At 36.5% G+C, this 72,089-nt stretch overlaps 3 protein-coding genes across 5 annotated transcripts in view; 2 read left to right on the forward strand and 1 right to left on the reverse strand.

Moving 5' to 3' along the window:
• Positions 1-2,935: 2,935 nt before the first annotated feature.
• LOC106874671 (uncharacterized) lies at positions 2,936-18,900 on the reverse strand. The gene is made up of 6 exons (XM_014922468.3): positions 18,662-18,900; positions 18,338-18,512; positions 15,775-15,799; positions 9,620-9,772; positions 6,413-6,522; positions 2,936-4,965 (listed from the first exon to the last, which is right to left on the reverse strand). Exons 2-6 carry the CDS (start codon positions 18,469-18,471, stop codon positions 4,419-4,421), a joined length of 969 nt encoding a protein of 322 aa, XP_014777954.1. The 5' UTR covers positions 18,472-18,512; positions 18,662-18,900; the 3' UTR covers positions 2,936-4,418.
• Positions 18,901-18,935: 35 nt separating this feature from the next.
• On the forward strand, positions 18,936-50,257 carry LOC106874670 (ribosome quality control complex subunit TCF25). Its single transcript, XM_014922467.3, has 16 exons — positions 18,936-19,158; positions 23,754-23,948; positions 24,093-24,226; positions 24,343-24,408; positions 30,198-30,277; positions 32,473-32,609; positions 34,921-35,020; positions 36,970-37,156; positions 39,585-39,690; positions 40,367-40,474; positions 41,807-41,922; positions 42,620-42,778; positions 43,644-43,734; positions 45,415-45,494; positions 46,940-47,015; positions 49,828-50,257. The coding sequence occupies exons 1-16, from the start codon at positions 18,973-18,975 to the stop codon at positions 50,011-50,013; spliced, it is 2,007 nt and encodes a 668-aa protein (XP_014777953.2). The 5' UTR covers positions 18,936-18,972; the 3' UTR covers positions 50,014-50,257.
• A 4,453-nt stretch (positions 50,258-54,710) lies between these two features.
• The window catches only part of LOC106874675 (tRNA-specific adenosine deaminase 1), a 30,038-nt gene continuing 12,659 nt past the window's right edge, over positions 54,711-72,089 (forward strand). Inside the window, exons 1-6 of one of the 3 annotated variants that reach the window (XM_014922476.3) lie at positions 54,711-54,982; positions 58,892-58,969; positions 64,345-64,399; positions 67,951-68,087; positions 69,566-69,774; positions 71,071-71,345. In XM_014922476.3, coding sequence (XP_014777962.1) covers positions 54,835-54,982; positions 58,892-58,969; positions 64,345-64,399; positions 67,951-68,087; positions 69,566-69,774; positions 71,071-71,345 — 902 coding nt within the window. In that variant the 5' untranslated portion in view covers positions 54,711-54,834. The remainder of the gene's footprint in view (positions 54,983-58,891; positions 58,970-64,344; positions 64,400-67,950; positions 68,088-69,565; positions 69,775-71,070; positions 71,346-72,089) is intronic. The other 2 variants (XM_014922477.3, XM_052970741.2) reach the window with 2 other exon arrangements.

Consider the following 72,089-nt stretch of genomic DNA (forward strand, 5'->3'; position numbering starts at 1 on the left):
TCCTCCTTTTTCTCCTATATTCTCTTTTTTCATTTTCTCCAACATTAACTTTGTGTTAAGCTTAAGGAAATTGTTATTATTTATTCATTAAAATAATATTACTTGGCAAATGAAACTATTCTGTCTGGTTCCCAATTGACAATGTTTTGTGTCAGTTAACTTTCTACTTCCATGACTTCCAATTCCAAAAAAATCAAACTTTATGATGCATTTATAAAATTTATATAATGCTGCAGCATTATGTTTCATTATTTCACCCATTGAGTTATAAACAATGATGTATAGTGATAAGTTTGCAGTGAGCTTTGTTCAAAACTAGAAAAGGCATTTAATTTTCAGTTCCTTATAAATTCAAACTCTCATGTTATGCTGATTATGAATAGTCAAGCCATAGAAACAGATATATGATGTGCAGCCCTTTGCCTGTCTTGTGTGTCATATGTGATACACAAGACATATTTCCCTGGCACCCATGCATCATATGTGATGCACATTCTGATACACTCCTCACTGTATTAAAAATTATTTATGATGTGCTCTGTGGATCACATATGATACACATGTTTTTATTCCATCATCACATGTTACCCGCCAACTAAACCAGATTAACCTTCAGTAACTAAAAGTCTGAAAACAAGCATGGGCGTTCAAGACTAACTTATGATAATGCTTTGAACAGGCACAAGATTAATATTCCGTCTGTATGAAAAAAAAATTATATTTCTTTCCATTACTTCCTTATGTATGTCTTACTGTAATTTTTTTACTCACTCTTGTCTTATTATAGTAATAATGAAATTATTGTGTCTAGTGCTCAGGTGCATGTACAGTACATAGAATTATGTACAAAGTACATCACAATCTGCACAGACATAAGCATTGAAATAACTTAGACTTTTTAATTAGTGTTTCACTACCTTGACATACATTTGCACACATAAATATATACCATTCAGCTCTTTTTAACATTTCAGTTAATTATTATTTCAGTGTTGGATTCACCAATGAACACACATCACTCAACTCCTTAATTCGAGAACACTTGTCGCTGGTGGATCAACAAAAGCTAATACCTGTTGCTCGAGCTGTCATACCAAGCAAGAACTCTAAACGCAAAAGTAAAACAAGAGATTCAACCAACATTTCTGCTTCTACTTCTAAATGAAAATCCTGGAACAAGTTACTGGTGCATATTTCAAGTAAAAGTTTTTACCAAGCCATCAGTTGCTTGTGATAATGTACAAAATCTGTGTCATTTAGTACACTCTGTTAGAAATCACTAATTGTGATTTTTACTCATTTCACCTTCTCCATTCTTTTCCTTGGAAATATTGGGATTAAAAATATTCAGCTTTAGATACAAATATCAGAAAAGTATGATATCACTACCAGTCCAGACTTTGTGATCAGATTTGTTTTGCAATCTTTTTATATCCAAATAGCTGTATTAAGGTATTTTTGACACAAAATTCATCTGACGAAGGAATTGTCTGGTAAAAATGGCATAATCTTTCATAAAGCAAATTTGTTGGCAAAGATATTTTAAAAAACTTCATGAAGGATATTTCTGGAAAGTGAAATCATATTCAGAAAATGTTTGCTGTTTAGTAATACAGAATTTTTTTTTTTTGTGAAAAAAATGCAATCATCTCTTCTCAGTGTTGTTTCTATCTTTCTAGGAAAAGGATACTAGGCTTCATTCAATTCATTGCAAAGTTAAACTTAACCAATGCCACTGTTTTCATCATATAACACTGTTGTTAGCAAACTGCAGCTGTTTTAATATAAAGTTTGTTTGTCATTTATAAAATAATGATAAAGACAATACACTTTCTTTAGAAGTATGTATAAATGAAATGTTATAAGAGAGCAATGTAACTGGGAGGAGATGGTGATGTGGAAAGTGCAGTAGGAATGAATACCATAAAGTTAATTAAAAGTAATTTTGTGGGGAAAATTTTCAATAAATAATGCACTACTTGGTTTGCCTATGTAATATATGAAACGTGTGTAATAGTGTGTATAGATATATGGGAATGTAAATGTTTCACTTTGATTATATAATAAACAGGGCTCTATCTCCTCAGGCGTCTTCTAGTAAGTGACAATATGGCCAAGTCATCATTAACCATAGTTATCTGAAACACAGTAGGAGTCAAATGATAACAGTATCAGTTCTCCAGATAAAGAGTTATTTTTATATCTCATGCTGTGCATTGGGCAAGATGATGCACTTCTGTTCTGTTTACTTTGTGACAGCAAAACAGATAACAAATCAAGTGATCAGGAAATGGAGAACAGCAGAAGTAAATGTTAACTCGTTAACATAGGCCAAATGATTGGATGATCTTTGAGGAACTATTATATATGTAAACAAATTTCATTATTCTCCCTTGTAATGACTGTTATGTATGAAAAGTTACCATTGTTATATCTTATTTTCTTATATGTATCTATGATGTGTTTAATACGCCTTCTTTCTAGCAAAATATAAAATAAAATGTTTTATTATAGCACATGCACTATTTTTTATTAAAAACAACTACTTTTTTGTAATATATTGGTGTACTTTTTTTTTTATTTGCTTCATTATTTCTCATCTCTTCTTTATGTCCAAGGATGCTTGCTTGTCTCAGATCAGGTAGATGGAAGAAGTGAGTAAAATTGCTACTCTTAATAGAGATAACGAGATGGAAATTATTTCCTTTTAGATGCACATAGTGAAGTTCCATGTGGTGGTGGTGGTACTCAGAATAAAGAATTTCATGTAATGATTGATATGGATGTTAAGAGGCAAATAATTCCAAAAGAAAAGTGAGGAGAAAAGAGATGTGTGGTAAGAATAGGGTCAAATTGAAATGCTATGTCCTGAAAAACAGTTAATTGTAGCAGTGGTTGCAGAGGTGGAGAAAGGATACAATGTTAGGACAAAGAGTGAATGTTTTCAGTAAAAGAAGGTTTATTAGTTAAGTTGGTGCAATGCCTAGGCACAAGAATAGTATTTCATAAGAGTTATGCTTTGTATGGTAGAGGAGAGGCAGAGAATAACACATAGAAAGGGTGAGAATAAAGGCTGGAAGTGGGATGAAGGAAGGAACTTGTTGCACAAGAATAAGGGGATGTAATATGTCAAAGAGGAGTGGTGGTTTTTTAGAGGGGTGTAAGGAGATGAATTGTGGAGAATAGCTTGATAGGGTAGTATGAGTGTAGGGTCAATGCCCAGCTTGTACCAGCATAGACAAAATGGTTTTAGGATCTCATATTTGCCATTATGAATGGGTTTTCTCAAGCACAACAAATCGCCAATCTTGACCCTTTATCATCTCTTCTGTGAGGCTTTGCATTTTGAGATCAGCCTTCACTACTTCATCTCATGTCTTCTTGGGTTTTCCTTTTGCACAAGTTCCATCCACTTTAAGTGGTTGACACTTCTTTATGCAGCTGTCCTCATCCATATGCATCACATTACCAAACTAGTGCAGTCTTCTCTCTGCAACAGATCTGATTCCTCTTATGCATAGTTTCTCTCTCAGTACATTAGCACTGCCATAAACGCACAGATATTACACATTCAACAGAGTCTCTAGTCTTCACATGTCCTCAGAGCCCATGTCTCACTACCATGTATTCTTTTGCTTGTACACATGCATCATACAATTTGCCTTTCATTCAGATAAATTTATATGACGTACTTTCAGGCAGTTTCCATCAACCAAATTCACTCCCAAAGCATTGGTTGACCTAAGGTTATAAAAGAAGACACTTGCCCAAGGAACTGTGCAGTGGAACTGAACCTGAACAAAATGGTTGCAAAGCAACCTTCTTAACCACACAACCATGCCTGCACTGGAATATTTTTGGATAATTTTGTTTAATTGGATGACAGGACCATCTAACTAGTTTATTTTTTTTATATATATATGTAAGTAAAATCAAAGGATAAAAATAAAGTTATTTATAATTCAAAAATTTGATTTATCAAATTATATACAGGTGAAATAAATAGAAACTTATGTAACTGTTTTCTTCACCATTCATAATAATGGTTTCATATTTTGGCACAAGGCCAGCAGTTTTGGGGAAAGGGGCATGTCGGTTACATTGACCCCAGTGCTGAGTACTTAGATGTGTAAGAATAGATACATGTGAATCTTCTCAACATATATGTATGCACACATGCACAAACATGTATACACACACATATGTAGGCACTTGTATATTATAGTTCTCAATAGAGTGGTTATATCAATCAAAGTATACAGTATTATAGATCCATTTCAGCCAAGCTAACCAGTAGGTTTTGCACTGGCAATAAATAACCAGATAAGTAACACCACATACTGTTATCTAATATCTGATTATTTAATACCCAGTGCAAAACTAATTATTTGTTAGATCAACTCACAAGTATCTTTTGTTCAGTCTGTCTCATCCTCCTTACTATGTTCCCTCATGTACTGATCAACAGTATATTCTGACTGTTTTTTGTCACAAGTATTTTTTTGCCTGACGAGGCCTTTAAGAAGAATCTTAGCATCTTTGATGTCATTTTCAACAATATCAAATTTTGAAGGTTCAGTTTGACCTTTCACCTTGTTGATGAGTCTAGTATAATTCAAGTCATAGGCTTGATATGTAAATTGAGTTGTAATGCTAGAAGAAATCTCATCAGAGTCTTCACTGGAATCTGACGCAGGAGTCTTTTCTGTAGTAGTTGTATTTGAGTCATATTTAACTTCTAAATCATTGTCATCAATTTGATTTTGCAAAGGCTTCTGTCTATCTTTGAGTATCACTTTTGGTTCAGACTTGAGTAAATCATAGTCTGAAGTTGATTTGAAATCAATACCCATATCGGCCTCTTTTAACAGTTCCAGTATCTTTACGTAGTTTACACTGGATGTATCTGGCACAAATACAATTGGTGGGACGGTACCAACTAAATGGTAATCAATCAGATGATGTCTGTAATTATACAAAGAGTTTTGGAATTGTTATATGATATGAAACCAAACATTCAAATTGTTTTAAAGAAAAGCATGGGAAAATGTCTTTTACTATAGCTTTGTGGGTGAAATTGGAGAGAGAGAGAGTGACATTTTACAAAATATAGTCAATTAAATGTGCCAGTTCTTAGATGAACATCACTACCTGGCTCTTAGGTGCCACTATGTTCAAAGCATTCATACTAAGTCCCTGTTTTGAGGATAATATTTGTTTTTTGACTTGCTTCAATCATTGGACAGTGTCCATGCTGTGACACCCCTTCATGAGTCAGTACCTGTTCTGTTGGTCTCTTTTGCTGAAATGTTATGTTACAGGGATGTAAACAAACCAACAAAGATTGTCAAGTCGTGGTGGGAGACGCACACAAAGACATACATGTGTGTGTGTGTGTGTATATATATATATATAAATATACGCACGCACACACACATATGTAATGGGCTTCCACACATTCCCCATCTGCTAAATTCACTCACAAGACGCTTACCCAAAGTGCTGTGACTCAAAACCACATGGTTGCAAAGTGAGTTTCTTAACCACATAGCAACATCTGCACTTTAAAGTGGATTCCCCCCCCCCCCCCCACTTCTTCCAATAGTCTCAAAGGCCCTGCCAAAAGGTATGGCTAATATCCTTTCCTCTTCTATAAGACATAAAAAAATATCCCTAAAAATCAACCATCCAGAACCCATGACCAGATAGTGAAACACATCTACATATCTCTTCTAACAAAGAATGTGGAAGAAATGAGAGAGAAGAACTCAGTGATGGAGCAGGAAACTATATATTGAGTGATGTCAACCATTTAAAATTTTGATTTTATTGACTCAATAAAAGAATCAAGACTCATTTAAATGAATCTATGTGGCTCAGATATTTTCAATGTTTCTTTCACTAACCTTTAGCTGCCAAACTTGCATTTTTGGATGCTAGTCTTTAAGGAGTTACAGTAATGTCTTAAGGTTACAAAAGAATGGCTTCGAATTTCCGGGAAGAAGTTTAATATAATTAACTAAACTCAGTACTTGAATCTGTTTATCTTTCAACTTCTCGAAGATAAAAGGGAAATTTATCAGTATTTGAAGTCTCGTTGTTAAAAACCCTTAACTTAAAGAAATTCAACTATTTAGATAATGATTTTTTTTCTCCTTACAAAGGGTGTAATTTTAATTAGTTAAAATTTGTTGCCTCACTCTATTAAGTATGTTAGCAACCATTTTACTATCTTTTCATCCAATTACAATTGGAAAAACATTTCACTGCTTAAGTACCTCCCACTGTCAGTTGGTATAACTTTTATACCAAAGACACACACATACTACCACCACTACTGCCAGCAGCAGGTCAGCTTTGATAAAACATCATAGACAACAAAAGAGCAGTAAAAGGTTATATTTTTGCTTACCTTATGGAATAAGATTTCTTGGTCAGCATATCCTGAATAATATCATCTTTTTCTGTTCCTGTTGCCACCCAGTAAACAGTCACAGCTGTAAAGTCATTATCAATCTTCACCTGTAAACAAATACTGATTTATTATTATTTTTTTTTTTTTTGATTTAGCATAAGGCTATGTTTTCTTAGGTTCTAAGTCAATTGAATAAAATTAATGGTAATTATTCTTACTTATTTTACTATAATTTCTAGCATACATATCAACATGATATATAGTATAAACATTCAAACTTGCTGCATTTCACATGGAATTTTTGGTCCTGCAAAATCTTCCTGATGTATAGGTAGACCTACCCTTTATCAGCTGTAAATTTTGACATGTATATTGGAAAATACAGTTTTATCTTAGAGGAAGACCTATGTAGAACTAAGCCGAGTACAGTAAAAGAACATTATCCTCAGCCTTGTCTGAAAATCAATATCAAATCTTTACTTTGAAACATGATATATTTGCCATATGTTGTAAGGAAAAACTATCAACACTTTTACGAAGCATAAGAGATTATTTTCTTGTTTTTCCACCTGAGCTAAGTAACCATTTCAAAAATCTCACAGATTCATAAGGCTAATATTGACCTCTGGTTCCTGGAGCATAAAGTAAAATAAGACAAATTTCCTATTGGGTAGGAACAAACTACATTGCAGGAAATTTTCCCAAACAGATGAACAAAAGCAGGCATAATTAAATGTGCTCTTTTTACAGTAACACAGTAAAAAATGATTCTGGATGATCTATGAACCAGTAGTTCAATACCTTAGCCAGTCTTCCAAGCCAACAAGAGTTGGAAACAGAAATTAATTAGAATTTCATGGATTGTTGCAGAAAGAGATATACAATTTGGTGTTTTTGTACATACCAAACCATCATCTCTAATATGTAACTAAATTCTTATAATTTAGTTAACAGAGTTGAATTACTAAAGAAGAGTGATATGTATAAAGTATTACTAGAAGTAATGTATAAACTTGTTTCATAAACCCTTAGTCCAACAACTTACTTATGCAGTATCTATAACTTATTGTACTGACATCATTGAAGAGTCTTAGGGAAAAAGCATCATATACACAATCATCAGAAATCTAGTAACATACATGCATGCATACCAGGTCAAGTCAAAAGTTTTTTTTGTATTTCAAGCTTTAATTAATAGTTCAAACAAATTACATGCAAAATGTGTTTACTCATCAAAATATATCTCATCATATTTTATTGTCTGTTGACATTTATGTGTCAGAAGCTGAATTCCATGCTTGTATCATTTGATTGTTTTAGAGGCAAAAAAAACTACCAGCAGCTATCTTCAACCTCATCCACATTGTTGAACTACCATCAGTACAGGAAATAAACCATGGCTTGAAAAAAGGTGGTAATGCAAAAAGGTGATAGTGCAAAATCTGGACTGTAGGTAAGGATGAGGCAGCACTTCCAGCCCCTCAAGTTAGTACTTGGTCACATTGGCAGAGTGTGTTGGGAAACTGTTATGCTGTAGGAGAGGGTGACTTCGATTGATCAATACTTGGTAGTCAACTTTGAAAGCATCATACACTCACTTCAGTTGTTGAGCACAGCGGTTCACAACATGGCCATCTGGGACAAGCTCCAAGTGCAATATCTCCTTGAAATTCCACCAAACTCACAACATGACCTTCTGTTCAAACTGCACTTATTTGACAATAGGTTCTGATACCTGGCCGGAAATAAGCCACTGATTTCTCTTATTAGGATTACACAAAATAGATATCGCCAGTTACAATTCGACTCCAAAAATGGTCATCTCAAAGATTTACCAGCAGTTGTTTGCAAATGTTCACAATTCATTTAGTTTTGTCATTGGCCATTTCATGAGGAACTTCTCAACAGCATCTGTTCACAAGGCCAAGCTTATGAAGGAGTCGATGATGCTTTGTGAAGGATCAAGTTCTGCTGGCAATGTTCGAGTGTTTGTGCTTGGCAGTCATTCAACCATTTCAAGCAAGACCTCATCTATAACAGAAGGGCTCCTTAACATGTGTTTGTCTTCGAGGTTGGTGTCACTTTCCTTGAAATGTCTGAACTAGTTTTGTGCCACATGTTTGTTGACAGTTCCTGAGTCTTCCACATCTAGTTAATTTCTTTTGTTGCTGTCCTTGCACTCAGTCCTTTTCCCCTCAGGCTAACCAAAGCCTTGCAAGTAGATTTGGTTCATGGAAATTGAAAGAATCCCATCATATATGTATGTTTATATTATATTTAGGTCACAATATATGGATTCAAGTAATCCAGTAGTACTCATAAAAAAAAAACAACTCCTTAATGTATCATTCTACAAAACATAAGATATATAATATGACAAAAAGAGGAAATCATAGGGAGTGTATAAAGTGATAAATGATGAGAGTAACAGTATGATGAAAATTCATTTAACTATAAGAAAATTTTCATCATACTTGAGAAGTGGCTGTGTGGTAAGTAGCTTGCTTACCAATCACATGGTTCCGGGTTCAGTCCCACTGCGTGGCACCTTGGGCAAGTGTCTTCTACTATAGCCTCAGGCTGACCAAAGCCTTGTGAGTGGATTTGGTAGACGGAAACTGAAAGAAGCCCGTCGTATATATGTATATATATATGTGTGTTTGTCCCCCCAACATCGCTTGACAACCGATGCTTGTGTGTTTACGTCCCTGTAACTTAGCAGTTCGGCAAAAGAGACCGATAGAATAAGTACTAGGCTTACAAAGAATAAGTCCTGGGGTCGATTTGCTCGACTAAAGGCGGTGCTCCAGCATGGCCACAGTCAAATGACTGAAACAAGTAAAAGAGTATACTATTCTTGTCATTTATAACTTTATATATATATATATATATATATATATTCTGAGCACATGGGTTTATATATACTCTTGTCAATGTTGCTTCCAGGCTTTTTGAAAAATATTACCTTGCTTGGAAACAAGTGAGAGTTGGCAACAGAAAGGACATCTAGCCATAAAACAAATCTGCCTCAACAAATTCTGACTGACCTACGCAAGCATGGAAAAGTAGACATTAAATGATGATAAACTTTAAGTTTTACACTTCAGTAAAACATACCCCATTTAACAACACATGACATTGAAAAAGTTATACAGTGCATTTCAGTATTAAAGAAAAGAGTTTAGTTAAGAAAAATGAACCAACTTTAGAGATTTCAACGCTTTCACTGATATTTTCATGGTCAAATTCAATAAGATCTGAAATATAGTGATAAAACACTTTGCTGATCTGTTCCAATCGTTTCTGCCTGAAAGGATTAATTTTTTTCTTAGCAGGACCAAAAACGTTTGGAATGTTCTGGAATGAAGAAAAAGCAAACATGTTTATATATATATAAAACTATAAAACAGAGTTTGTGTGTGTGTGTGTATGTTCCTTATGGATTTGAAAACTGAGTTGCCAATTTTGACGTATGTGGTATCAAAGATTCAGTAATCTTTTGGCTACCAAATAAAGTATGTTTTTTGTACAACCATTCTTTTTTACTACATAAATAACCTTGAAAACGAGATCGGGTCATAAAATTTTGAGGTCTTTAGCTAAGGGGGGCAACTCTGTCTGAACAATCTTTACATCTTAGAGCGTAATGAGAAAATGTTTAAAATATATGGAGTTTTACCAGGGAATGAAACTTCGAAGATATATCATCAACTTTATTAGTATTATTTAGTAGATAATCTTTTATTGTGAAGTATGTTTGTCTGTGTTTTGTTTAGCCTAGAGTTGCCTCTGATGTAGCAGACCCATCACATAGTCTTTTTTTTTTTTTTGTCTGTTTCTTCCTGAAATACTGTAAATCTATGTTTTTCTTTTCATGAAAGGGTGTGTTTTAAAAGAGATTTGGCTGCTATTTGCAGTAGCTCAAGTTACCGCAGAGACACCTGTGTGTGTGTGTGTGTGTGTGTGTGTGTGTGTGTGTGTGTGTGTGTGTGTTTGTGTGTGTGTGTGTGTGTGTTTTGTTGTGAAAAAAATACTTTTTCTCAATATTTTGCACAATAATTTAAGAAATTTAGACATCTTTCTTACTGCTAACCATTCAACTTTAAATTACAATTGTTAATTGTTAGAAATCAAGTAGACTGAGATGTACATATAATGTTATCATATAGAGTGGATGTTCAATATGAAGTTTTGAACTCATTATGTTGTGGTTAGTAATCCATTACCTTAAATCTGAAGCCATTAAGTCTTTAAACATTATTTTAATGGGTTTAGTCCTTCAAAAATTTAATTGATCATACTGACCTCAGTACGTATTTCAATCTGGCATTTATTTTATAGATATCTGCTTGATGAACTGCTAACTTTGAGACATAGTGGGACACAATACTCGATTTAACAACAAATGTAAACACACACACACACATTAGGTGCAAGAATGACTGTGTGGTTGAGAAGTTTGTTTCCCAATCACATGGTTCCACGTTCAGTCCCTCTGCATGGTATCTTGGACAAGTTTTGTCTACTATAGCCCTAGGCCAACAACAGACTTGTGACTGAGTTTGGTAGATGGAAACAAACAGCGCTGTTCATCAGAAAATGACCAAAAAACATGTTTATAAAAAGACGTTTGCTTCATACTCCTCATGTGCTGATTCTGCCCATAAGAAAGGAACAAATAATACAATGTGGTTGTAGGTCATAACACCTGGGCAATACCGGAGTGCATTGCTAGTAGAATATATTCCAATATTTAAAACTTTTATTTAGTAAACACCAAGTATTTCATTATATTTGAAAATTCAAAGTGACAGTGGTCAAAAATATATCATTAAGTTTGTTCATATTTTTTATTTCAATCTCTGAAGAGATAAATTTATTTACTTTCAATCAGAATAGATACCACTAACCCTAATCTAATCTTTGGAAACATGCTACAGTATATGTTTCATGCTACAAAAGAGTAATCCATCTGACCCTGCCAGCTAAGGCCTTATCACTCAAAATCTAAGACATGGAAACAATTGTTCACAAAGACCTTTTCTATCACTTTGAGTCTCTCTCTTCCCCCTCTATGATCAATATGGTTCCCATTATGCCAGATCTATTGGAAATTTGCTGAACAGAGTCTCTCACATTAGAGAAATTCAAAGCAATCAATTATATTATGTTTAACAACTTCAAAGCCTTTAACAGTGTTTGGTATGCAAACCTTGTAGTTAGGTTGCTTGTCTATATTCCTTATTCAATCTTAATTCTTTATAATGGTAGCTCTCTGTCAGACTGCACCACTGCAAATATACTGATAGGTATTCTATCCAAACATCCACATCATATCAACTCTAGTGTACCCTAAAGTTTGGTAATGTCTCTCACACTTCTCATTCTGTACATTAACAACTTATTTGCTTCACTCTAAACAACAGAATTCTTTTTAACCCTTTAGCATTTAAACTGCAGCCTCACAGCTCATAACCATTTGTTGTATGCACTGGTATGGACATGTCCTCCATCTCCCACTAGATCATTCCACCAGGACTTTACTCTTATTCAACGCAGCAGCTGCAGGCTGAAAGAGGCCTCATGCCAGGCCCCACACTAGATGGATGGACATGATGGAGAGGAAGATTTCCAGAAGCTCAATGTCACCTTGGAGGATGCAGAGGGGCTGACACAGGACCACAAGCTATGGAGAGCACTGGTGGACCTGGTCAGCTCTATGCATGATAACACCTCTGGGACCACTAACTTGGAATGACCCCAGCCCCATCAAGCAAAAGCATAAAATCAAAGCAAGAAGAAGCATATATGGCCCAAATATTCTACTTCTTTTATGTTCAATCCAGTCAGAGCCAATCTCTGACACCTGCCCTACAATATCATTCAAAAAATAAACAATCACACCATTGAAATTTGAAAGCTATGAGACAATGCATGATTAATTCAAAACAATTTGAATAAATAAGTGTTACATCTGACAGAATAATCTGAATGTTGAAGGATTAAGATTTTTGCATACATGTGTCATCTATGACAGCTTCATCTCTTTCAATAGACAGACACAATCACTACACATATCGAGTGAACAGTCTTGAACATCATCCTCTCTAGTCATGAATGTACATCCGAAACATTTGAATGTCAGGTCTCAAAATTCCTGTTATGATGACTTCACATAATACATGACAGTCAACCCTGTAGGCAGCTCAAATTATCATGAGAGTCTTTTCATACTAGATAAAATGGTGGAGGAGCAGTCACTAATACTACTTTTGAAGAACTCCTCCTGGATGGGTTGCTAGTCCATCACAAGGTTAACTCCTGAGTGAACTAGGGTAATGTGAAATGAAGTACCTTGCTTAAGGACACAATATGCAGCCTGATCTAGGAATCAATCACATAACTTTATGATTGTGAACCAAACATCCTAACATCTAGGACATGTGCCTTCATTCACACACATGTAGCATAGCCAAAACAACATCAGACACCACAGTTCCTCTTTACAACCTGAAAATACCCAAACCTATCCTAACTCCCTACAAAGCTGAAATAAAAACCAATATTGGCGTACTGCTGTGATTGCAGACACGAACATCATAAACCAAGAAAGAAGGCCATTCAACTAAATGGCAAAGGTTTACTCACCAACACATTTCAATCACTAATACACAGGCTCACAATTCTCTCTCTCTTTCTTTCCCTCTCCCTTTTCTATTGCTACTACAATGGCTTCCGATACTCTGAACTAGCTAGCTGCATATTCTCCCATGCAAGCTCACTGTCTTTTCCACTCATCACTCTTATTCTTTTTCATCTTCCAGATTCCACACTGAACACTTTCATAGTCCTTCCTCCTTACATGTGCAACCCATTGGAAACCCATCTGGTTTTTCATACTGATGATGATCTACAAATGTTCAAACTCAACATCAACCACACCAATCTCACCAGGCTGTGGATCACCCTCTTCCACATTTAATTAGCTTATATTAGGTTGTCAAGAAAGTTCTTGAGGTTTTTAACCTTTAAATTCAGATGCACATATTTTGGCTCAAACAAAACTTTATTAATCGAAATAAACACCATCAGAATCAACACATTTTTGCCAACACAAAACAAGTTTATTTATGCCAGTAGCGTAAAAATCCTGCGTTCTGGTGGCGATGAAGTCGTTGAAGGCGTGTTTGGCATCGTCTTGGTTTTTGAAGCATTTCTCATGCAGGAAGTTGTGAAGATGCTTGAAAATGTGGTAGTCGGTAGGCAAGAGGTCTGGTGAGTATGGCGGATGAGGCAGAGTTTCGTAGCCCAATTCATTCAATTTCTGCAGAGTCAGTTGTGCAACATGCAGCCGAGCGTTGTCGTGGAGAAGAATTGGTCCTTTTCTATTGACCAATGCTGGCTGTTGTTGGAGTTTCTTATGCATTTCATCCATTTGCTGACAGTGCTTCTCCGCCGTAATGGTTTCATCTGGATCCAAAAAGCTGCGATGGATGAGACCAGCCGCAGACCACCAAACAGTTACCATGACCTTCTTTTGGTTCAACTTTGGCTTCAGGAAGTGCTGTGGAGCTTTGTCAGCATCCAACCACTTAGCTGAGCATCGCCGGTTGTCGCAAGGTTATAGTAAAAGACACTTGCCTAAGGTGCCACGCAGTGGGATTGAACCTGGAACCATGTGGTGGGAAGCAAGCTTCTTACCATACAGCTACGTCTGCAAGAATACAGTACAGTAGCATGCCATTTTATTAATGACTGAATTTTCAACTGGTTGCTTGGTACTTTACTGACTGAGCCGACTATGTCTCATGCAGGATCTCATAAATGTGATATATTGCATATAGGTTTATACCTGTCACCAAACTCAACTCACCAAAATTAGTTTTCGATGGGAATTTAAAAAAAATTATGATAGAGAAAAGAAGAAAGAAGGACTAATTGTTAGCTACTTCATCTAAATCAAAGTTATAACTTACTAGGTGGTGAATTTGCAAAAATAGTAATGTTTAGGATCAAATATATCTTGGTATTTAACTGCAACTCTCTAAGTTCTAAGTTCAAATCCTTCTGCAGTTGGTATCAATTTTACTCCCTCGGGGGTTGGTTTTTAGAGTTTAGCACGATAGTAGACTTTATCAAGCAGACCCATTATCAAAGACATTCCAACCACAACTATCCAGTTTTTTTTTCCAGCATGGTATATTTAGAGTACATTATCAATGTATCTCTTTGTGTTTTTTTAATATGATAGGATGTAATTTGAGGGAAATTTGGCAACTGTTTCTAGCAGACCAACTGATTGTGTGAATCTCTCTCTCTCTCACTGGGATCGATATGCTGGTACAGCAATCTCCCTCTTAAGTACACAACTCAAACCTAACCACTTGTGCATACTTAGCTGGTAGGTGCATACATAGCAACAGCATTATTAAATCAGTTGCACAAATGTATGCGTGCCACCAATCACTACAAGACTCATGTATGCACATGGTTTTAGATCATATTTGACTTTGCATGACATGTTTAAACAATAAACTTCACAAGATATCACATGCCTTGAGCCGTTAGTACTATTTAGATGTTCATCAATGTTGCCATAGAACAAATTGTTGATAAACTTGAACCGGGGATTCTTGAAGATTTTGTGCATACTTATCCGGGATGTGTACTTATCTGGGAGGTTACTGTATTATATCCCACTATTCCCATACATGTGGGGGAGCATGACCTACTGTTTAAGGTGATGCACTTATGATTGTAGAATTGTGGTTTCAATTTCTGGACCGGGTACTTCATTGTGTTCTTGAGCAAAACACTCATTTCCCATTGCTCCAATCCACTCAGCTAACAACAGTGAATAATCCTGCAATGGACTAGCATCTCATCCAGAGGAGAATATTTATGCTACAGAATCTGGGAAACTGGCCTTGTGAGCCAAAGGCTCAAGAAAGGTCTTTGATCCTTTTTTTCTCATATCCCCATATACACATACAAATTCACTTTTTGCCTTAGTAAGGATCTAGTCCAATAACGGTTTCAAATTTTGACACAAGACCAGCTAACTTTAGGTGAGGGGATCAGTCGATTACATCGACCCCAGTACTCAACTGGTACTTATTTTATCAACCCCAAAAGGAGATGAAAAGCAAAGTCAACCTCGGTGGAATTTAAATTCACAACATAAAAACAGGCAAGATGCCACTAAGCATTTCGCTTGACTTGCTAACAATTCAGCCAACTTGCTGCCTTGATCCTGTCTAATAATAACTCAATAAATTTCAGCTAGGATTCAGGACTGGGTAAAGTATATCTATAACTTTAGTAGGGATGGTAAATAGTAATAATCAACAGAAACTTACCATTGAATAATAAGTGTTTTTCTTTCTGAAATTAAAAGGAAAAACATATTTGTAAGAAGAAATAAAATATAAAAGCAGAAAAAACGAAAATACATCTGTTTGATAGTCAAACTAAACAGCTATCTAGACAAACTGTTTCATCTCATGAACCCATTCTGTCAAGGTTTGTTGATCCTCTGCTATATATTTTGGCAATTGAGCTCATTGCCGTGGAGATTAGACGTGTTCAATACCACCTAGAGACACACTTTAACAAAAACTGAAGGATGCCTCACTCCCAGTGGTCTTCCAACACTGCAGACATGAACCTGGAATTTCTGAGGGCCTGTGCTATTACTAGATAGTAGTTGACCCTACACTAGGTTCATCTGTCCCTTTGATAGGTCTTTTTAGTCCTGATTGATTTCTAGCAACCCTCCTCACCAGGCAATCCTAGTGAGAGTGTCAATTGTGTGTGTGTGTGAGCTACATACTTTGTCCATTCATAATAGAATGCACATTCTTTTGAGAAATCAAAGTGGGGCTTAGGACAAAAATGGTTGACATATATTGCTCTATGTGAAGATAATTTTGGTTTCACTGTAGACCAGCAAAGATCACAGTGAGTACCAGCAGACCTTGACTTCACAGATGATATAGTACTCATATCTAATGAAATAGATCAAGTACAACAGCTGCTCAGCAGAGTAGAAACATCAGCTGTTAAAACAGGACTGTACACAAATGTCAAGAAAATGGAATACATGTCTTTCAACCAATCAAGTGATGCTGAACTGTTTGCTTTGAGTGGTTCCAAATTGAATATTCCTGAAGATTTCAAGTACTTGGGTGGTTGGGTGAGCAGTTCGGAAGCAGACATCAAGATCAGAAAGGTACAAGCATGGACAGCCCATTACAAACTAAAGGTCTGGAACTCCAAAACTTCCCAGGCAAATTAAAATCAAGCTGTTCATTGCAACTGTCAAACCAGTGCTATTATATGGCTGTGAAACATGGACACTGACAAAGAAATTATCAAACAGGCTAAAAGGATGCTATGAATTGCCCTAAATATGAAATGGCAGCAACATATGACAAATGAATGCCTTTATGGACAATTGTCAACAGTTAGTAAGAAAATCAGGCAATTACGGCTGTGACTATCTGATCATTGCATGCACCACCCTGAATTAGAGACATCCAAATTAGTCTTGTGGAACCCACTTCAAGGTGATATAAGAAGAGGAAAACATTGTCGCATTTACACTGACAACTTAATTACAGACACTGGCCTGGAATGTATCTAAGACTTCAAAGCAGTGAAAATGGACTGAAAAGTGTGGTAGGTAGACTTTGTTGCTGCAGCCCAGGTTGGAACCTGGCCATAATAAACAAGATGTCACTGCCCAATCTTCCTCAAATACTACCCTGCTGCATCTTAAAATCCCTAATAGGAGCAGAACCAGAGAGATGATATGTTAGAATCTTTCCCAAGGTTATTAGAGAAAATAAAAGTTGGAACTACTTGGGGTCGAAATATGTTTGGTTCCCCCAGCAGCATTACAGATGCATATTTTTCTAGGGAATAAAGTGCTGCTGGCCATAACTCATAAGCGAGTATGATATGATAGCATATATCATACTTTCGTTAATTGTTCTGGGTGCATATGTGGTCGTGTGCAGATATAGACAACCCACTTTCCATTGTCCCAGGAGTAGATCCAGCATTAGACAGCTGGAGGGAGGGTGAGCTGCACGAGCACTCAGCTAGTATTCATTTACAACTGAGTAAACTGGAGCAATGTGAAACGAAGTGCTTTGCTCAAGGACACAACACGCCACCTCAGACGGGAATTGAACCTACGACTTTCCAACTGAGCCGAACACCTTTACCACAAGGCAGTGCGCTTTCACTGTTGAATTAAGCAGTCTAGTCTTAGATTCGTGACTCTAGAAGTCTTTTTGATGTCCACGGCAGTGCTAAAATAGTTTAAGGTCCCTGAAAATAAATTACTTAAAATATTGATTTTTCAAATAACTAGATTTGTCTGAAAGTTTTATATTTATTTGGGAATAAAAGTATTCTTTTTATGAGTAACAACAATTTTTGTTATATTTTAGCGAGTTATATATTACATTTTAGTTCGTATTCCAGACGAACAAAATTATAAGAGGAGTATACTAAAAGAGCCATTATAATTCGCCTGGCACATTTTTACGGATGGCTATCTCTATCCCGGTCAAAGTGAGTAGGGAAAAGGTTCACAGCCAAGGTCGCAGAAAGTTTACATTTTCATTGGTTTGAAAAGAAACACCTTGTAGTTTGTTAGCCTGCAATTCTACACCTATTAGCATACAAAGCCTAGATCTGATATCAATTCCACCAAGTTGTCGCTGGAGAAAGTACCGCTGCAGTTCTCAGTCCAGATAAGGGAACTACCACCTCGGAATGGGAAGACTGTGATACCGTTCTCTAGGTCTAACCAGGTCGGTTACTTGCTCGACACTTCATTCAATGCGGTAACTAACTGCTGTTGATCAGTCGTCTAAAGCAACAAAGATATGACGATGTAACTTTTCTTACCGTTTCCCTCCTTTTTTAATCATCTTCTGCAGGGTTTTTGATTTCATAAAATCTCTGTGGACACAAGAAAAATGAATTCCTTTGGCTGTTTGAATTGAAATTCTCCTTATACAACTTCGGACGAAAAAAGACATGCTTACAGTAGGTAGTAAGTCCCTTAAGCCCTTACATCAAACTGCAAAAGGAAATTATGGATTCGTTTTAACAATAAAAACAAACAAAGGAATAAAATCAATAATTAAAATATATACAGTAAAAACAAATTATTTCATTTCAGTATATTTTTATATGATATATTCGGAAAAATAAGGCCTCTACCCTCACCTCAATTTTGACTATTTTACAGGAATGATGTTTAATGAGTTAGAATTAGCGATATTTTGTCCTATAAACAGTTGGCTCAATCAGTAATATTTAGAACTTATTCTAATGAAGAAATCCTAGGAAGACATGGATAGTTGTGGTCCGGTGGGAAGGAAAAGCATAGTATTTTTTAAGCTTATGTTTACAATCTCAGCGAAGACTAATTTTTGAAGAGACGTATGTCAATGGGGAACACCGTTAGGTAATTGAGAGTTACCTCCCTTCATCAGAAAGTGCCAACAAACTTATTACGTTCGAAACAGGACAGTGTAATGTCTAGTCGTGCTCTTCGTCGACTTCAAAAGGACAATATCCCTGTTCTTATCCATGACAGTGGCGACGAGAACAATTACAGTAACAGTGAGAAGGAGTTAAACAATGAGGATTATCTTCTGAAACCACGCGCACGCAATAAAAACAAGAAAAAGAAAGAATTCGTTGGTAATCGTTTCGATTTGGTAAAGTATTCAATATGTTGACTTTAATTTGGCTCTTTGATATAATAACTAGAATACTGTAGATTTTCTTTTTTCTGGAGAATAAGGAAGTTATACCAGTCTACAAGAAGTTTATTTTCTTGTACTATCCTTTGTGAATAAGGGTATGAATCGTTAAATAAAAACCTGCAAACTCTTCATATCTATGAAGAAACGTATGATCGTTGTCCTATGGCTTGCCTGAGAAAAAAATTGTCATTGTTTACAAAACTGGTTTTTGCCAAGATTAGGAGAAAGACCTTTTTGAACATTTCGCGTCAACCTGTTGCATTGATTTACATTTTTTTAAACCAGCGGTTCTCAAATGGTACGCCGTAGTTTTTTTTTTTTTTTTTTTTTCTAATTATAATTTAAGCCTTCAGAAAATCTATACTAATGCTTGAGTGTCTTGAAAAACGTATTATTTATAATTTTTACATCCATGGTATACTAAATGAAATAAAGTAAGTAGTTGATGGATGCCGAAATTTTATTTTAAATTTTTATGAGGTGCACCAATAATTTTATATTTCAGCTCCAGGATGTTATGAAGTTAAAAGGATTGATTACACTAATCAAAAAAATATATGTCTGCCAGATAATTTATTTCGTCCAGATTAAAATTTCTTTAACTAACATGATTCAATAAATTTTATAATTTTTATTGTTAAATAATAACAGTGCCATCATCCGATTTTAGCGTAATCTCTGTATTCCTTTATGTATGTAGTTACTTGATATGGTGCAATAATTTAATAAAAGTTCTAGTGATATAATAGCTGATTGCTTCTCATCAGAAGCTCTGGGAACACAAAATCTATTTCCTCCATACGTTGCTTTTAGGGTTTAAAGTTGTTGATCGTTAAATTAAAACTTGTAAAATCTGTTTATATATCTAGGCCGACTGTAAAAAAATGAAATTGTGGATTCTGTGAAGCAATTTTTATTTTATTTTAATGCCGAGAAACAGTATGTTCCCTTTTCTGTTTTCTGGAAGATCAACTTCATTACAATTGTTAAAAGTAACAGAAGAATGGATAGATGATGTGAATGAAGGAATGAGAATAGATTGCATTTTCCCGAGGTATTTGATAAGGTATTGCACTTGAGACTTACAACTAAGCTAAAAACATGTGGTTGTAATGTTTAAGCATATCAACTTGGATTGAAAACTTTTTCAGTGACAGAAAACAAGTGATTGTGACAAATAAATCAACATAGTTCTCCATGACATCAGGAATACTTTAAGGATTCCAATCCTTTTTGTAATACAAATCAAAGACTTCCTAGAAATGTTAACTCAAATCTATACTTTTGGTGGTATGGTGCCAAAGTTACCCATGCAAAACAATTCAAGAGGAATGCTTTCCTAAACTGTAAGAAGATATCCAGGAAATAGAAAACTGGAGTGATACATAGATGTTAGCTTCCCATCCAGATGTGAACATCTTCACATAGGAAGAAAGATTTACGAAAAAGAGAAATATAAGCTGTGCCAGACTGTAATCAGAATGAGGGTGAGAGAAAAAATTATAAGAAAAAGCTTATTGTGATAATAGAAAAATGATAGTAATTTTTAAATGCTTATCATTGAAATATATCCCTTTACAAATGTATTGTGAGATCCTATTGAGATTATGCTGATCCAGTCAGGAGTTCCTTCAATAAAGAACACAGGCAAAATTTGATTTGTATGAAAAAGAGCTACTGAGCAACTACTTGGATGAATAATCTGTTTCAACCATAGAGATCAAAAAAATTCAAACAACCGAGAAGGTATTTTGGAAATATAGAAAATAGTAAATGAACATTATGAAATAGATTTATGTAATTTTTTACCCCTGACGTGAATGTAAAACAAAAAAAAAATGTAAAAAAAATATACAAGAGAACGTAAAACAGAAACAAGAGGAAAGTGACATTCAGTTTGAGAACAGTAAAAGTTTGGAATAATTTGATGAAAGGAGTGGTAACAGTGAAAACAATAAATAGAATTGATTGAAAAAACATTGTGGACAAATCGAAATAAAATATGATAATTAAAAAGACATACTTTGGGGTACCTGTGGGGAACAATCAATTATATCAATATAGTACTGGATAGCTACTTATTTTACTGAACATAGAAGGATGAAAGATAATAGCTTCAACATAGTTCAAATTTAGAGAATAAAAATGCCATTACTAGATACTGTAAAGCCCCTTCTTCAAAGCTCTAAAGATTCTACCTATCAACCCCGCTTCGGCTCCTGTTTATCTCCTTATTAAGATGTATATTGTTATATTTATAGTATTCTAAGTAATTAAGTATTTTGTTCTCTATTAATATATATATGCATGCACTGTAAATAAAGGCTATGAATAAAATGTGCTTGCTAATTCCATTTGAAAATAGTTTAAGCATACTATTTGGCGACCAATACACAGACATTTGAGGATTTGAATGAACTTCTAATATTGGGTAGCCTACTCAGTGAAGATTTTAAATTGTAATAACCAGCTAACAAGATTTAATCCAATAAACACTTAAATATTGATAATACTGACGAAGTGGATGCATAACTACAACAGTTTAACTTAAAACTATTTATGTGCCCCTGGACTGGCTCTTGTGCAGGTGGCACATAAAATACACCATTTGAGCGTGGCCGTTGCCAGTACCGCCTGACTGGCCTTCGTGCGGGTGGCACGTAAAAGCACCCACTACACTCTCAGAGTGGTTGGCGTTAGGAAGGGCATCCAGCTGTAGAAACTCTGCCAAATTAGATTGGAGCCTGGTGTTGCCGTCCGGTTTCACCAGTCCTCAGTCAAATCGTCCAAACCATGCCAGCATGGAAAGCGGATGTTAAACGAGGATGATGATGATGATTAAACTGGAACTAGTTAAGCTAAAATCCTTTGCATTATGTTTCATCAATGCAATCATCAAACTGAAAGATGTCTCATGTCTGACAACAATTCAAGATGGCTTAATTGATGTTTTAAAGTGTACTGTTGAGAAAGTAAAGAAAGACCTCTCAGATATTAAAATTTTTGGATATAAAACAAACCAAGAAGAATTTGCTAAGGCTCAATGTATATGTTTCTTTCTGTAAATTTTCTGCAATCAGAGATGACCATGGAGCCAAGCTTATAACATTGTTTTGTTTCGTTTTTTTTCATTTTAAAATCAGTTATGTTCAGACAAAAGTAAAGATTGTCAATTATCTAAGAACACAACCCTTTTGATAGTAACCTGCTTAAGACTTCATTTGGTTTTATGATACAAACTTCTTATTTTAAAGTGATCTAGATAAAAGTCTTCCTTTAAAATTTCATATTAATGTCCCAAATGCCAGCTTCATTCTGACAAAGTGAGGAATTTCAACCATGTTTCGTTGTCTGCTACCACAACAGCTCCTTTATAGGATCCAGTTAGCTCAAGACATCATCAGGAGGAACCATGTCCGGTTTCGGCCCCTACTCCTCTACCGTTTTGACGTGGCGGGGCCCCACCTTTCGGAGGTGTCTTCAGCTCTGGTGTTGAGTGCATGTCTTCTTTCTTCTATTCCCTGGCCTCTTCGATGCAGCATCAACGAGTGTCAGCGTCCGACTGACTGTCTTGTCAAATTCCCCGTTTTTATACCTGCTGCTAGGCTCCAGCAGGCTGCCCCAGCAAGTTGTCACGTGACACTGTCTAAACTTTAACTGATCCAAATCTTTTCTCTCCTTCCTGGTAGATTGTATAAGCCAGGTTCTTGAGCTTTTGTTCGTCGTCGCTTTGAATTTGGTGGTCATTCTTGATACTTCGTTGTTGAATTTTTTATAACTCGCTGCGTCATTTGCTTTCGGCCACTTAATCTTTGTCTTCTTCACGCCTATCACTGTTTGTGACTGTTCTAATTCAACTGTGGAATGTCCCTCGCTATGGTTATTTTCCAGGAGGTTCTGGCCACACGTCTTACGGTTCATCAATTTTACTAAATTCTTCATTATTTTCAAAATTTAGTGAAAGAAAAGCAGTGCATTTCAGCAATGCTAACAAAAGTGTTAATCATCTCTGACCTGGTTAATTTTGTTGTTATGCAGTCTGAACATTTTCTCTTAGATCAATAATGCAGACAAATTTTAACACAGAAGTATTTTACATCACATAAATGTTTTGGTACAATTTCCTCTACTTGGTTTTTTTTTTTTTTTTCATATAATCTCATGTCTTTTGTGTCTTACATCTTGAACTTAGAATAGTATTTTTGTTACAATGTTGTCTACAACCAATATTAAACATTTTTCTATTTAGATATATCTTCAATGGCTTGTATTATATCTTAAGAGTGTTCAATGTCCTCTGCCTAATTTTACTGAACATTTAACAAGTCTACCCTGGTCTTTGCTTATATATATGTGAGTATGTACAATAATAGTGTTATGTAAAAGATTGTCTTACACTGACTTTCTAACTGGAAGGTTTTTTTTTCCTTTTCTTTTTCCATTGACCACAATCTAAGTTGGGGAGTAAATTTTTCTTCAGGATTTATTTGTCTCAAATGTGACAAAATAAATTGAATCTCGTTATCAGTCATTGTTCTTCCTTGTAGCTGGAAAATGGGAACAAAGAAGATGAGTGTGATGAAGAGGAAAAAGAAAAGGATGATACTCAAGCAGAATTAACAGAAAAGTCAAATGAAGTTGTTCAGAAAGAAAGCAAAATTGTACCACAAAAAAAGAAGAAAAAGAAGAAATCTAAAGCTACTCATGGATTTTGTAAAAATGAAACAACTATTGCACAAAATGTAAGGAAGCTCTGATTTCAAGTTGGTAAAAATTCTTTGCTATTAATATAGCTGAGTTGCCTTTAAAATTATGTTCTCTAAAACATATAAAGGCAATATGACAGTATATCTTTATTCATTGCTTTTTTTTTTTTTTTTTTTCAGTATGAAGATAACATTGATGCAGAAATAGAAGAAGCAAATGCTATTTTGGGAGAATTTCCTATTCAGGAAAATAAGGTCTCAGATAAAGAAATAGCAGCAAACCATGCACGTTCAATTTTTAATGTTGAGCACAGGTGATAAGCAGTCTTTCATTAACTTTATTCCTTTCAATTTTTGTGAGAGAAAATATTTCATATTTTACTTGAATATCATTTAAAATACATTTGTTTTTTTTTTTCTTTCTCTCTAGGCATTTAAACCCTGAGTATGAACTGAAAAGATTATTTGGCTCCCGAGTTATAAAAAGTGAACTAACGTAAGTTTTTATTTCTACTGGCATGAAACTAAGATTTTTTAATTAACTAATTAATTAATTCATTTATTCATTTATTCATTCAGATGGAGAAACTTCTCTCTCTCTCTCTCTCAATTACACTCAGCACCATCTATTAGGTTCTGATTTTTGTTTTGAGAATTAACCTTATTTGGCATGCTGGGCTTGTGGATTGCTTTTTAGGTACCTAGGTAGAATTCGTCTCAAAATGCAGAGAGCTGGAACAAATACCATAAGACATTTGGCTCAATATCTTAAAGATCTGGCTAACCACTACCCTAGATTGATACTATTGAGTTCACCCCAAAAGGATGAAAGACAAAGTTGACCTCAACATCTAATGCATATTAATACTTAATCAAGGCAGCAAGCTGGCAGAATAATTAGTACACTGGGAAAGATGTTTAGCGGCATTTCGTCTGTCTTTACATTCTGAGTACAAATTCCACTCAGGTCAATTTTGCTTTTCATCCTTTCAGGAACACTAGGGTTGGTGTAGTTGACTTAACCCTTCCCCCAAAATTGCTGGCTTTGTGCTAAAATTTGAAGCCAATATTTCATCATCATCATCATCCTTTTAACATCCACTTCTCCATGCTTGCATTGAGACACATTTTCTATGGTTCAATGCTTTCCTGTTGCTACCCCCCTCCCCTCCATCCATTTCCAAGCAAGGTAATATTTCTCCATGCTCAGATGTTTTCACTGAAGACTGGAAAGAAGGGACATCGCATATATGATGGCAACACTTGTTTGTCTCAACATTGCACTGTTGTATAATGTTGAGATAAGGAAACTCAAAAACACACACATCATCTTCATCATCATCATCATTTAACGTCTGCTTTCCATGTTGGCATGGGTTGGACAATTTGACTGAGGGCTGGCAAGCCAGAAGGCTGTACCAAGCTCCAATCTGATCTGGCAAAGTTTCTACAACTGCATGCACTTCCTAATACCAACCACTCCGAAAGTGTAGTGGGTGCGTCTTACATGCCACCGGCATGAGGGCCAATCAGGCAGTACTGGTATTGACCATTCCTGAATGGTGCTTTTTACATGCCACCAGCATGAGAGCCAGTCAGGTAGCACTGGCAACGACCACGCTTGATTGGTGCTTCTTATGTGCCACCGGCACAGGACCAGTCAGCCAGCACTAGCATTGACCACACTCAAATGGTGCTTTTTACATGCCACCGGCAGGGGGCCAGTCAGGCGGTACTGGCATCAACCACACTTGAATGGTGCTTTTTATGTGCCACCAGCATGGGTGCCAATCAGGTGGTACTGTCATCGGTCACGACAATGACTTCACTCGACTCAACATGTCTTTGCAAGTGCAGTTTATTGCCCAATGATTGAAGGATACTCTTAAGTGGGCCAGTTATGCTGCACTGGCATAGACCACGGTTATGGTCTCACTTGGCTTGACAGGTCTGCTCAAGCACGGTATATTGCCAAAGGTCTCAGTCACTTGTCATTGCCTCTGTGAGGCCCAACTTTCGAAGGTTGTGCTTCACCACCTCATCCCAGGTCTCTTGGGTCTACCTCTTCCACACACACACACATGTATATAATTGAGATTTAATTGAATTAGGTACTTAAGTTGAAGCACCAGGTCAGTGTGGTATTATTGGCACAGTTCGAAGTGAGGTGAATAAAATCAAAATAAGCAACAAGATATCAAGCAGCAATGCAGCACAACTGTTTCAAGCAACTCCATAGTCTATTCTTAGCTACAGTAGCGACAATGGGAATTTCTTCCGTCTTCTTGCTCTGTTAAGATATTTAAGAAAAATTATGTGTCCTACTTGTTAAAATCTCATTCATTTATTTGTGCAGCTGAAGATGGCATTGCATTTAACCTGATGTAATGATTGCAATACACATGTATATATAGGTGGGCTTTAAATTTCTGTCTACTGAACTTCCTCAAGTGTTTACTCAAGTGACTTCTGCTATAGCCCCAGGCTTTTGTCAGCCAAGGACTATGTTCCAGTGTGCCATGCAGTGGGACTGAACCTAAACCCATGTGGTTGGGAACCAAAATTCTTAACCACAAAGCTACACCTGTATCTATAAACATCTATTAATAATTCTATCAGAAAAATAAAATCACCTTTTGATTGTTTCTTAGCATTTTGTTGGTGTAGATTTTGAGAGAAGAAAAACACTTCAAAAGTATGTCAATTCTCTAATTCATTCTTAATATAAAAATTATATAAACATATAGGGATCAGCATGAGTTGCCTCACCAACATACTGAAAATTTAGAAATAGCAGCCAAAGAACTACTAATTCTAACTACAGTTTTTTTCTCTAACGGATGGCGATATTTATGGCACACAGAACAAAATAGAAGAGAAAACAAAAACAAAACTTGCCGTTAGTTAATCATGTACGATGTTTCGTGATTAGAATATAAAATTCTTTTCCACTCATCAACATGATATACAAAATAAATCTGAAAATGCTAATTCACCCATGTATATCTGACCATGCGACATCACATATCACATGAGAAGAAATCAGCATCCACAAATTTATCGACCAGTAAGTTCCGTATCCCTCCTCAAAATTGACCCATGTGCGCCACAAATAGTCTCACAGAAAATACTGCAGTTTAACCATCCAAGAGAAGACCATCAATGTATAGATATAGGGCAGAGAATTGCCAATTAGTTAATAAAATTAATAATTAACAATTTTGCCAAGTAGTTCAGTATGCAAAAAAACCTTTATCGGTAAACCATTTATAATTATAAACATATAGGGATCAGCATGAGTTGCCTCACCAACATACTGAAAATTTAGAAATAGCAGTCAAAGAACTACTAATTCTAACTACAATTTTTTTCTCTAACGGATGGCGATATTTATGGCACACATAGAACAAAACAGAAGAGAAAACAAAAACAAAACTTGCCGTTAGTTAATCATGTACGACGTTTCGTGATTAGAATCTAAAAATTCTTTTCCACTCATCAGCATGATATACAAAATAAATCTGAAAATGTTAATTCACCCATGTATATCTGTGGTGAGGCAACTCATGCTGATTCCTATATGTTTATAATTATAAATGGTTTACCGATAAAGGTTTTTTTGCATACTGAACTACTTGGCAAAATTGTTAATTATTAATTTTATTAACTAATTGGCAATTCTCTGCCCTATATCTATCTATATATATATATATATATATATACATATATATATATATATAAGACCCACCCACCACAATAAAATTGAGATCTTAAAACCAAGGTACCATGTAAAAAGCATTGGTGAGGGTGCTTGTACCATATAAAAAGTGCTGGTGCCACAAACAAAGCACCGAGTATACTCTGTGGAGTAGCTGGTATTAAGAAGAGCATCCAGTCATATAAACCAAGCCGAAACAGACTGTAGAACCTGGTGACCCCTCACCTTACCAGTTCCTGTCAAGCCATCTAACCCATACCACCATGGAAAACATGTTCAGAGGGATCAGCTATATGAATTGACAGTACCTTGATAGATAATGCAATTAAGGTTATGAAGACAGGGAAAGCCCCTAACCCATCAGGAGTCACTGCTGAGATGCTTAAAATATCTGACGGTATAGGCTATAGTCTAGTCAACCATATAGTCAACTAAGTGATACATGAAGGAGTCATACCCAATGTCTGGTGTAGCAGGGCTATAGTCAACTGCTACAAAGATAAAGGTGATGCATTAGATAAGAATAATTACAGAGGTATCAAATTGTTGGATCAGGTGATGAAAGTCATGGAGAGGGTCATAGCCCAACTAATTAGGGAGAGAGTTAGTTTAGACGAGATGCAATTTGGGTTTGTGCTAGGGAGAAGCACCACTGTTGCTATATTTCTGGTAAGACAGCGTAGGTAGAAACTCCATAAGATGTACCCAGTGTAAGGTATGGACACATAAGAGATGTAGGAATATCAAAGGAAGGTTAACTGGGAAGATAGGTTTTGTGCATGTTAGATGCACAGGGGCAATAAACAACGAAGATGTACAGCAAACAGATTCCATCACATGCCAGGGGGGAAAACTAGAAGTAGTAGATAGCTTCCGTTACCTAGATGACCAAGTTAGTAGTGGAGGTGGGTGCTCTGAGAGCATAGCTGCTAGAATAAGAATAGCCTGGGCAAAGTTTAGAGATCTCCTACCTCTGCTGGTAACAAAGGGCCTCTCGCTCAGAGTGAAAGGTAGACTGTATGATGCACATGTACGAACAACCATGCTACACGGCAGTGAAATATGGGCTGTGACTGCTGAGGACATGCGTAAGCTTGAAAGAAATGAAGCTAGTATGCTCTGTTGGATGTGTAATGTCAGTGTGCATACCTGACAAAGTCTAAGCACCCTGAGAGAAAAGTTGAACCTAAGAAGCATCAGATGTGGTGTGAAAGAGAGACGACTGCACTGGTATGGTCATGTGTTGCGTATGGATGAGGATAGCTGTGTGAAGAAGTGTCACACCCTAACAGTGGAAGAGGCAGACCCAGGAAGCCAAGTGAGATCATAGCTGTGGTCAATGCCAATGCATAACTGGCCTGTTTAAAAATACCCTTCAATCGTCGGACAGTATGCTGTGCTTGAGAAGACCTGTTGAATCAAGTGAAATCATTGTTGTACCCAATGCTTGTGCTGCCTGACTGGCACCCGTGTCAGTGGCATGTAAAAAGCACCATTCGAGCGTGATCAGTGCCAGTGCTGCCTGAATGACCCCCTTGCTAGGGACACATAAAAAGCACCTACTACACTGTCAAAATCCAGCTGTAGAAACCTTGCCAGATCAGATTGGAGCCTGGTGCAGCCTCCTGACTTGCCAGCAAGGAAAGCGGACGTTAAACGACAATGATGATGATGATGAAAAGGTGCAAGCTTTTTATATATATATTAGAATGCTGAACAAAATACTTGGCAGTATTTTGTCCATCTTTATGTTTTGAGATCGAATACCACTGATGTTAACTTGGCTTTTCATCCTTTTGGGATCAATAAAATAAGTCCCTCTTCAGCACTGGAGTCAATGTAATTGACTGACCCCACTTCCCCAAAAATTTCAAGCCTTGTATCTATCATAGAAAGGAATCTTAATGTAAAAATTCTTGATATAAAAAAAATGTTCAGTTTATAAAATGATTCAAGGTTCAAGACTTTGGTCTCTCCTTTTTACATAAATGAAATCCTTACAAACCCAAATTTGGATCAACAATTTAATATAATTGTATCCTCAGTGAAAGTGATAGTCAAAAACTTTTTGAAAAACTGAACAATGAATTAACCCTTTAACATTTTATCCAGCCCAAATATTTAATCTGTTTTATGTTAAAACTGACCAGATCCAACCTCTTGCACCTACCCTACAATGTTATTCTAAAAATATACAAACACACCATTGAAACCTTGAAGCTACGAGATATAATGCGTGATTAGCTCAAACCATTGTGAATGAATAAGCATTACCTTTGACAGGGAAATCTGAATGCTAAAGAGTTAATCAATGAAGCAGACTAGCTTAATTCAAACACCAACTAAAATATTACAGTACCAAATATTGCTTGCTTGACTCAAGCAGTAGTACTACTGATTCTACGTCATCATCAAGCATATAGAAAAAACAGTTTGTAAAATGTTTGCTTTCGAAAATTGTAGAAAATAACTGAAATATAGATTGTGCAACATCAGTTCTATAATGTTTTATCAATGATAAGATGAAAAAATTTATTGTACACTGACTTTCTTCTCTTATTGTGCAGATCAAGAAGAAACAGAAAAGGTCGACCAACACCATGGCTTAGTACACCTAAAGATAATTGGCCACCTTACGTAAAGACAGGTATATAATTCAGTATTTTTCTAATTATAAAACAGATGGGTATATGGGTATTTTGAAAATACCTCATGGAGTGACAATCATGCTCTGCATAGTTACGGGTTGCCCTTTGGCAAGATATAGCACCTGTTCAGCCACCCTGCCAGGGTACAGCGAAGTCATGGGACTGCAGCATGGCAGATTGTGAAGAGGCAGTGGAAAAACTCAACTGAGCCAATGGTGCTTCTTACATTGATGCTGAGTGGAGGAACCCTAGAAGGTCAATGGTCAGGATCACCAGGCTTTATCAAGAGAGTAACTGCACCGCCATAGGAGTGGCATTCATGGTTGTGTATTCCGCTAATGAATGATTCACTATGACTCAAGCTCCACATTCAAATTCATAATAATGGAGTTCAATGTTGGCAGAGAGTAAGGAATCTATAAAAGCAGCTTGACTGAATAAAATAGATACAGTCATGACATCAGCTTTTCAGAACCTTTGGTTCCAAAGCCTTTCTGAATTATTGATTTTTTCCAAAGCAGGTGTGGTCACTTTGGTCAACTCTAAACTAAACAAATGTTAAATACACTTAGATAATTAAATGAAATACAGCTACCTGTATGTTAGTATAAATGATACGTGTTTATTATTACTGTACTGTGCATGATACCGGTAAACTAGTTTGGTGGTTGTAGTAATTTGAAGTTCTTGCTCATAAATTAGTGCAAATTATAAGAGGTCCTGGATGACCAGTGTTTGGAAAGGTGGCATTGTACCTGTATTTCAATCCTGTGATGGTAGTTCTTGATTAAAAAAACGATTTCTATAGTTCTAATGCTATATTTACAAAAATTTAGTATACTAATAGATCTGACATGCTTTTTATTAAAAAAAAAATGGGACACTATCTGATCTAACATTTTTGACAGTAAAATATGTTACCAGGAATCCTAACAATCTGATTATAGAAATATTAATACTTTTAATTCTATTAATCTGGGGTACTTGCAGCAATCCATTGCCAGGAAAACAAGATGGGTTAAAAAGTCATTGAATCTATCAAAGAGTACTTTGAAATACTAATTCTTTGAATTTATTTGGAATGTTCAGAAATAAATAGCCAAATTTTTTTCTAATGCAATTTCTTGTGGAACCAAAAATGATTCTTGCACAATAGAGATACTAGATGGAAGTAGATGAAACATTATCATAGGAAGAGGAAATTTCCCAAATCAGTCTTATTTTATGCTTCATGCAAAACTAAACGTATGAGGAGTCACCTTTTTTCCTATATATTAATGTCCTCATAAATGTTTTATGTAAAAACAAATATGTGCCCAAGAAATATTATGTTGATAAAAAATTTAATTTGAAATTTTTCATTTTGCTTCTTAGCATGTATTTATGAATTCCAGCCTTGCTGCAACAGTCATTGTAAACGTACTTTCTGATATTTAGTTACCTTCTGCATTAAAATTTTTTTTGCGGCTAAAATATGATTTCATCTTGTTGACATCAATAAAGCAAGTACTAGTCAATTCCTGGGCTTGATATCTAATAGACTCTTCAAGTGTGCCAGCACGGCTACGTTTAATATCTGAAAGTAGTAAAAGAATATAATATTTAAAACTTGGTGTACACATTAAATTAAAATTGCCATCTGAGTGTCATATTAAATGTATACAGACTGTTAGAAGATATGATGCTGCAGAATTGTCTGAGATAAAATCTCTTCAGTTTCACAGCATCATGATGTGTATTCATTTAGTATGATCAGATACAGATGACAATTTTAATTTAATGCTTTTCAATTTTTCTACTACCATGCAAGCTTCTGCAATACCAGTGAATGTTTTATTCAGGTTTTATTCCTATATGTATATCAAGGCACACATTTTGTTTAAACAGATGACAAGTGCACAGCATAACAAGCCTTGTGAGAGGCAAATGCATCTGTTATTGTCATTAATCACTACAGTGACAAAGTTTGTCTCATTGCAATATATATTGTATTTTTAACACAACAAATCTATGAAGAGATTTTTATCTCAAACCAATCCACAGTATCATACCTTCTAATGGTATGATACTGTAATGGTATATATATACACATTTTGTATGATAAGTAAATTTTAATTTCTAAACTCTCTTTTGTTTACTATAACATTTTATTTTTATTCCTGATGGTGATACTTTTCTAATATACGGTATACAGGTTTATCAATGTCTTTGGTGAAGACAGCTGATGATGGTAGCCAGCAGATGTTTACATTTGAGCACAATCATCAATATCAAGAAATTCAGTTCAAATTCTATGATGCTGTTGAATCATTAAACACAAACACTATTGCTGTATGTATACCATTGTGCGTTTATATTTGTTTGTTTGATTAGCCCTGATTAAGTAGACCAACAATGAAAGACATTCTAGTTAGTCTGTTTTGTCTTTTCAGACATAATCTGTCTTATACTAAGATGCTGAGTTCACTTAACTGTAGAATCTATTTATGTACTTTTTTTGTTCCTTTAAATGTTTTTCCATGCTTGCATGAGTTGGATGAATATGTTTGTTGAAGCCAAGGTAATTTTTTTTTTACAGCTGGATGCCTTGTATGAATAAGAAGGGAATTCCTGAAGGCTGATGTTCTGGAGGAATAATTTGGCATAGGGAGGAATAATTTGGCATAGGGAGGAATAATTTTGGCATAGGGAGGAATAATTTGGCTGATGTTCTGGAGGAATAATTTGACGTAGAGTATGGAAGTCAATATGGGTGACAAAAGGAGTAGAGTTGAATGAGCCTAGATAGTAGTTGTACAAAACCCATCAGATCTGAGGAGCAATGGCTATTGTAGTTGTAGACCAGATGTTGGACTCTGTTGGAGAGCAATTCCTTGCCAATCAGTTAGATTTTTTTTAAAGCAATCTACAATACTTGTATGTATAATAGCAACATGTTTTCAGTCGTGGCAGAATCTTTCACTTTGGGCTTAACTTGAATTCTGTAGAGAGTAACTGTTGAGAGTCAAGGCATTTTCTAGCTATAAAGTGGAAAGCCAGACTTTGGGCTGCAGGATTTCTTTTGCAATACTATTTATGTGAAATCACCAGAGAGCTCATAAATGATTGTAAGATCTAGCATTTTAGTTGCATATGTTTCTGACATATTTATTACATGACATGTGAGATAAATAGTATCACTGCTTGAACCAAGTAAGTGATGTTTATTTGAATTAAGATAGTCTGCTACATTCGTTGATTCACTGTTCAGTTTTTTTCAAAAAGTGTTTTATCATCCTTTTCACTGAGAATACATTTAGTTGTGTTATCATTAAAGTGAAGTAGATGTACATTTGTGGTCGTATGTGTTTCATCATCATTTTAATGCCTACTTTTCCATATTTGCATGGATCAGCCAGATGGAATTTGTTGAGACAGGTTTTCTTTTGTTGAGTGCCCTTCTTGTTGCCAACCCTTACCTGTTTCCAAGTACGGTAATATTTCCCTATGACCAGTCATGTTTTCATGGAATATTGAAAATGAAGGACACCTCTTTTACAACTATCACACACAATGTCCATGCAAAGAGACAGTAGTATACATACACACACACAATGAGATTCTTTCAGTTACTGCCTACCAAATCCACTCAAAGGTTTGGTTGGCTTGGGACTATAATAGAAGACACTTGCCCTTGGGACTGAACCTATAGTTGGGAAGCAAACTTCAACCAGCTAGCCACCCTTGTGCTTACCCACACAGCCATGGCTGTACCTACTTTGTTTCTACAAATTGTGAATATGAATAGCTTCAGTATTGAAACCTGGATGATGTTGTATTAGTTTCTAGATCTCTTACATTAACCATTTCTAGACACTGCATCTTATCCATTAATCAACTTTAAAATTACATACTTACTTTGTATACTGGGGGTGTAATTTTTATTTGGCATCAAAAGCTTCTTTGTAGGTCTAGAAATAAATATTGCAGAAGTAATTTGGGGCGGTGTTCTGCTACAATATTAATGGTTAGCTAGTCAAAAGTATCTTTCCATGTCTAAAAACAGTATGGTGTGATTTGAGAGCAATTTCACTGATATTTTGGAGGTTTGTTTTTGTGTATCTATGTATGTGTATGAAAGTTTCACATGTCCCATTTGTTTAAGGTTTGACTATATTTTCTAAAAGTAATTTCATATAGAATCTATACACATACCTGTCTGTGTGCACACACATATCAGCCATTTTATCACTTAAAATATTGTATAAATTCTTTCCTTTATACCCTTTTGAAAACAATTTTTTTCCAAGTTGTGCAATATTATTTATTTAAACTAAGAAATAATCTTTTAAGGTTTGTATTTGATTTGTTTAATAAAATTCAAGTAATGGCTCTTTTATGATATTAGCTTTTCCTTAACTAGTGGTATTTTTTTTCTCTAGTTAAGAATATTTTGCCTAAGTTTGACCATTTTTAGACTTGGACATCCTAGTTTATCTTTAGATTGTGGTGGGGCAACATTTAGAGTCCTTATTTCACATCAGGATGTGTGGATATATAGCTTCTAGATTCTTCTACCTATGCATGTTATATAAATGGATTGTGTCTATCTTCATAAATCTGATTATATTTCACAAATTTTCAAATTTTGTTTTGATCTCAGGATATTCTCCAAGACCATCCGTATCATATTGACAGTCTTATTCAGTTCAGTGAAATCTGTAAAAATGGAGAGGACCTCAACAGAGCTAAAGAATTAATAGGTATTTATTGATAAATTCCGTTTTTTCTATTCTGCCAAATTCAACATAATTTTAAATTTTGTATTGAATTCCTTTCCATCTTGTTTTGAAACGTTTAGAATTTTAATAAAACTTAAGTAAATTATATAATATTTACATAGCAATGACTATATAAGAGATGTGTTCGGAGGTGAGAATGGGTTAGATAGGTGCTGATGGAGGGACAAAAACCCAGAAACATGGCATATACACCCATTACCAATTTTTGTCTTCGACCTCATTGTTTGTTTACATCTGACGTCTCAATATGAAACATTGTAGCAAAAAATCAATGCTGGCTATAATTTCTATTGAACATAATTTCTATCGGTGAGGCCCAATGTTGGTGAGGCACGACCTTCGAACATTAGGCCTCACCGAGGCGATGGCTTCTGACCGAGACCTTTGGAAATAAGCTGTGCGTGAGAAGACCCGGCAAGCCAAGTGAGACCTAAATCCAAGGCCTCTGCCAGGGGTGTAGCCAGCCCACTTATGCGTACCTTCCTTCATTGGACACTAAACTCCGCTTGTGAAGACCTGTTGAGGCAAGTGAAATCGAAATCGAACTAAATTCAACGACTGGCACCCATGCCAACGTCATCTCCTTCATTGGACACTAAACTCGGCTTGCGAAGACCTGTTGGGGCAAGTGAAAACGAAATCGTGATGGCACCTGTGCCCAGCGTTGCCTTCCTAGCACGTGTTAAAACATTCAAGTGAGATCCTTGCCAGCGCCACTGGGCTGGCTCCTGTGCAGGTAGCACATAAAATACACCATTTTGAGCGTAGCTGTTGCCAGTACTGCCTGACTGGCCTTCGTGCCGGTGGCACGTAAAAGCACCCACTACACTCTCGGAGTGGTTGACATTAGGAAAAGCATCCAGCTGTAGAAACTCTGCCAAATCAGATTGGAGCTTGGTGTAGCCATCTGGTTCACCAGTCCTCAGTCAAATCGTCCAACCCATGCTAGCATGGAAAGCGGACGTTAAACGATAATGATGATGATGATCTGTAGAAATAACCTCGACAAATTATATAAGATATATGCGTGTGTATGGTTATGTAGTCAAGTAGTTCACTTCACAACCATATATGGTATTGTTTTTGATACAACTATAGAGAACCTAAAGTAAGTGGCTTCTAAAATAGACCCAAGTAAACCAAGACTTGAAAGTAAAAGCTGAAATTGTGTAGAAACATCAGATGTCTTGACATATCTGTGTGTGTATGTGTTATATGTTAAATAGATGTACAACTGCTAATGTTATGTTTAGAATTCCACAGAAATTTTCATAATCCAGTTTGCGTTCTGTATAATAGTTGTTAATTATCTATCATATCATATATGAACTGAAGAGAAAATGTTGGTAAAATAGGGATAAACACAAGTTCCATAAAGTATATGAATGCATGTATATATATTCTTTTATTCTTTTACTTGCTTCAGTCATTTGGCTGTGACCATGCTGGACCACTGCTTTTAGTCAAAGAAATCGACCTCAGGACTTACTCTATGTTAGCCTAGTACTTATTCTATTGGTCTCCTTTTGCTGAACTGCTAAGTTTCAGGGACGTGAACACACCAACATAGGTTGTCAAGCAATGGTTGGGGGACAAACACACACACAGATATATTATATATATATATATATATATATATATATATATATATATATATATATATTTGGTCAGCCCGAGGGTATTGTAGAAGAAACTGGTCCAAGGTGCCATGCAGTGGGACTGAACCCAGAACCATGTGGTTGAGAAGCAGGCTTCTTACCACACAGCCAAACCTGCACCTATATATGTATTCAAATATATGTATACATTTTTCAGACTCTTTTAGAGTAGAATATTTATGATCATAAAAATATTTTCCAGTCTATATTTAATTTGGCTTCATAATTGTTTTCTTTTTACTTATTTTTCAGAAAGAGCTCTCTTTTCTTTTGAGATGTCATTTCACCCACTGTTCAGCCTAACTAAAGGAAATTGTTTACTGGATTTTCGGCGCCAAGAGAACAGAGCATTTTATACTGCTCTTTTCAAGCACATTTTTTATCTTGGCAGTAAAGGTTGCAACAGAACTGCACTTGAATACTGTAAACTTCTACTTAGGTATAAAGATTCACTGTTATGTTTTTGACACTTATTTGCCAAAAAGATGAACATTCATCACTTGCATGTTCATCTTATTTTGGTAGAAAAATGATTCAAATATCCAGTTTTGTACAAGTAAATTCAAAGACTGAGTTTTGGAATTTACTTTTTATTAGTATTGCTAGCTAGACAATAATCTTGAGAATTTCCTATATTGGTACAAGTCCACTCATTTTTAATTAACTGAACATGGCTCAGAAGTTAGAGCATCAGACTTACAATCATGCGGTAGTGAGTTCAATTCCTGGACTGGGCTGTGTGTTGTATTCTTGAGCAAGACACTTTATTTCACATTGCTCCAGTTCACTGAGCTGTAGGAATGAGTTGCAATGTCACAGGTGCCAAGCTGTATTGACCTTTGCCTTTCCCTTGGATAACATCCGATGGTATGGAGAGGGGTAACTGTTATGGAGGGGCAACTACTGGTCTTCTATAAACGACCTTGCCCAGACTAATGCCTTGGAGGGAAAATTCTAAGTGCAATCCCATGGTCATTCATGACTGAAGGGGGTCTTTTTTTTTTCTTTTTTTTCACTCCATTACATGTTTGGTATTTACTTTATCATCTGTGGAAGGATGAAAGAAAAGATGATCTCAGAGAGCTTTGAACTTAATGCAGAGGCTGAAACTAAATGCTTCATTCTTAATGATATACTAGAGCTGGTTTTAGCGACAAGATCAGTGGTTCTTAACTGGGATCCATAAGACTCTTAGTGGTCCAAAGAATTTTATAAACAAGGAATGGCTATGGTGTCGAGTAAAGTAAAATAAGAATCAAAGGGGTCTATAAACCAAAAATGGTTGAAAACCACTGAACTAGATCTGCAACTGAGACAGATTTAATCTTTTGCTTAATCAAAAGAAATCAATATTACTTTGTATTTGGCTTTGTCTATACTGCAAGAAGTAAACCCCTAACTAATCAAGGCTACATCTCTGCTTCAAGTTTCACCTCATCTTCCAATATATAAATTCTTTGTGCCTTGTCAAAAAGAAATTAATATGTTTAATTAAACATCTCCAATGGCAAAGACATCAAAATAATTACAACTGTAGCTGTAACTGTAACATGGCCAATAGACAGTGTTGTTTGAATGATAGATGTAGTGTTTTGTGGATTATATTCCAAGTTAACCATTTCAAGTGTACAAGGATATAGGTCACAGCAGTGTCCTATATTTGGACATTTTGTTCAAATTTTTGTAGTTTTCTTTACCTTTGGAACACCTATGGTTTGGTAAAATATATTACTCAACTAAACTGATCTATTCTCTCTTCTTCACTCTCTCTCTCACTCACATGTGCACACACACACACACACACACACAAAGATATCTATTCAAGTATACACATTTATTCTTATTTTAGTAGAAAATATTTACACTCCAAAAGATACACTCGTATGTGCTGCTACAAAAGCCTATAAGAAGTACACTGATTCATATTGTATAATATATATATATTTATTTATTTATGTGTTTCAGCCAAGTGGCTGCGGTCATGCTGGTGCACCACTGTGACCATATATATATATATTTGGCAGGAATGGCAACAAAAAAAAGAAAGAGACCTCGATATTATGCAAATAGAGGAATGCATCTGTAAAGATATGTGACACTTATTCAGCAGCCATGATAAAACTCCGAGTTTCCAACGCCAACATCTCTTCAGTTATCCAGCTTTCAAAAGAATCTCCGGTAACTGGATAACTGAAGAGATGTTGGAGTGAACCCCCCGCCCTGGCATCGGAAACTCGGAGTTTTATCATGGCTGCTGAATAAGTGTCACATATCTTTACAGATATATATATATATATACATAATGGACTCACTTGTTGGAGGTGATGTATGAGTGTTCGGCTTTTGCTGAATGACCTGCACAAATGATTTGTTTATAGTGATCAAATGTTCGTGCTGCACATTAGCTCATTCTCTCCATCAAATCGACATTGCCTGAGCAGGTACACAGTGTATTATGCGTCAGGTGTCAAAGTGATTGCAGAGCAACATGAAATGAAGTGGTGTTGTTCAAGAAGACAATGCAGCACCTGGTCTAGGAATTGAAACCATGATCTCGTGGTTGTGAGTGCAACACCCTAACCACTTGGCCATATGTCCTCATGATATACACACACACACACACATGATGTACACACAATGCATGCAATCTCATATTTACAATTATATACACACAGTAACACATACACACATGTTCAAGATGATATATATGTACACATGGAGCCTGATCTATGTACACTCTTACAGATGAATATATAAACAACAGCATATCCTAGTCAAATCAAACTAAGCATTCTATATCTGCCCTAAATTTAAGCAGGTTTTGTCATAGTCTTGACGTTCTTTTTTTTTCATGTATATTATTTCAGCCTTGACCCTGACAATGACCCTCTCTGTGTTTTACTCTTCATTGACTACTATGCACTCAGAGCAGAAGAGTTCTCATTTCTGATAAGGTTCTATGAAGAGCAAGAGGTCAGTTGGAATAAAATATTTTTTTCTAGAAAACAAAATAAAATTTGTAATAAACAAAATCTCAAAATTTTCTTCCCTTAAGTTAAAATGTTAAATGGATTTACTCTTTTCATTGAAAACTTTTTATTGTTGTTTAGTTTTTTGTCTGTCACACTGGGTTCCTTTAGTGGAGTAAATGAATAAGTTTCTATGAAGAACAAGAGGCTCTTCGGGTTTATTGCTAAATAGTACACAAATCCAAATTCATAAATTATACCTCAAATCTAACAGAGTTATATTATGCCTCTAAGCAAGGCAAGTTACTCAGATTTTTTTATTATTTTCTATTTAATAACAATGTATCTACTTTCCAGGTAAGTAATTAATATTATAAAAGTCAAAAGTGATATAAATGTTCTAAAATTGTACAACTCTGTGAAAACATATCTCATGTTATCATTGAGAAAGAAAACATGATTTGGCCTGAGTTGCACTGGTTTTTCACTTAAATATGTTGTTCTAGGTGTTGCCTCTAATGACTGGCATAATTGTACCATCAGCTGTTAATTTTTTTTTTTTTTTAACATGAGAGAGGAAAATTGTAAGTGTTTCAAGTTATGAAGGTTGTAGAAATAATTATTATCTACACTTCTGTTATAAAGATATTTTTTAAAAACTTTTCTCTCTGAAATTTCAGCCTCACAAAAATTTGTCACAATTACCAAATTTTGCATTCTCAGTTCCACTAGCTATGTATCATCTGGCAATTCAAAATAATGAAAGTACAGAGAAAGCTGACAAAAGGGTTTGTTATAACTGTTTATTTAATTAGATTTTTACCTTTCATTTCAATGCACGATTTATTTATCATAAATGCAATGCTTTTCTCTATTTAAGAAGAAGTAAGATATTTTTATTATTAATTGCTTGGTCACGTGCTTTGTAAGGATGTATGCTAACAGTGTTCTAAATGTATATAAAACACGAAAGTCATGAAAAGTTATTTTATTTAATATACATCATTACTGTCAATTAAGTGGCACTGGCTTTTGCCTGTGTCTCCATCCATCTCCACCCACTTTTCCTGGGAGGGCCATTGGAATAGAGTCCTTAGAGAGACTCCTTGATCTCTGAGTTATACACTGTGCCAAGATCCTTCAGACGAATCCCATTTCAGCTGCTTGTATTCACCATGTGTTTCATCTGATTTATTGCTTGTTTGACAGTTTGCTTCTGATGTCTCAGAATTTAGGAAGTTCATTTTTTTTTTTAGAATCAATCATTACTAATCAAAATGTTCAAAAAATAATTCTCTTTTAAAATTTATACACACATATGTATGTATGTATGTATTAAGAATTTTACAAATAGAAGGCTCAACTTTATTCAACAAATATGCTGGATTAAATATGGTTTATATTGTAAAACAAAGTAAATAGCAAAACAATTTCTTTTAGATGCTGGTGGTGTGATATTGATCATAATACTTAGTACTGCGATATGTCTAAAAACTGTTGAAAAGAAATAAGTTCAAATACAAATGCAGAGAGAAATAATTTTCTATCATTTTCATTTGTTAACTTTTTATCTTACCATCATCATTTAATATCTACTTTTTTTATATTTGCATTGGTCACTTGGAATTTACTGAAGCCAGATACTCTTCCTGTTGCCTTATATTGGGGAAATATTTCTTCTGATTATGTAACAGAATAAGAATGAGTACTCATTGAGCACAAACATACTCATTGTGAGTTTTATTTATGTAAAAAAAAGAAAAAAACACTATTCGCTATTTCTGAAGGCATAAATAGTGTCAGGCTAATTAATTGCTTAAAGGTATTTAGTTCCACCTTGCTAATATCACTTATTCTTTCATTCTTCCAGTATTGACAAAGAAATGTACCTGGTATCTTCTAGGAATAATGCAGTTTACATACTTCAGTCATTCCCTACAAAGTTAGCTACAACTGGCCTTGTGTCAGTATAAGAAACAATAATTTATTATAAATTATTTATTAACAATTTATGTATCACTTTTTATTTATCTTAGCATCAGCATCCATCTATGTACCAATACACACACACACATAGTCTCTCTAACAGAAATTGATTTAATATCTATTGTTTTATTCAGTTACAAGAAAGCCTTCGCATGTTTCCTGCACTGCTGTTCTCTCTTCTGGATAAATGTAGTGTCAACCCTGCAGGAGTAGTCACCAGTTGCCACTTGTTCACTGAAGCTCAAGTGGGGTAAGTACTGTCATCAGAGTAGTTTTGAGTCATTTTCTTAGTATTAGTCATGTGCTCACATAGGTCATGGGTCCAAATCTGCTGCAGATGTTTTGTTGTGTTCATAGATAGAAAATTTTATGTTACATTTTCCTACTTTACTTAGATGTCAGAAATAGGTACTAAATTACCTGGGAATATTGTCTATGACAGAATAGTAAGCTATCCAAGAGTAGTTGTCTTTCATCTGCTTCTCACAATTGACCATTAGATGTAAGCATTTACAATGCATTTATGTATGTGTGCACATCCATATGTACATGTGGTGTGTGCGTATGAGTAGATGTAATCGCCTTACCTCGGTTTTCCTTTCCTCGACTGCGAGTCCGTCTTGCGGTATCCGATCCTTGAAGCTTGCCCCGACCCAAAGTACACCAGGTATAGCAGCTGCTTCTCCCAAACCTTCCCAAACCTAGACCGTCGCTTAACACGTCTTGTCCTGACCGCAGCCCCGTTCGAAAAGGGCACGAACGCCGATCGAGGCTCCCTCTGCCCTTTTTCCCCTTCCGGTCGACTCGCCCTTCCGGTCAGCCTCCCCAGACACTGACGTCATACCACAGTACATACAAACACAGACAAAATACTTTAAATACTATATCATACTTTTTAACTGACAAAATACTTCAAATACTATATCATACTCTTTAACTTCTTGCAGACTGCCAAGTGGTTTACGCCAACTGATTGGTCTTTATACTGGCCAAACCTGGCCTTGTTGGAAAGTTATGCAAAATATCCAGTGGCTTGAGAAAAATGTTGAAGTAGTTGTACAAAACTACCAAGCTGAAAATGATGATAAAAAAGAATGTTATCGGAGGTAACTAACCCAAAGTTTTGATTTCTTATTTCTGTATAATTTGCAGATTTTTTACCGCCTGACTGGACTTCGTGCGGGTAGCACGTAAAAGCACCCACTACACTCTCGGAGTGGTTGGTGTTAGGAAGGGCATCCAGCTGTAGAAACTCTGCCAAATCAGATTGGAGCTTGGTGTAGCCATCTGGTTTCACCAATCCTCAGTCAAATCGTCCAACCCATGCTAGCATGGAAAGCGGACGTTAAACGACGACGATGATGATGATGATGATGATGATGAACTGTTTTTCACTACCTTTTATATCCTTTTTTGGAACATTTATTTTTACATCTTGATACTCTCTCCCTCTTTATCCTCACTCTTTCACTTTGATACTCAGTTAAATTGATCGTTTCATATTTCAAATTAAAACATACATAAGTAGTGTATTTCGTTTAAAATCATTTCAGTTAACATCTTTTTTTTTCATGGCTGTGACAGGAGTAAATTGCACTTTGTGTAGTCAAACTTTATAGGGAGTACATCTGGCTGTAAAAATCCTGCCTCAATTTCCTTCTGTCTCAGCCCTGCTAGCATGGAAAAAAACTCCAGATGTTTGAAACAAAGCTATTTCAAATAAAATGCACTGTCATGTGTCTCAATTTTCACAATAATAAAAATTTTCAATAAGTTTTTGCATGAAATTATGATGGGTGGTTTGAATTTAAACACTGAACACTTTGAAATAGGTAGTTTTCTAACAAAGAACCGAAGGTGATTTTAGGTGTGTTGCTATTTAAAAGTTTTAAAGTGAGTATAATTGGCAAATTATCAAACTTAAATCCATAAATTACTTTATCAATTTTGTTTTCATTGTTATTTTACTAGATTTCACCGACGATATCAAGGCACACCTAGAAATATTTGTCGATATATACTTCTGTCTGAGATCAAAGAAGCTATGGCAGATCTTCCACCGGTAAAAAGCAATAACTAAACATTTCTGTTTTCTATTTTTATGACTAACTTATTTTGAAATTCTCCCTATTGATCTGTAGCTTATTTCTTAATCAAATTATGTGTGTTGTTTTTTTATATATATATATATATATCGTTACCAGAGCACCAGCCGTCTGGCTTTCGTGCCGGTGGCATGTAAATAGTTCCATTTGAGCTTGGTCGTTACCAGCGTTGGCTTACTGGCACATGAAAAGACATTCGAGCGAATTCGTTGCAAGTGCCGCTGGACTGGCTCCTGTGCAGGTGGCATGTAAAATACATCATTTTGAGCATGGCCGTTGCCAGTACCTCCTGACTGGCCTTCGTGCCGGTGGCACGTAAAAGCACCCACTGCACTCTCTGAGTGGTTGGCATTAGGAAGGGCATCCAGCTATAGAAACTCTGCCAAATCAGATTGGAGCCTGGTGTAGCCATCTGGTTTCACCAGTCCTCAGTCAAATTGTCCAACCCATGCTAGCATGGAAAGCGGACGTTAAATGATGATGATGATGATATATATATATATATATATATGTGTATATATATATATATATATATATATATATATATATATATATATATATATATATATATATATTATACACATATAATTTGTTTACATCCCCATAACTTTGCAGTTTGTAAAAAGAGATCAATTGAATAAATAAGAAGCTTAAAAAATAAGTCCCAAGGTCAATTTGTTTGACTAAAACCCTTCAAGGTAGTGCTTCAGCAAACGACTGAAACAAGCAAAAGAATAAAAGAATACACACACACACAGCTGTATCAACCAGACTGTTGGAGGTTGTTGTGCATCCTCGCATTGTTGTAGCTTTCATATGGTGTCGCCTCAGAGGTTAGTAGGTCAGGCCAGTATTACCCCTGAATGGAATGCCTGTCTGTAACAAGGTTACCCATTTACAGCTGAGTGGACTGGATTAATGTGAGATAAAGTGTTTTGCTCAAGAGTACAATGTGCAACCAGTCAGGGAGTCGAAACCACAATCTTGCAGTTGTGAGTGCAATATCTTAACCACAAGGCCAAGCACCTTCACTATATTATATACATACTTGTGTGTGTGGAAATTGTGATGACATTTGGTTGAGCATATCTGTGTTTGTTATGTGCGTTTTTTGCCTTGCTTTTCTATATGTTTTGTTGTTGTAACCCTGTGTCACATTTTCAATATGTGTATTTGCTCCAGCAAATGACTGAAACAAGTAAAAGAAAAAACGAATGCACACATGCACAGCTGTAACAACCAGATTATTAGAGGTTGTTATACGCTGTTGATCACAATGTGCACCCTCGCATTGTTGTAGCTTTCAAATGATGTCACCCCAGTGGTTAGGAGGACAGACCAGTATTCCCCTGAATATATATGTATATATAATGTATTTGTACACTTTTAAGAGAACATGAAATAATTCTGTTTTGGAACAGTGGCTCTCAAAACCCACATAAAGCTGTAACTGATAACATTTAAATATTGGATTGCAAAACACTTTTTGGATATTATTTATAGGTTTATGTGTGTTGCAACATCCACTGTTTCAAAAGAGATACACACAAAAACACACACCTATTTTATATGAATTTGTTGAATTTATTAAAAGTGCTAAAATCAGTTTAGTTGACAAGATTTCTATTTCATTGCAGGACATTACAAACTCAGTTATTCTAAGTTATGATATTTTACCACCAAGGGACAATATAGAGACGTACAAACGGCCACAGAGGTGAATATGAAAGCATTCTTTCTATTCATTTTCATTGATGCAGATTTTTACTGTTTATCCTAGAATATTCTCTAGTATAACCACCATGTTATGATTTGAATTCATGTCAGTATTTCCTTTGTTCTTTCAACATTCTGAGCTCAAAAGAATAAGTACCACTTATAAAACTGATACCAGTTCAGTCAACTATCTCTACATCCCTCGGAAGCCAAATTTTTTATTATTAAGTATCATTGTCATAGTAAGTAAGAGGGAGAGAGAGATGGTACATGGTGCTATTTCTGTAATTTCAAAACACCCGGTCCTTCAGTCTTTGACATATATGATTGCTCATTTGTTATATGCACAACATTGTCTGCTCCATGTTTGCATGTTTACAATGGTTTACTTAATAAATAAAGCATTTCTTTCTTCTTTTTATATTATTTTTTTGTTAGTGTGTGTGTTTGTGGTGGAGGCTGAATCCCCTTCCTACCACTAATTACTCAGCTGTAAATTAGGAGTTTATTTATCTATTCATTTTTTTCTTTTTGGGTTCTAATGAATAATTGTTATGTACCATGACCAGGAGCATAACTCAATGGCCATAGTAAGATTAGAACCTACAACATTGTAGTCAGAAGTCCTGAGCCTTAGCTACACAGCCATTATGCCTTATCTATAGAATCCTGTACATTGCACCATGGCAACTCTCAACCTCTAACCCTCAACTTAGCCATGATTAACCAGACCTAAGATGTTCTAGCTATAACCATCACATTTTTTGCTGGCATAGTTTACATAGAACTTCATTATCTTATGTGTCCTAGAATTTCTTTTTTCCAAAATATTAAAGTGTTAAACTATGTTGAAGCCTTTCAGATGAGCTTGAACCATAAATCTCTGGTCCAGCCTTGTCACAGTGTCAGTCTGATTCTATCTGACAATTATGATACAGATACAAGTATCTGTGGAAAACTCATTCACTTACACTACAACTCAATGGATAGATTGCCGTTTTGTTTAGCCTCTGGTCAGCTCTTATAGAGCAGATCTATGTTTAAAGAGATTGCAGCTATGAGGATTGCAACTTTTTAATTTTTTTCTCCATATATTATAGCTAAACTATATTATGCAATGTGTGTTTACTTTTTTAAGACAGTATAAGGTGAAGGGGTATTTTGAGGAAGATTTGGCTACTATTTCTAATATGTTGAGCAACCACATAGTGATTCTTTTGTTAAGAAATTTGTTCCCTTGATCAAACAAGCAGAAAATTTATTAGAGAAAAAGTTTGTAAATAAGGTGTAATTCAAAAAAAGCAAACATTTATAAACTTCTCAGTTAAATTCGAAAAAGACTTTCAGAAAATTTTTCATATCTAATACTTTGCTCCTCTGATATTTCACTTATGTGTTCTCACTGTGCATTCTAATAGACTTTGTTGTTTTTCTATGTGTTTTCAGACCTAGAAGAGTGTCTTCCACCAGCGGAGGAGTTACTACATTCCTTAGGTCCTTACTGCCAGATTTTTCTATTGATGTAAGTCAGTTTCTTTAACATAAAATTTAGATGACTTTTATTTTTTCCAAAAATAATTGTTGGATCTGATTTTTTCTTTGATTGCTGAACATGTGCATACACACACGTTCCCATATGTGTGCGGGTATGTATATATTGTACACGTGTGTGTGCCCGCATACACACACACAATGATAGTGTGATCTGAAAAGATCTTGGTATATGAAGATAATCAGCATTGAAGCATGTACATGGCTAGTATAGATGGTCAAAAGAAGGCTATACACAGTCAACAAAGTTTATTAACTGGCATATTTATATACTTTGTCCTATATTGAAACAGATGGAAGTTTCTTATTTCTTTATTGCCCACAAGGGGATAAACATAGAGGGGACAAACAAGGACAGACAAAAGGATTAAGTCGATTGCATCGACCCCAGTGCGTAACTGGTACTTAATTTATCAACCCCGAAAGGATGAAAGGCAAAGTCGACCTCAGCAGAATTTGAACTCAGAACATAACGGCAGACGAAATACCGCTAAGCATTTCGCCCAGCGTGCTAATGTTTCTGCCAGCTCGCCGCCTTCTATAAGGCGACTGCTTCTATACAACTCCTGGTTTTGCAACAAAAATTGCTAATTATGTGAATATAAATTGAAGAGTGCAAGGAATAGAAAAGGTAAATCAAAGCTACATCTGCTTCCAAGCTTAAACTTAATATGTCTTATGTAACATGTAATGCATAAAAATATTGTTTGGCTTTTCTGCAGGTTTAATTATCAGCAGTTGTTTGCATCATTGCCTCTTGGAATGATGCAAGCAACTGCTGGTAATTAGACCTGAATAAAAGCTAAACGATGTTTGTATGTGTTGCATAAAACATATTTAGTTTTAATTTACCTTTTCCATTCCGTACACTCTTTGATATATACACACACATACACATATCAGGTTGAGTAAAAAGTAAGCAACATTTTGAAACATGAAATTCATCACAATATATTTCAACAATGTAGAAATTTTATTCATCAAAGCAAGTACCATTACAATCAACACATTTTTGCCAAGTTACCAGTTTATTCCAGTAACGTAAAAATCTGGTGTTCTGGAGCTGATGAACTCTTTGAATGCACTTTCAGCATCAGTTTGATTTTTTAACTCCTTCTCTTGCAGGAAACCATCAAGGTGCTTGAAAAAGTGGTAGTCGGTAGGAGAAAGGTGTGGGGAATAAGCTGGGTGGGAAAGAACTTTGTAGCCAAGTTCCCTCAACTTCTGGAGTGTCATTAGTGAAACGTGTGGTTGAGCATTGTCATGAAGAACGATCGGTTCTCTTCTGTTGACCAGTCTGGGATGGAGGAGTAGCAGTTTTTTCATTCATTTTGGCAATTTCATGGCAATATGTTTCTGCAGTAACAGGTTTTCTGTGTTTTAAGAAGTTATAGTGGATGAGTCCAGCAGTACACTACCATACAGTCACCATAACCTTCTTTTTGAAGAGCTCGGGTTTAGGGAAGGTTTTCGGTGCTTCATTTTGGTCCAACCACTGCAAAGAATGTTTTTTATTACTGTACAGAATCCACTTTTCATCACAAGTTACAATACAATTAAGAAATGGATCGGTCTCGTTACGGAGAAGAAGTAACGAGTAAATTTCATATCTGCACATTTTCTGATTTTCATTCAAATCCTGTGGTACCCATTGTCAAGCTTTTTTTTTGATTTTCCAATCGCGTGCAAATGGTTGCAGGCAGTTTTCTGGCTAACTTGAAGTTCTTTTGCCAGTTCTCAAGGGGTTTTATGTGGATCTTTCTCAATGATGGTCTTTAATTGACTGTCATGGATGACAGATGGGCGTCCACTGCACTCATGATCTTCAAGGCTAAGGTCTCCATTGCGAAATCATTAAAACTATTTTCTAGCTGACTGCACACTGGTCATTTCCTCACCAAATGTTTTGTTGATATCGTTAGCAGTTTCAGCTGCTTTACATCCTTTTTTGAAGTTGAATAGGAATATTGCTCGAATATCGCGCTTTGACAGTTCCATTTCAGATAATTGTAACAACGATGAAAAAAATATCAATGTTAATTTATTGATGCATTTGGGCAACTCTATGTGTGTATTATCAGACAATTGCAAAAAACTGTTAAAAAAAAATTCAAACCTCTGCAAAAATCTGGTACAGATTCTTTATGGTTCAAAACGTTGCTTACTTTTCACTGAACCTGATATATACATAGCTAAGCACTTCCCAACCACCTGGTTCTGGATTTAGTCCCACTGTGTAGCACCTTGGGCAAGTGTCTTCTACTACAGACCTGGGGCTGACCAAGGCCTTGTGAAAAGCTATGGTAGACAGAAACTGAAAGGCACCTATCTTATGTGTGTGTGTCTCCTTCATTTGACATGATGTAATATTCATAATTGAGTGTCACTGTTGTACAAGCAGTGTCATTCATTTCTACATATTCAGTTAAAACTATATTTATGTTAATTGTGCATTTCATTCCTCCCCTCAGCAACCTAAATTAGCTTCAATTGCCAAATCAAAATAAATTAATGTTTAGAGTATGCTTGCTTAATTTCTCTTTTTCTCTCCATCTTATTGTCTATCTCCAAATTTATCATCATCATTCAAACTATTATTGGAAATGGACTTTAGGAAATAGAGGGTATGCTAAGATCCAAAAACTGATGTTGAGAAGGAGTGGACTTAGGTGTTACAAGTTTCTCCATTTATAAGCTGCAAAGTAGAGGAACGCTGCCCCCTGCCTCTATCACTGCTCCCCAGTTCTTTTAATAACCTGTTTGAAATACCTCTTTTATTAAAGGAACCACTTGAAGAAGAACATGGTGCCACAGGAGGAGGCCATGGTGCCCAACTGACCAATAGCATAGAAACTTTATTGGAAGTGATGCGAGATTTAATGGGTAATATTCGGCCTGTACCACCTCCAATTGAGAATCCTCAGAATCAAGCTGATCCACCAGAAGAACATAATGAAGAATGGGGTTAACCCAAACAGATTCAGAAAGGGAATTATTTGAAAATGAAATTGTTTCTATTTTTCTTTTGTTAATATTCTCAGATTCTAAAAGGATTCTTAATTTAATAGGCTAATTACAAAATAACTCATATTGTATCTTTTTGCTATTTAATATTTTTAAAGAAGTTGTGAATAAAATCATGCTAATCTTGAATTTTGGAATAATGTTTTGAAATTTTCAAATATTTTGGAATAAATGGCTGTAAACATTGTTGTTAAGAGGATTTCATCTATATTTCTCAAAACATTGCTGTCAACAGTATTCCCCATCTGTATTCTGTACCTTTTACTATTTTTGTACTGTTTCTAACCAAAACAACCTGCAGTTGAGTTCACACATCACATAAGTTTATATAAAGTTATACACTATCAAAAATATAGTTTGGATAAATTCCATTCCTACTCAAAGTAGCATATGTATACATAATATATATCTATATCTATATCTATACCTACCTACCTACCTACATGCCTGCCCTGCCTACCTGCTGTATCTGTCTGTCTGTCTGAATACTGTATATAAAAGATAACTGTTCATCTAAGACATAGTTACCAAAATAGATGTGAGAATTTTTAATTTTTTTATTTCTTAAATTATCTTACACCCTTTTTTCTATGCATGTCATGTAAAAAGCACTTGGTACACTCAATAAAGTGGTTGTTGTTAAGAAGGGCATCCAGCTGTAGTAACCATGCCAGACAATAGAGCTTTGTGCAGTCTTCTGACTTGCCAGCTCCTGTCAAACTGTCTAACCCATACCAGCATGGAAAAGAGACATCAAATGATGATGATGTGTTAGCAGATTATTTTCTTTATCTAGGAAATTTGGATACTTCTGTATTTTCAGAACAACAGTATTAACAGCTAAGTGACTGCATCACTCATCAATGGAATAAGTGTGGAAACATTCAATTAACAGAAGTTAGTGACTGTGACAAGGATTGATATCATGACCTTGTGATTAGTAACTTGTTCTTCAACTTCATATCAGAAAGTGAATAGACAATAATGATTTCTTTTAAGTAGCCATGGTGCTAGTTTTGCACCATCAATTAAGTAGATTTTATTAGCAAACATCTAGCCCACCTTTATAGTATCAACAATGACATGTCACTATTTTGATCACAAAATAGTGACGTGTAGGCTGCATATAGATAAGGTTCACAGACAGGGATCTGGTTACTGGAAGTTGAACAAGTCCCTATTAGATTGCGAAACTTACCGTAGCCAGATTAAGGTGTTAGTAATGAGGGCACTAACTGGCTCTGTGATTAATAACCAGTGGTGGAGTGCCCTCAAAAGAGTCATTCGACTTGAGTCGATTAGATTTAGCAAGCAGTTAAGTCTAGAGCAGACTAGAGTAGAAAAGGAGTTAGTTAAGGCATTAGAAGAGGCGCTGAGGTTGGGCTCTGCACACCAAGTGTTGGCGGCAAGATTGGCCCTGGACCGACACCTCAATGCCATACATGAAGGATGCAGAGTCCGGGCTAAAATATGTGCACTGGGACGTGAGGGTATCAACGTTGCTGGGTAGGTTTGCTAGGAAGAAACCCGACATGGCGTGGAGGCCACGATAAGGTCTGTGGTAGACGAGCACCGACAGGAGATCCAAGGACAAGAAAAGATGTGTAAGGCCTTTCGTGAGCACATTGCTACGTTGTTCAAGAGAATCGAAATGCTGGACCATGGGGATGCTCTCCGGCATTTACTGACCAGTGGCCGACGTCTTTCAGTGCTTGATGCTGAGCAGTGAAGGGCTGATCACAGCCGAGGAGATTATAGAGGTGCTTTCTGAGTGCCCCGGGGACAAGTCACTGGGATTGGATGGTCTACCTTATGAATTTTATAAAAGTATGCCAGACTTGTTTTGTAACATACTGTCCAGTGTATACAGGAATTGGCAGCAGAATAGGAGAATTCCCAAATCTGTGAGCTGAGGAGGAGTGACACTGATCAGGAAGGACCCGATCAAGGGGGATAACATTAATAATTTTCGGCCCACAATTCTGCTAAACACAGAGTTAAATATTTTGGCCAAGAGAGTGAGGATTGTCATGGGTGACTTGGTAGAAGAGGCACAGACATGTGCCATCCCAAGAAGGACGATACATGACAACCTTCATCTTATTCGCTACACCATAGAGGGGGTTGGTAGAGTTCCTGGCAAAGGTGGAGCACTGGTGAATTTAGACCAGTCTAAGGCATTTGATAGGGTCGACCATTGGTATCTGGCGGCAGTCGGATTGGGCCCGACTTTCCAAAGCTGGATTGAAGTTATGTATTGCAATATCAAATCTATCATCCGGTTGAATGGATTCTTCTTGAACCTTTTTGCGATTGAGCGTTCGGTTCGCCAGGGCTGCCCCTTGTCCCCGCTGCTGTACGTATTGGCTCTTGAGCCACTGCTGCAGAGGTTGGGGACTATGGAGACAGACCAGCATGATCTGTATTACGGTAGAAGTGTGATGGCATATGCGGATGATGTTACCATCATCATGTCTGATGAAGGGCAGCTACCTCGTGTTGAAGATGCCATCAAAGGATACAAAGCAGTGGCAGGGGCAAAAATTAATCAGGAGAAATCAATCGGCTTGCAACTCGGTGCCTCCCAACATCGTCATTGGATGCTGGATGGAGGGCCCGGCTAAATTGCTCGGAATCTGGTTTGGACCAGATCTTCAGGTGGAGAAAAACTGGAGCGAGGTGGCGAGCAAGATGATGGCCATAACCCAGACCTGGTCTGGGAGGACGTTATCTTTTCTAGGAAGGGCCGAGGTTGCTCAGGTGTTTATAGCATCAGTGATAACCTACCGCCTAACCGTCGTGCCTTACCCCAGTTTGTGGCTGACCAAGTTGGGAACGGATCCTTTTCTGATTTTTGTGGAAAGGGAAAACGCCACTTGTGAGGCGCTCCATCTGCTGCCAAAAACCATTAAAGGGTGGACTGGGGATGCTTTGGCTGATGATGCGCAAGTACATGCTGAGGCTGAGACATCTCTGGTGCTTCCTGGATGGTGAACAGGTGTGGTCACCGCATGCCAAGCAACTCTTTCCACAACTGAAGTCCCTCAGGGACTTAGGTACATGGATCAAGCGGAGACTTAGGATGGGAGAATGGCAGAGGGAGTGCAGACAAGCACTTACTCTGTTCTCTCGGGCGAGCAATACCGGCAGCGAGGTTACCACTGTGGATTTTTATAGAGGGTTGGTAGAGTATAAGTCCAACGATATCCTGGGGGAGACTCTGGGCTTCGATGGGGAGCAACTGACCAACCTGTTCGGAAGGGCATTCGGGCCGAGGTATCTGGATAACTTCCAGAAATCCTTGGCTTGGTTGTGCTACTGATCGGCCTTACTGGTTCGAGAGAGGTTGTCTAGACACGGTTTTGACACCTCCCCCACATGCCCAAGGTGCGGGCGCACCATTGAAACTGTCGCACACGCCTTCGTACACTGTGAGGAGTTGAGGGAGTTGATAACTTATATCGAACAACTGATGTCAGATGCAGAGAGAGTACGGCTCTCGACTGAGTCCATGATTAAGATCGTACCACCTTCTTACTTCAACAAGGAAAAGAAGGCATCTTTTTTCTGCGTAGTAGCCATACTGAAAGAAACGGTATGGACGACACGAGCGAAAGGGATTGGGACAGGTCACTTCATCTCCGGACACGGGTTGGTAAGTTATTTCAACTTCTACCTGTCGTGAAAGATCTGTCTGGAGAAAAGGTGCCTGTCGCAAAGTACATTAGGAAAAAGATGGATGTCTGTAGTAAGGAAGCTGAGGATGAATGGGGCAGTGCTAGCATAGCCGGTCAAGGCGAAAAGAAAGAAAAAAAAACAAAAGAAAAAACCTGGAGGGTTAACCATAAAAAATAACCCGGAACATTATTTTATAAATTTTTAACTGTATATAATTTTATTTCATCCTTTTATCCGATTTTTTCCATTTCATTGTGACCCAAACCATTTGTAAGAATGTAAGTGTTCGTCTCTTGTAGTGTCCCCTCTATGTATACCTTTATAGGTAAATAAAGAAATTATTTGGTTCCAGACCTAAGATCTAATCACTGACCACATTACAGCGACCTCCATCTTCGTCGCTACCATCATGTCTCTCACCAACCTCGTCAACATCTATACAGCACCAACACACTGACTGGTTCTAACACATCGCTGTTCGTGAGGTTTCTTCACCAGGGTTAACAGCTAGCATACAACCCACGCAGATGTATGTAGCTATATAGATAAATGTCTTATCAACCACTTCCATTTATCATTCATTATGTGTACGTACGCGTGGCCACGTTAAAAGTATATAAAGACACAGCCTTGTTCCATGTATTTCTTTACACCGTGTTCCCGTCAAATGATATTACAGCCTTCTCAGTCGAGTCACATTAGATGGAATACAACCTATCCATCTATAAATCTTCATTACAAAAGTCTGTAAAGTTGACAAACGAGGAAGTGCTGAATAAAATACCATGCAGGATCTATTTTTAATCCGCTAGATTTCGAATTCAAATCCCGTAGGGATATACATTACTTTTTGTCTCTCTACGGTCAATTAAATAATTACTAGTAACATATAAGTGACTATCAATTCAACTCCTTATCTCTCTTGATTTTATTTTGCCTAAGAAACCCTTCCATGATGTTTGTTTATATTTGTGGTGATGGTGAGAGTAAGGAAACATTTGCAAACTTCTGTTTAGAGTTATCTCCCTTCATTATTGCGGCTACCGACTCCAAAGAAATATTTTATATTTGTAAATTACTTTGAATAAATGACTTCTGAGAATGATTTTTCCTTTGCTGATAGAGTAACCAAATGTGTATTGGATCACTATGAAAAGTGCATTTCGCGACGCGGTAAACCTCGAATGGAAAGAGAATGGACATTATTAGCAGCTGTCGTTATGGTAAAACGATCAGGTTCTGTCCGTTTTTTTTTTCATGTTTTCAATTAATTTTTATTATTTACGTTTGCAATGCAATTCCTTAATCTCTAATCTCTGACTTCATAAAAACTGTAGCTCCTATCTATGATCGTACCATTACACTCCTCTTATGCATAATCGATAGATCACATGTGTTTTCAAAAAAGAAGTTATTTTGGTTAATGTTTAACCGTTATTTTTATCAGTCTTTCGAAAATAATTTATCTTCTGAAATTATTATCATTTAATACAGAAATTCTGTATAATTTTTTAGCTAGGTAGAAAGACTCTAAAGTTTAGATACGTAGGGAAACTGGGTTGGGAAATTCGAGTCTTTCGCTTCAGACTGATGTAAAAATAAGTTCGTGCGGGAATCGAAACCGAGTTGCAAATTTGGCTTATGGAGGAAGGAGGCTTACTTTTATACTTCGTCGTGTACCACTCGGCAGATCGTTCTTTTAAGATAGTGAGGTACAAGCGAGAGCTATTAAATACATATAATATTGACCCACGATTTCAACAACCTGAAAGATATTGGTAACGAGCTCAGATTTTACTTCGAGACGTCTATCTGGAATGGAAATATTTGGAAATACCAAACTGAATCCATTCATGTGTAAACAAACAGCAAGTTAGCATGTCAACATGTTTACAATTACAATATTATAGTATACCCATCATATGTTCCACCACGTTACAACACTCGCTACTAAGCAGTAGGTAATGTTTATAATAGAATGGAAGGCTTATGATACATGTGGAGTATCTCCTCCCATTATAATTATTTTTGTAATTTCAAGGAGCTGGAACGGGTCACCAATTTGTAACGTCCATGCGAAGCGAGGTGACGAGAATGGCTCCTTAGTAGATCACATGGTTGATACAATAAATATAAATAGAATAATGCATATATGTGCCAGAGGGAAAAAAGTGACACAACCAGGTAGAATGATTAAGAGAAGATTTATTGATATGTTAACATGTGTGATTGTGTGTGCGTCATATATGCAGAATAATAGACAGACCGTCGTAAGATGTATGCGTGTGTATGTAGGCATAGACGTATGCGTGTTAAGAATGCATATTTATAGCTAGGTACAGAGAAAGTATTTCTGTTTGCATGAAATTTCACTGGTGAACAAACAAACGTATTTTGTGAAGGTCTGTTTGTTAGTGGTTGCAAGAATTTTAAGTATCCTCTCAGTATTATGTCCAGATTAAAAGAGGTACCAGTTGCTAGAATATGGATGGTATTTATATGTGTGTGTGTGTGTGTATAAAGAATTTTTAACCCTTTAGGCGCAGAAGTGGCTGTGTGGTAAGTAGCTTGCTTACCAACCACATGGTTCTGGGTTCAGTCCCACTGCGTGGCACCTTGGACAAGTGTCTTCTACTATAGCCTCGGGCCGACCAAAGCCTTGTGAGTGGATTTGGTAGACGGAAACTGAAAGAAGCCCGTCGTATATTTGTATATATATGTATGTGTGTTTGTGTGTCTGTTTGTCTCCCCACCATCGCTTGACAACCGATGCTGGTGTGTTTACGTCCCCGTAACTTAGCAGTTTGGCAAAAGAGACCGATAGAATAAGTACTAGGCTTACAAAGAATAAGTCCTGGGGTCGATTTGTTTGACGAAAGGCGGTGCTCCAGCATGGCTGCAGTCAAATGACTGAAACAAGTAAAAGAGTAAAAGAAAAGAGTTTAGCATTCAGATTACTTTTTCAACTCACCTAGATTGGCCAGGCTGTTTGGTCCCAAGTCAGCTCTGCTGGCCACAGCATTTTCTCCATTCTGCTCATGCTCTTACCTGTCTCCTCCACATTGTTCTAAACATCTTTCTTAAATCATCTTCCCACTTGACTGGAAGTCATCTGAGTGGTCTTTTCGCATCGCTTTGAATTAATCCTGTCTTATCTCATAACTTCAAAATTTCAGTGACATGATATATTTTTGGAATGACATTGTAGGGTTGGTGTGAGAGGCCAGTTCCAGCAAGTTTGAACATAAAACAGGTAGAATATTTGGGCCAGATACAGCAGGTTTAAATGCTAAAGAGTTAATAAGGGATTATCAATCTGGAGAAAATACTTGAGCTCTCTGCTAATACAAACATCAGGCTAACAAAAGATTTTTTTGATTGATATAGAACTCTTGGAAATCCTAAGATGAGATCGGAAGTTGAAGCCCATTACTAAGTTAATATAGTATGTTTTCACAGAATGATATACAAGAAAAGGCATAAATAATGGGCTTTATACATTTATTTATTTGTGCATTATAGACGTACAGCTGTTTCTCATGTGCTTTTTAGGTGCGTTCATGGTTCTCTTTACTCAATTGGTTGATTGATAAATTGAAAAAAGTGAACAACCATTAAAGACACTATTGTCTTCGGTGTCTGCATATCAAGTGCCAAAGTAAATGAAAACAAAAGTAATAAAAATATGGAAAGAGGAGAAAAGAAGAAAGAGAAAGAAGAAACTAAGAAGGAGAGGGGCAGGAAGCTGGTCACTGTTGTATCTCTATGGAGCTAGGTCATTCTTTTCTAGTCATCAGCCTTAGTCTATTGTAGTCTCTTACTATGGTTGATTAGTATCACCATAAGGTATTGAAATTTGATACCCACCCACTCCTCTAGTGGTCATCTTTTGGTGAAATTTTATGATATGTAGGTCATTGCTTTTGGATTATTACTACAATAGTGAGTAAAGAAAATTATGAACACACCTTGTGCCCGTGGCATGTGTAAGGACTTTCGAGCGAGATCGTTGCCAGTGACCCTGGACTGGCTCTTGTGCGGGTGGCACATAAAATACACCATTTTGAGCGTGGCTGTTGCCAGTACCACCTGACTGGCCTTCGTGCCGGTGGCACATAAAAAGCACCCACTACACTCTCTGAGTGGTTGGTGTTAGGAAGGGCATCCAGCTGTAGAAACTCTGCCAAATCAGATTGGAGCCGGGTGTAGCCATCCGGTTTCACCAGTCCTCAGTCAAATCGTCCAACCCATGCTAGCATGGAAAGCGGATGTTAAACGACGATGATGATGATGATGAAGGTAATTCAAAAGTCCCTTTATCATTAATATAAACTAACAGCCAAGATCATTTGAGTTTCTTAATGTATGTCTTGTCTCTATTCCTCCCTCACCTCCAGTCTCTTCACTACTGCATTCATCAACCTTCTCACTGCATTTATTAACCACCCTTGATCACAGCAACATTTGATGCTATGGCTCAAAGATACCAGGGTAGCTAATCTCACTGCTCCATAGCTGATCTATTCACTATAAATTAGCAAAAGTAGTGTCAGAAGCATATGCAAACAAAATTGTAGCAAAATAAAAAATATATTTTGTATATCATTCAAATGTCAAAAAAAATATATTATTCCTTGAGAAAGGGAAAAATATCTTGTAATAATTGCAATATCCAACAATATTAGATATAGAATTTACAATATCTTTAAAATATTACAGTTCTATATCTAAGATATGAGGAATTATTTACATTATTTACATTTGACGGATATTTGTCCTCATCTTGTTTGTTGTTAACACAACGTTTCGGCTGATATACCCTCCAACCTTCGGGCATATGGCGTAGTGGTTAAGAGCGAGGGCTACTAACTCCAAGATTCCGAGTTCGATTCACGGCAGTGACCTGATTAATAATAGTAATAATAATAATAATATAATAATAGTAACATCGTTAGGAATGAGAACCCAGGTTCAAAATTTCCCCAAGACACCTGACGAAGGCTGGAGGGTATATCAGCCGAAATGTTGTGTTAACAACAAACAAGATGAGGACAAATATCCGTCAAATGTAAATAATGTAAATAATCTTTAACATATGTTATTAACTTGTGGAATAACAATTTTTGGATTGGTTTCAATTTTCAGATGGAGAAATAAATCTCAAAGCTGTTGCCTTAGGAACAGGAACCAAATGTATTGGGCAATCCAAAATAAGTAAAAATGGTAAATATCAATCTAAGAAAATATTTTACTTTTAATCTCTTACAGGCATAAGTTACATATGTCTTTTTCCTTCTGTCTTTCACTTGTTTCAGTCATTGGACTGCAGCCATGCTGGGGCACCATTTTGAAGAGTTTAGACAAAAAATCACTGCCCCCAGTACCTATTTTTAAATTTGGTACTATTCTATCACTCCCTTGTTCTGAACCACTAAGTTTTAGAGGGACGTAAACAAACCAACACCAGTTGTCAAGTACAACATTCTACTTGAAGCCTCTGATGATAGAGAGGAGGAAGGGACATATAGCTTAGAAGACAATTGGAAGTTCCTGCAGGACAATTTACTGGGTGCCACTGACCAAATCTGTGGTTGGTGCAAAGTCCCAGCCAGGCCAAGGGTGACTTGGTGGTAGAACAAGGAAGTGGACAGTGCTATAAAAGCAAATAGACAAGTCTGGAAGGACTGAAAAGCAAAGCATTATATCAAGGAGGCTAGGTGACAGGTTTACATTGCAAAAAGAATAGCGGAAAGTAAGAAGCTTGCCAATGTTATGCAGCATGAGGATCAGAGGCAGGAGGTGTTCAGGATTGCAAAGCAGTTTATCAAAGAGAATAGAGATGTGGTAGGTGAGAAATGTGTTCAAATGGATAATGGTATGCTTGCGCTTAGTGACTCAGAGAAGAAAGATGCATGGAGATCCATTACGAAAGATTGTTAAATGTGGAGAATGATTGGGAGAAGGAGAGTCTTTCAAATATTGAACCATTGAGGGACCAGCCATCAGAGTTGATAGCAGTATAATAGATAAGGCAGTTAAAAAAATGAAGAATGGCAAAGCTCCTGGACCATCAGGTATCACTGCCGAGATGATTAAAATATCAGGTGGTGTAGGATACAGCCTAGTCACTCACATAGTTAATCAGGTTATTCAGAAAGGCTTCATCCCCAGAGACTGGTGTAGCAGTATTATAGTCAGCTGCTACAAGAGTAAAGGTGATGCCTTAGATAGAAACAACTACAGAGGTATCAAACTGCTGCACCAGATCATGAAAATTATAGAGAGAGCTATATCTCAACTAATTAGGGATAGAATTAAACTAGATGAGATGCAGTTTGGTTTTGTTCCAGGGAGAAGTACCACAGATGTCAACTTCATAGTCACTCAGTTGCAAGAAAAGTATTTGGCCAAAAGTAAACCATTGTACTTAGCCTTCATCGACCTGAAGAAAACTTTCGACAGCATTCCCTGCTCTCTTATTTGGTGGTCTCTAAGAAAACTAGAAGTAGAGGAGTGGCTTGTTAGAGCTGTTGAAGCCATGTACAATGATGCTATCATTAAGGTGAGAGTTGGCCTTGAATACAGTGATGAATTTAGCGTACAGGTTGGAATACACCTGGGATCAGTTCTTAGTCCACTCTTATTCATCATGGTTCTCCAGGCTATAACAGATAAATTCAAAACTGGATGCCCATGGGAACTACTATATGCTGATGATCTTGCTCTTATTGCAGATCCTGAAGCAGAATCGGAGAAGTTTCAGGTTTGGAAACAAAACCTGGAATCAAAGGGCCTTAAAGTTAACCTAGCTAAGACTAAAGTTTTTGTTAGCGAGAAAGGAAATAAGACTCTCATTGCAGCTGGTAAACGGCCCTGCTCAATATGTAGGAAAGGAATTGGACGTAATTCCATTTGCTGCATCAAGTGTAAGCTATGAACACATAAGAGACGCAGTGGAATCGCAGGTAATTTATCAGATAAGGTCGCTTTAATGTGTGGCAGATGCGCAGGAACAATAAGTACTAAGAACACAAGAGACTTATACTCTCTCAAATGCCCAGGAGGCTCTCTTGAGGTAATAGATAGTTTCTGTTATTTAGGTGACCAAATTAGTAACAGTGGTGGATGCTCTGAAAGTATTGTTACTAGAATAAGAATAGGATGGAGGAAGTTCAGAGAACTTCTACCTCTGTTGGCAGCAAAAGGACTCTCTCTCAGAGTGAAAGGTAGATTGTATGATGCTTGTGTGTGAATGGGTATGTTACATGGTAGTGAGACATGGGCTCTGACTGCAGAGGACATGTGTAGACTGAAGAGGAATGAAGGTAGTATGCTTCGTTGGATTTGCAACATCAAAATGCATGACCAACAAAGCACAACTGTGTTGAGAGAAAAGTTAGGCATAAAAGGGATTAAATGTGGTATGCAGGAGAGGAGATTGCATTGGTTTGGACATGTGATGCGTGTGAGTGAAGACGGCTATATACAGAAATGTCTGTCACTGAAAATGGATGGTACCTGTGGGAGACCCAGGAAGACATGGGATGAAGTGGTGAGGACTGATCTTAGGATGTTGGGGCTCATGAAGGAAATGACAATGGACCAAGATGTTTGGTGATATGAAGTTCTAGAGAAGACCCATCCATGAAACTGAGTGCTAGAAGAGTTGTGTCCCCCCCCCCCCACCACCACATGTAACAACACACTTTTCACCCACTCTACCTTAAAAAACAGAACTACATCTCCTCTTCTAACTGCATCTTTCTCTTCCTCACATTTCCTCTTCATGAATTGTGATTGTTTTCCAATCCCCTTTCTTGCCCTCACTGCCCTACCCACTGTATCACTGCTCCCCCTACCCCCTACTCCCAACATCCCACCCTATTTTTCTACCCAGGTTCTGTACTCAGATCCTTGTTAATGATGAGTATGCCCTAGCATAATACCATCTCTCTTCTGCTCTCTCTTACCCTTTTCCTGTTTTCTACTCTCTCTCTTTCCCTTGGTCACTTTCTCTCTCTTGTTTTTCCTCTGACTAGGTAACCAAGTGTTTCTGGTCTCTTTTTTTGTACCCCTCTCTCTCTCTCTCTCTCTCTCTCTCTCTCTCTCTATATATATATATATATATATATATATATATATATATATATATACACACATACATACACATACATACACACACACACACAGCATGGAATTTTGTCAGTGAACAGGTTGTGGTCTCAAAGCGACGAAAATATTTTGGCAAATTAAATTTGAATTTTGGAGTGAATCTAACGGCTTTTGTGTCTTTCTTAAATGGCTTATAAACACCTTCCACGCTGCAATTGTTTTTGTTCCAGCATACGATCTCAGATCAGGTCACTTGCTATGCAAGTACATCTCCGTAATATATATATATATATATATATATATATATATCATTTTAACGATGCGTACTGCCTTAATTCTTCGAAACACCGGGGTTTTAATGGTGGCAGCTGATGAAGGGGATGTTTCTATGTGGCCTGCTTGTTTGTTGCACCTTGTTTACCATTTTGTCCATGTTCTTTTGCCACGTCATGTACCCAGTTATGTATCTATATGTACATGTGGATGAACGTATATACGTACATGTACATATATATGCATATACTCATATATTGTTTGTATCACGACAGAACGCACGCGTTAACCCTTATACAGTAAGTTTTAACTATTTTTCTAACGCGACTCTCTCTATCTCTTTCTCTATCTCCCCCTCTCATTCTTCCCTCTACTGTTCTTCGCCTCTCCCTGTCACTACTATCTCTCTCTCGCTGCTCGTCCTTCGCCTCCCACTGTTACTACTACTATCTCTCTCCCTCTCTACCTCTCGTTGCTCATTTTCGTTCTTGGACTCCTCAAGCTCGCACGTACGTCTTTGCCCCTCCTGTTCGTGCTTCGCAGCGTTCAATACATACACACTTCACGTTTGGTTGTACAGCCTTTTTGTTTGTTTATTTCACCGTTTCGCTTTCTTGTCTTGTTTTCCATCCGCCACTACCCTCCACGAAAACAATTTAATTTGTGTTCGTGGGAAGAACCATTTTAACGATGCATACTGCCTTAATTCTTCGAAATGCCGGGGTTTTAATGGTGGCAGCTGATGAAGGGGATGTTTCTATGTGGCCTGCTTGTTTGTTGCACCTTGTTTAACATTTTGTCCATGTTCTTTTGTCACGTCATGTACCCAGTTATGTATCTATATGTACATGTGGATGGACGTATATACATACATGTACATATATATGCATATACTCATATATTGTTTATATATATATATATATATATATATATATATATATATACACATATATATATATATATATATATATATATATATATATATATATATATATATATACATATATATATATATATGCCTCTCTAATTCTCTGTTACACACTAACCTTTCATCATCTGATACTGGATCACCACCTCTAAAAAAATGCTATGAGGATGTTACTAACCTCTTTTGGGAAGAAGTTTTTTTATAGTGTGTGAGCGCTTTCGCTAAGCCTTGTCAGACACATATATATGTATATATACATATATCTAACAAATCTATTCACAAGACTTTGGTTGTGTTGGAACCATAGTACAAGACACTTACCCTGGATGCCACACTGTGGGACTGAACCCAAGACCACATATTTGGGATGAAAGTTTCTTAACCAAACAGCCACACCTGCACCTATTCACACAACCACACTTGTGTCTGTGCTTATTTGCTGTATTAATAAAGGTAAGGTGGCATTTTGGTGAATTTTGTAAATTCACATGTTGTTGGAGCAGATTACAATTAACTACAGAACTTAGGAGTAGCAGCAGAAATATATTTCTTAGCTAACCAAACAGGTGTCTTTCTTTAGACCATACCAGCACTATAAGCTGTAAAGTGATTTGGACCTATGACCATGTCTTCAGATGATTATTTATGTTATGGTGTGGCCACTAGCATAGCTAGAGTATGTCCTGCCCAGGGCGGCCCTTCTGTTTGCTACCCCCGGACCCCACAAAAAACACCTATTGCCTACAGTAGACCCAAAAGTGCTGCCCCCTACCGCCCCCACCCCAGCTACGCTAGTGGATATGGCTGTGTGGTTAAGAAGCTTGCTTTGCAATTCCATGTGGTTTTGGGTTCAGTTCTACTGTGTAGCATCTTAAGTAAATGTGTTCTACTGTAGCCCCAGGTCCACCAATGTCTTCTGAGTGAATCTGAGGGATGGAAACTACATGGAAGCTTGTTGTGTGTGTGCATGTGCATGTGTGTTTGTCTGTGTCTGTCTCCTGTTCCACCACTTAACAACTGGTGTTGGTTTGTTTATGTCCCTATAACTTAGCAGTTCAGTAGAAGAGACCAATAGAATAAGCACCAGACTTAAAAATAAGTATTGTGATCAATCTGTTTGACTAAAACCATTGAAGGCAGTGCCTTCAGCTTAACCACACCCCAGTGATGCAAATAAGTAAAAAGCCAAAGATAAAAGATATAATAAAATTGTCATTAAAATATGTAACATCTGGTTTGATTTGTTAAAATTGATTCAGCTCCTAGCTTAATATATATTTTCTAGGTGATGTCCTTAATGACAGTCATGCTGAAGTTATAGCAAGGAGAGCATTTCTTCGGTAATTATTTGTTTTAGTTACTCTTGATTGATTTTATAACTCTGTCTTACAAATTACTCAGTGATATTAATAAATGACAATGTGATTACTATATGATACCATTGATTGTTCTAGATGCAGGGGAGTAGCAAAGTGTAAGGGTAATTTTCTGGCAAACTGTGTTCCCTAACTGGTTTTAATCCTTTACTGGAGCTATTTTGCCACCTTCTCCTCTCTAATACAACCCCACTTATTTAGTTGTAGGATCTTTTTCTTTTTCTGTCTTACAACTTACTTGATCTCACTAGTGCATGAAAAAGCACCTAGTACATGGTGTAAGGTGACTGGCATTAGGAGGGGCATCCAGCTGTAGAAACCATCCCAAAGTTAACAATGGAGCTTGGTGCAACCTATCAAACTGTCCAATCCATGGGAAACAGACTTTAAATGATGATGATAATGATGCTAATATCCTCAAGAAAGACATGAACATCACAGCTTCTCATTTCTCCTAAACACTAAAGCTTTGTGCAAGTGTAATAAATTGATACTTCTAGCTTCAGGATTGAAGAATATCACAAATACCTAAAATTCTCATCTGTGTTCCTCTTTACTAGGGACTGAACACTCATTTATTATCATGCATTTAGAAACCATTATAAATAAACTCATAATATTGCATAAGCTTCATAATGTTAATGTTTTCTTTAGATCAATAATGATGGGATATTTAGAGAAAATAAGCTTTATAACAATTCTGTAATGTTACCTAGTTTATTATATCACTTTCACATTTTTTGTTTGTTTTATTCCAGAAACTTTTTTGTTGTTTAACCTTAATTCGGTTCTCACCAACTTCTCTTTTTGTATATTAGCAACTACATTGTTCAATGTATTCTTTTTTTTTAAGACAGTAACTTTGTTGCTATTTCTGACAGATTGATGTTTTAAAACATTTGTGATAATTAGTTCACCTCTTATAAAGTATCTCTGTAGGTTTGTTAATTCCTGACTGCATTTGCAAATTCTATCTCTGATTGTAAACCATTAGACAGATATTAATCCATATTTTTTTCAATTTATTGGTGGAATAAGACAAACAGAATTAAGTCCTTGCATAATAATAGAATACAATATCAGTGATTGTATATGAGCAAAGCACCCACACTCTGAGAGTGTGAATGCTTTGCTATCTTTGACAGTGTGGAAAATTGTCATGTCCTTTCAATACTGGACCTTTTGCGACTGCCTCTTGTTCTATGATACAAACTTCCTGTTTTAAAGAAATCCAAATTAAAAAGTTCCATTAAAATGTCATGTGGATTTATGTTCCAACACCAACTGAATTATAACAGTTATTTTACTGAATTTTTCATTGCTTTCAAAATTTATTGAAATAAACACAGTGTATTTCAACAGAAATATAGTAACAAGAAAGCTAATAAAAGATGATTTTAAACTTTAACTGAGTTTAACTCCATAGTAAATAAATACATGACCAGACATGGGGACATGCACCTTTGCAGCATGTTGCTGCATTCACCATTTGTTGGTATATTCCTGGTTACCTCCCAGGTAACCCATCAAGTAGAATCCCTGTCAGTCTCCATCTCCATAATATTACCTCCGCATCTACTGTGACCATGTAGCATGTGATCAACATGTGCTGTCAATCCAGCTGGATGCAAGGTGAAGAGACCACAGCAAACAGGGTCTAACTTGGAAAATTGAGCAACATGGCCAAACAGTCTGAATCATATAAGTAACAGGACATGTCCCAGTTTCTGAGTGAAGTCGTTGGTTGGATACAAAATCCAACCAACTGTAACCCTTAACCCTGCAAAGGGTCCTGGAACCAAAGGAGTTTAAATTTCTACAACAGTGTCCAAGTCTTGCACCTATAGAGCAGGATAGGGAGGATCAGAGACCTAAAACCCTAAACTTTTGTCCTCCTGTGCATATATCAGCAGCACCAAACACCCTTGTCCATGAATGCACAACTGCACAAGCAAGTCCAAGTCTTTTTAGGACTTTAGACTCAGCTAATGCTGCTATGAATCTCACTGCTGAAATGGTCAACAACTTTGACATTCTCACCTGCAACAGAGACAGACAAAGTGGAGTCCTCCAAGAAGCCAACAAAGGACTGGAGTTTCATCTTGACCCAAGAGACTCTAAGGCCAAATGGTTCTGTTTCCTCATTCAGTGAAAGGAGAGCACTCCTTAAGACATCCAAAGACTCAGTAAGAATAAGTACATCATTAGCAAAATCTAGGTCTATAATCCTAGTTTCACCAATCAGTGCACCACAACTTGCTTGAGCCACCATTCAGCCAAGTATCCAGGCTATGCAGGCATTGAACAGATGCAAAATATCCTATCTTCTTTTTACTAAAGAGATGGGAGCCACAGAGACAAAAAGTTTGACTAATATTTTATGGTGGGTGGCAGGGCTGAATATTTGTCAGTTTGAGAACCCCTGCTCATTGATGCCTTTTTAAAATTCATATCTAACCTAAAAATGCACTGTCTGACACACAACAAACTAAACACATTATTTAATCAACTCTTTACTCTTACTCTCTTTTTTACTCTTTTACTTGTCTCAGTCATTTGACTGCGGCCATGCTGGAGCACCGCCTTTTAGTCGAGCAAATCGACCCCAGGACTTATTCTTTGTAAGCCTAGAAGTTATTCTATTGGTCTCTTTTGCCGAACCGCTAAGTTACGGGGACGTAAACACACCAGCATCAGTTGTCAAGCAATGTTGGGGGGACAAAGACAGACACACAAAAACATATACATACACATACATACATACATACATATATATATATATATATTTCATTTTCATTTTATCTAGTTTCAGCTCATGAGCTGTGGCCATGCTGGGGCACCGCCATATATATACATATATACGACGGGCTTCTTTCAGTTTCCGTCTATCAAATCCACTCACAAGGCTTTGGTCAGCCCGAGGCTATAGTAGAAGACACTTGCCCAAAGTGTCACGCAGTGGGACTGAACCCAGAACCATGTGGTTGGTAAGCAAGCTACTTACCACACAGCCACTCCTATGCCTAAATACTTTTCCAAATTATATCGTAGAATTCTGAAACTTTCACTTTTGTACTCTCACCAATAACTAATCTCAAAGTATTTAAACTGAACCATAACAATTTTAGCATCGTACCCACAATCAGAGAAGGCTGAAATGGTTATGGGCACTCTTTCTTTCTCTCTTCATCCTCCCTCTTTGTCTACACCTTTTCTCCTTATTTCTTTGTATTCTTTTTATCTCTCCACTTCCTCTTATTCCTCATTCTCCCATTTCTTCCTGTTCTGTACTTCACTTCCCTTCTTTCTCATCTCCCTCTTTTTACCCTTTTCCTTCTTCTTTTCTTCCTCTTTCTTCTCCTCATTTCAACCCCCACTCCACTGTACTTCCTCCTTATCTTTTATCTCTCCCACAACTAATTCTAAACTCCTTAGGTAACCAATGAATATAGGCTTTACATACTATGATATACTATTGTATATCTATATTACTTAAACAATTTCCTCACTTGCAGGTTCCTTTATCACGAGATATCATTGGTTTATAATGGTGAAGAGAGTGAAGTGTTTGTGTTGCCAGCTTCAAAAGCACACAATCAATGTCTGCTTAAAAATAATGTTGAATTTCAATTTTTCATGAGCAGTACACCATGTAAGTATTATGTATCTTCATCACCATCATCAACACCATCACAATTGTCAAAACCACCACCACCACCACCACCACCATCATCGTCGTCGTCATCATTTTGACCTGTTTTTCATACTTGCATGGGTTGGGTTGGTCTTCTTCAGCACAGTATCTCACCAATGGTTGCAGCCCCTTCTTTGACTGTAGCTATTATCAGTTCTCAGTAAACTGAGACTTGTTTGGTGAAATTTATATTCCTTGGATGTCTTATTGTTCTACAGCATAATTCTTCTTGATCCTGAATTTTGTTATAGGTTAGAAATGGTCTACTACTCAGGGTCTGTGGCAGTCACTGCTGAGTGTGAATGGCAATTTTAGGAATGATTTCTCATTGCTCTTACTAATGAAATGGGTGGATCATTTCAAATTGATAAGGTCAGTTGTGGCTTTGCTTTCTTTAGCTGTGTAAATGGTATTGGTGGATTACTATGTGCTGTTGATGTGTTGTGGTGCACTGAGTTGAAGTGTTGTAGGTGTCAGTGGATGTGGGGCATGGATTGTAGTTGGAGGATTTTAAGCTGAGTCAGATTTGTTGTTCAGTTGCTGTAGCAATTCATTTGAAGACTATTAATTTAAAAGGGTTTTGTATGCAGGCAAGATGAAATGTTTCCTGCTTTTTTATTAAGAACATTTGTTATTAGCTTCTTCATAACTCATAGATTATATCTGTTACTTCATCTGTTGTACATTTTAGACTTGGATGCTTCATCTTATGGAAGAATCCTTTTAGTCACTAGAGAAATTTAGACAGTGGACGAGTGACCAAGACCTTTGGCATTATGCCGTGCTTGAGAAGACCCATCAAGCCAAGTAAAATCATAGTCATGGCAAATAGTGATGTCATGCAATTGGCACCTGTGCCAGTGGCATATAAAAGCACTCATTACACTCTCGGAGTGGTTGGTGTTAGGAAGGGCATCCAACTGTAGAAACCATGCCAGATCAGACTGGAGTCTGGTGCAGCCTTCCAGCTTACAAGCCCTGGTAAAACTACCCAACTCATACCAGCATGGACAATGGAGAGTAAATGGCGGCAGAGGAGGGGGAAGAAGAAGAAGAAGAAGAAGTAGTAGTAGTAGTAGTAGTAGTAGTAGTCGTTGTCGTTGTCAAATTGTTTTTTTCTGTTTGTGAGCAAGGCTATATATTGCATATACCTGGATTGAAGGTGTTTCTGGTGAGGTACATGTATAATTTCAGGGCTCCATTAGTATCTGTGACATCATTTCTGCATACCAGTTCATTCTCATGCAACAGTTGGTTGTGCATCTTAAGTTACAAAGATGTTTGAGTGATACAGTGGTTAAAAGTTTGTAATCTTATGTTACCCAGACAACTGTAGTTAACTTTCGTTATATTTCAATTAAAATCTTTTAGTATCTATGGCATCAACATCATAAGAGATTTAATTGATATCTTGAATGCTACATTTCCTTAAACAGGTGGTGATGCTTCCATATTCCCAATGATGCCTGAAGATACATTCTCTAGGATTGGAGAGGTCTGTGTAAATGTTCCAAGCCACACAAACTCTTTAGAGGAGGATCAAATCAAACAAACAGCTGAAGAACCAATTGCTAAAAAATTTAAAATTGATGATGGCATGTGTGAAAGCTCATGTGAAAGACTTCAGTTTCCTGGAAAAGATAATGTGAGTTATATTTACAGATCTGTTATCCCGAATACTCCATGTCAATAATGTAAGAGCATTTCAAACAAAGCCTAGATTGGGAATAAAAGGAATTTAGTGTGCAAACAGAAAACCCCTCAGGCTCTATCATCATTTTCCCTATATTTGCTTCCTCTTGATGGGATGGGATCTGGGCAGGATGTTTTCACATAACGTTTTATGGTTGGATGCACTTCCACATTCTAACCCTTTTAGTCACTGTTTATGACATGGAAATACATTGTACTTATTGTTAAAACAGAGATATATACTTCATTAATTGATGATAACCTGGTGTATCTATCAAAGATATACATGGAGTGTAGAATGTTACATTAAAACAATATCAAAAGATAAATTTAGTCAAAGCTGAAATATAGTTAGGAGTAAACATTTGAAAATTTCTGTAACATCTGTGAAATGGTATTGTACATTATACAAGAAAAAGATCTTTAGATGGATAATAATTGGTTTACTAAAAATAGCAATGATTAGCTAAATATGGAGATTATACTACACAGATACTTGAAGATGTAGACAGGTTCTGCCATTTAGTTGAAATAATTATTACCAGAGGTGAATTTCATTAAAAAAAATATTGTAACTTGGGTAAGAATTATATGGAAAAAGCTTAAGGGACTGTTACCTTAGCTGGCAAGGAATATCTTATTTTGCATAAGGAGCATAATGCCATATAATAGTGAAGCTTGGACAATGAGCATAGAAACCTTTAGTGGATGGAAAGAAATGAACTGAAGGTAATCCATTGTATGTACCATGTCAATTTACAAAAAAAAATCGAGTAAAGTGAATTGAGAAAGTGGCTTGGTATCAGTGCCAGAGGGACTATACAGGCAAGTAAAATCTATTGAATCCAGTTTATGGTCAAGTACTTGTCTCTTTAAAACTTATATACATAAGTCTGTTTCCTTATTGTCTTTAGTTATAAGGTGTTGTCTTTTTTCATTAAGTTTCATCTCTTCAAATGAACCCTCAGTTTCAGCAATTTCAACTGAAATATTCCAGCTTTCTACAAGGAAGCACTAATTTCTTGTGTATGATATAAAATACCTCTTCTGAAGAAAGTAATTCATTTAAATGAAAAACTTTCTTTTTCAGAAAACTTACACTGTTTTGGCCAGTGTTGTATCATAATAATTTACTGTTCATGCTACAGATTCTGTTCATGCTACAGATTCTGTTCATTGCAAGTTTTGTCTACTTTCATGTCACTTAAAATGACTTTAACATTCTAGAATTAATAATATTGTATTTCAGGTGAAACATTTGACAGATTCATCATTTGCTTTGGCTGAAGACATTTTTCGAACAGGTGCCAAGTGTGTGCCCTTTGGAAAACAAGATACCTATGAACCAGGAATTAACTATCATTGCATAAATGCTCTCAGGATTAAGCCAGGCCGAGGGGACCGTACACTTAGCATGTCTTGCAGTGATAAAATTGCCAGATGGAATTTTCTGGGATGTCAAGGTGCTTTGTTGAGCCACTTCCTTTTCGAACCAATTTACTTCAAGTCTTTTATTATTGCAAAGTAGGTGCTATGTATTTTATTCACTTGTTTTTACTGTTTTGCATCCATTTTCCAATGGGATGGTTTTTTCGTAAATTTGAGTACTGTTGGAGCAGTTGTTTTTACAGTTGGGCAATCTTCCTATCCTTATTACTCTCTGGGGCACAAATCTCTCATCTTTTATCATATATTTTATTCTTTTCGGAACTGTAAATCTATTATCTATAACCTATCTTTGCTAAACTAGACACTATATTCCAGCATTGTTCTAAAAGGGGACGTCTGCATGTGCATGGAATCCATTCACATCTCTTCCCTAAATATTAATAAAGGCTTCTCCTTAGTCTGATTCAAAGTTTCTCTTCATCATTTCTATAAGTTAATCTTATGTCTATATATCTATTCTACTCTTCAAGCTCCTCCAACCACCACTTGTTATTTTCTTTTCTTTCATCTTTGAAGACATTTATCAGACTTCATCTCTGTTTAAAATCATCGTCTTCAATAATTTCAAAGTATACAACTCGTATTCACTTTGACATATATCCAAAACAGACATCTCTGGCACAGAGGCTGAAATATTTGCAGATGTTAGTCTTCTATTCTGATTAGGCCCAAGAAACAAAACATCAACACTCTTGACTTCTTTCTTATCTTCTTTCAGCCTTTACCTTTCACCTAGCCAGCACCATTTCTGCACACATGAGACTGTCTGACAATTATAACAACTCTCACATTTTTCAACTGTACAGCATACTCTTCTCT

This window comes from Octopus bimaculoides, chromosome 1 (assembly GCF_046866305.1).
Source record: "Octopus bimaculoides isolate indiv1 chromosome 1, ASM4686630v1, whole genome shotgun sequence".
In the NCBI taxonomy this organism is placed as follows: Eukaryota; Metazoa; Mollusca; class Cephalopoda; order Octopoda; family Octopodidae; genus Octopus; species Octopus bimaculoides.

Bases quoted from the DNA above. Each gene is read 5' to 3' on its own strand.
- LOC106874671 (XM_014922468.3), bottom strand. From the start codon at position 18,471: ATGTCTTTTTTCGTCCGAAGTTGTATAAGGAGAATTTCAATTCAAACA. The intron at 15,800-18,337 runs GTAAGAAAAGTT...TTTTAATTTCAG, and splicing joins ATTAAAAAAGGAGGGAAACG to AAAGAAAAACACTTATTATT. The intron at 9,773-15,774 runs GTAAGTTTCTGT...TCTTCATTCCAG, and splicing joins AAAACACTTATTATTCAATG to AACATTCCAAACGTTTTTGG.
- LOC106874670 (XM_014922467.3), top strand. From the start codon at position 18,973: ATGTCTAGTCGTGCTCTTCGTCGACTTCAAAAGGACAATATCCCTGTT. The intron at 30,278-32,472 runs GTATATAATTCA...TACGGTATACAG, and splicing joins GCCACCTTACGTAAAGACAG to GTTTATCAATGTCTTTGGTG. The intron at 42,779-43,643 runs GTAACTAACCCA...TTATTTTACTAG, and splicing joins AAAAAAGAATGTTATCGGAG to ATTTCACCGACGATATCAAG.